The sequence below is a fragment of the Ovis canadensis genome, chromosome 5 (genome assembly GCF_042477335.2).
Source record: "Ovis canadensis isolate MfBH-ARS-UI-01 breed Bighorn chromosome 5, ARS-UI_OviCan_v2, whole genome shotgun sequence".
In the NCBI taxonomy this organism is placed as follows: Eukaryota; Metazoa; Chordata; class Mammalia; order Artiodactyla; family Bovidae; genus Ovis; species Ovis canadensis.
This window is the reverse complement of record NC_091249.1, coordinates 30022424-30094512: the sequence shown is the minus strand read 5'-3', so window position 1 is coordinate 30094512 and position 72089 is coordinate 30022424. Positions and strand designations below refer to the sequence as shown.

At 41.0% G+C, this 72089-nt stretch overlaps 1 protein-coding gene and 1 pseudogene across 6 annotated transcripts; one reads left to right on the top strand and one right to left on the bottom strand.

Moving 5' to 3' along the window:
• Positions 1 to 11472: 11472 nt before the first annotated feature.
• LOC138440987 (adhesion G protein-coupled receptor E3-like) lies at positions 11473 to 70785 on the top strand. Of its 6 annotated transcripts, XM_069591294.1 has the most exons (18): positions 11509 to 11550; positions 25215 to 25265; positions 28667 to 28714; positions 28847 to 28993; positions 31481 to 31627; positions 33793 to 33854; positions 39984 to 40082; positions 41623 to 41800; positions 44602 to 44721; positions 45991 to 46184; positions 52279 to 52437; positions 53934 to 54128; positions 57481 to 57716; positions 59443 to 59509; positions 63353 to 63444; positions 64840 to 65020; positions 66811 to 66906; positions 68126 to 68996. In XM_069591294.1, exons 1-18 carry the CDS (start codon positions 11520 to 11522, stop codon positions 68243 to 68245), a joined length of 2223 nt encoding a protein of 740 aa, XP_069447395.1. In that variant the 5' UTR covers positions 11509 to 11519; the 3' UTR covers positions 68246 to 68996. The 6 variants fall into 6 exon arrangements, 5 of the variants coding, with proteins under 5 accessions (XP_069447394.1, XP_069447396.1, XP_069447399.1 ...); XM_069591293.1 differs by lacking the exons at positions 28667 to 28714; positions 68126 to 68996 and adding an exon at positions 69400 to 70785 and having other exon boundaries at positions 11473 to 11550; XM_069591295.1 differs by lacking the exon at positions 28667 to 28714 and having other exon boundaries at positions 11473 to 11550.
• On the bottom strand, positions 54367 to 57438 carry LOC138440596 (elongin-B pseudogene; annotated as a pseudogene).
• Positions 70786 to 72089: the final 1304 nt, after the last annotated feature.

The following is a 72089-nucleotide window of genomic DNA, read 5'->3' as shown; positions in this document are numbered from 1 at the left end:
AAGGGAAATTTAAAATTTTCTAGAAAAAAATGACAATGAAAACACAACAACTCAAAACCTGTGGGATACTGCAAAAGCAGTCCTAACAGGGAAGTTTATAGCAATACAATCCTACCTCAAGAAACAAGAAAACCTTCGAATAGACAACCTAACTTCACACCTAAAACAACTGGAAAAAGAAGGAGAACAACAACAGAAGAAAACAAAACAAAACAAAATTAGTAGAAGGAAAGAAACCATAAAGATCCAAGCAGAAATAAATGAAAAAGAGATGAAAGAAACAATAGTAAAGATTAATAAAACTAAAAGCTGGTATTTGAGAAGATAAACAAAATGGACAGACCTTTAGCCAGACTCATCAAGAAAAAAAGAGAGAAAAATCAAGTCAACAAAATTAGAAATTAAAAAGGAGAGGTTACAACAGACAATGTAGATATACAAAGGATTATAAGAGACAATTATGAACAACTATATGGCAATAAAATAGATAACCTGGAAGAAATGGACAGACTCTTAGAAAAGTTCAATCTTCCAAGACTGAACCAGGAAGAAAGAGAAAATTATGAACAACCCAATTACAAGCACTGAAATTGAAGCTGTGATCAAAAATCTCCCCCAAAACAAAGACTGAGGACCAGATGGCTTCACAGGAGAATTCTATCAAACATTTAGAGAAGAGATACTTGCCCATCCTTCTAAAACTCTTTCAAAAATTGGAGAGGAAGGAACACTTCCCAACTCACTCCACAAGGCCACCATCACCCTGATACCAAAACCAGACAAAGACAACACAAAAAAAGAAAACTATAGGCCAATATCACTGATGAACATATATGCAAAAATCATCAGCAAAATTTTGGCAAACAGAATTCAGCAACACTTCAAAAAGCTCATACACCATGATCAAGTTGGGTTTATTCCAGGGATGCAAGGATTCTTCAATATACACAAATAAATCAATGTGATATGCCATATTAATAGATTGAAAAATAAAAACCATATGATAATCTCAGTAGAGGCCAGAAAAACCTTTGACATTTATGATTAAAACTCTTCAAAAAATGGGCATAGAAGGAACCTGCCTCAACATAGCAAAGGCCATATATGATAAACCTTCAGCAAACATTATTCTCAATGGTGAAAACTGAAAGCATTCCCCTAAGATCAGAAGGAAAACGAGGGTGTCCACTTTTACCACTGTTACTCAACATAGTTCTGGAAGTCCTAGCTACAATAATCAGAGAAGAAAAAGAAATAAAAGGAATCCACATCAGAAAAGACAAAGTAAAGCTCTCACTGTTTGCAGATGAGATGATACTATACATCGAAAACCCTAGATAGTATCAGAAAATTACTAGAGCTAATCAGTGAATTTAGTAAAGTTGCAAGAGAAAGAAATGGCAACCCATTGCAGTATTCTTGCCTAGAGAATCCTGTGGATGGAGGAGCCTGGTGGGCTGCTGTCCATACGGTCCCACAGAGTCAAACACAACTGAAGCAACTTAGCATGTATGTATGCATTGGAGAAGGAAATGGCAACCCACTCCAGTATTCTTGCCTGGAGAATCCCAGGGAAGGAGGAGCCTGGTGGGCTGCTGTCTATGGGGTCACACAGAATCAGACACGACTGAAGTGACTTAGTCGCAGCAGCAGCAGCAGGATACAAAGTCAATACACAGAAATCACATTTCTATATACTTGCATTTCTATATACTAACAATGAGTATATTGGAAAGAGAAATTAAGGAATCAATCCCATTCACCACTGAAACAAGAAGAATTAAATATCTAGGAATAAACTTACCTAAGGAAACAAAAGAACTGTACACAGAAAATTATAAGACACTAATGAAAAAAATCAAAGATGACATAAAGAGATAGATATTCCATGTTCCTGTGTAGGAAGAATCAATATTGTGAGAATGACTATGCTATCAAATGCAACCTACAGATTCAATGTGATTCCTTATCAAATTACCAATGGCATTTTTCATAAAACTAGAACAAAAAATTTTCACAATTCATATAGAAACAAGAAAGACCCCAAATAGCCAAAGCAGTCTTGAGAAAGAAGAATGGAGCTGGAGGAATCAACCTTCCTGACTTCAAATTATACTACAAAGCTACAGTCATAAAGACAGTATGGTACTGGCACAAAAATAGAAATATAGACCAATGGAACAAGATAGAAAGCCCAGAAATAAACCCATACACCTATGGATACCTGGTTTTTTACAAAGGAGGCAAGAATATACAGTGAGGCAAAGACAGCATCTTCAATAAATTGTGCTGGGAAAACTGGACAGTTACATGTAAAAGAATAAAGTTAGAGTACCTCCTAACACCATATGCAAAATGGATTAAAGACCTAAATGTAAGACCAGAAGCTATAGAACTCTTAGAGGAAAACATAGGCAGAACTTTCAATGACATAAATCAAAGCAAGATCCTCTATGACCCACCTCCTAGAGTAAAAGAAATAAAAACAAAAGTAAACAAGTGGGACCTGATTAAAAATAAAGTTTTTGCACAGCAGAGGAAACTATAAACAAGGTGAAAGGAAAACCCTCAGAATGGGAGAAAATAATAGCAAATGAAACAACTAACAAAGGATTAATTTCCAAAATATACAAGCAGCTCATACAACTCAATATCAGAAAAACAAACAACCCAATCAAAAAGTGAGAAAAAGACTTAAACAGACATTTCTCCAAAGAAGACATACAGATGGCTAACAACACATGAAAAGATGCTCAACATCACTCATTATTAGAGAAATGCAAATCAAAACTACAATGAGATATCACCTCACATCAGTCAGAATGGCCATCACCAAAAAGTCTACAAACAATAAATGCTGGAGTGGGTGTGGAGAAAGGGGAATGCTATTGCACTGTTGGTGGGAATATAGATTGATACAGACACTATGGAAGCCAGTATGGAGATTCCTGAAAAAACTAGGAATAAAACCACTATGATGCAGCAATCCCACTCCTAGGCATATACCCTGAGGAAACCAAAATTGAAAAAGACACATGTATCCCACTGTTCATTGCAGCACTGTTTACAATAGCTAGAACTGGAAGCAACCTAGATGCCCAGCAACAGATGAGTGGATAAAGAAGTTGTGGTACATATACACAGTGGAATATTATTCAGCCATAAAAAGGAACACATTTGAGTCAGTTCTAATGAGGTAGGTGAAGCTAGAACCTATTATACAGAGTGAGTCAGAAAGAGAAGTATTATATTCTAACACATATATATGTAATCTAGATGGAGAAACAGACATAGAGAATAGGCTTATGGACATGGGGAGAGGGGAGAAGAGAGTGAGATGTATGGAAAGAGTAACATGGAAACTTACATTACCATATGTAAAATAGATAGCCAAAGGGAATTTGCTCTATGTCTCAGGGAACTCACACAGGTGCTCCGTATCAACCTATAGGAGTGGGATGGGGAGGGAGATGGGAGGGAGGTTCAAAAGAGAAGGAATATATGTATACCTATGGCTGATTCATGCTGAGGTTTGACAGAAAACAGCAAAAATTCTGTAAAGCAATCATCCTTCAATAAAAGATAAATTAATTTTAAAAAATAACCAAACACACATTCATCCTTTGTTTGCACCCTGAGTTCTGCTAGTACCACAGGAAGAAAATGGGGGAAGTGAGTTTTTGCAGCAACATGCATCAGGGTGCCACTCTTACAGAACTAAACAACCTAGCCTGGGAAAAAATACTCATCAGTATCTAGGAAGCAAGTATAGCAACCAGAAACCTAATAATTAAAGCACCCCATTTCTCGGTGCAGGTCATTTAAGAAATGTGGGAGAAAAAATAAATGTTGGTGTAAAAACTTTGGAAAATTATTTGGCCACATCTACTGTATCTCTTTCAGGATTTGAAATAGCTCAACTGGAATTCCATCACCTTCACTAGCTTTGTTCATAGTGATGCTTTCTAAGGCCCACTTGACTTCACATTCCAGGATGTCTGGTTCTAGGTGAGTGACCACACCATCGTGATTATCTTGGTCATGAAGATCTTTTTTGTACAGCTCTTCTGTGTATTCCTGCCACCTCTTCTTAATATCTTTTGCTACTGTTAGGTCCATAACATTTCTGTCCTTTATCGAGCCCATCTTTGCATAAAATATTCCCTTGGTATCTCTAATTTTCTTGAAGCGATCTCTAGTCTTTCCCATTCTGCTGTTTCCCTCTATTTCTTTGCACTGATCTCTTAGGAAGGCTTTCTTATCTCTTCTTGCTATTCTTTGGAACTCTGCATTCAGATTGCAGATTGCACTCCTCTCACACGCTAGTAAAGTAATGCTTAAAATTCTCCAAGCCAGCCTTCAGCAATACATGAACCATGAACCTCCAGATGTTCACGCTGGTTTTAGAAAAGACAGAGGAACCAGAGATCAAATTGCCAACATCCTCTGGATCATTGAAAAAAGCAAGAGAGTTCCAGAAAAAAAACATCTATTTCTGCTTTACTGACTATGCCAAAGCCTTTGGCTGTGTGGATCACAATAAACTGTGGAAAATTCTGAACGAGATGGGAATACCAGACCACCTGACCTGCCTCTTGAGAAACCTATATGCAGGTCAGGAACCAACAGTTAGAACTGGGCATGGAACAACAGACTGGTTCCAAACAGGAAAAGGAGTACGTCAAAGCTGTATATTCTCATCCTGCTTATTTAACTTCTATGCAGAGTACATCATGAAAAGCTCTGGGCTGGAAGAAACACAAGCTGGAATCAAGATTGCCAGGAATAATATCAATAACCTCAGATATGTAGATGACACCACCCTTATGGCAGAAAGTGAAGGGGAACTAAAAAGCCTCTTGATGAAAGTGAAAGAGGAGAGTGGAAAAGTTGGCTTAAAGCTCAACATTCAGAAAAGGAAGATCATGGCATCTGGTCCCATCGTTTCATGGGAAATAGATGGGGAAACAGTGGAAACAGTGTCAGACTTTATTTTTGGGGGCTCCAGAATCACTGCAGATGGTGACTGCAGCCATGAAATTAAAAGACACTTACTCCTTTGAAGAAAAGTTCTGACCAACCTAGATATCATATTGAAAAGCAGAGACATTACTTTGCCGACTAAGGTCCATCTAGTCAAGGCTATGGTTTTTCCAGTGGTCGTGAATGGATGTGAGAGTTGGACTGTGAAGAAAGCTGAGCACTGAAGAATGGATGCTTTTGAACTGTGGTGTTGGAGAAGACTCTTGAGAGTCCCTTGGACTGCAAGGAGATCCAACCAGTCCATTCTGAAGGAGATCAGCCCTGGGATTTCTTTGGAAGGAATGATGCTAAAGCTGAAATTCCAGTACTTTGACCACTTCATGAGAAGAGTTGACTCAATGGAAAGACTCTGATGCTGGGAGGGATTGGGGGCAGGAAGAGAAGGGGACAACAGAGGATGAGATGGCTGGATGGCATCACTGACTCGATGGACGTGAGTCTGAGTGAACTCTGGGAGTTGGTGATGGACAGAGAGGCCTGGCGTGCTGTGATTCATGGGGTCGCTCACGACTGAGTGACTGAACTGAACTGAACTGTATCTCTGTAATCTTTATCCCTATCTATAGTTACCTATATATACTTTTTGCTGTATGTGTGTGTGATTTCACTCCTAGGCATATTCCCAAGAGAAATGAGTACCCATATACACCAATAGATTTGCATGGATAAATAGATTAGGGTATATTCATGGAATGGAATCCTATATACCAATGAAAAAGGACAAAACACAGCAACATGCCCCAACATGGATAAATCTAATAGACAAAAATTAACAAAAGAAGAGCAATTGAAGGGACAACAGATGGTTTGAGTCTATTTATAAAAAGTTCAAGAACAGGCAAAAATAATCTGGTTTTGGTGGAAATCAGGAGATGGGTTAATTCCAGGGTTGGGAAGATGGTAGTGACCAGAAGGGGCATTGGAGAATATTCTGAGGGGCTGAAAAGATTTCCATGTCTTGATTGGCCTCCCCCTGGAGAAGGGAGAACACTTCCTGAGACACTAGCTCACTATACTCCCTCTTTGCCAGACAAAGAATAAATCCACTCTTTCTTTCTCCTTCAAAACTCTGTCTCCATATCTTATTTCAGCATTGTGTACAGAGAAGCAATATTTTGGCATCAATGATGATCTTACGAGTGTGTACTAATCTACAAACTCATCGAGTTGTATATATTCATTATGCAAGGCATTTTTGTATGTAAAAAATTTAATTAAAAGAAAAGATAGAAATAGCCTTCTATGAATGAAAGGCATTGATCTGGTCTCTGATGGAAGGAAGTAAGATTCAGGTGGAGAATATAGCATGATCAAGTTGTTGTTGGGCATATGTTGGGGCTGAGAGGTGAACGCAGAGAGAAAGGCCATAGTGGGACATTCAGCATCTCACAAACTTGGGCCTCCATCTGGAAGAGATCAGCTCAGTGATTCGATAACTTCCTCTTTGTAGGGCTTGACTGAAAAGCAGCCTCTAAGTAAAAGCTAATGTGCAGACATCATATTTCTTAGAAAAGCAGAAGAAAAGAGACTTCCTTCTTCTGATTCCTCCCCACCCTTCCCCTCAAATTTGCAAGTTTATTTTGGTCAGAAATATCAGATCAGAATGGAAACTAACACCCTGATATTCCTGGCCCTGTTTGGACTTTGAACTTCCAACCTGGCAGGGTTGTTGGTCCATGAACTAAATTATGAATATTAGCCCTGATGCCCACTTACTCATCATGCTCCTTTATGTGTCAAGACTTAATTAATCTCTCCAGAATCATCTGAAATCACATATCCTTCAAGAAACCACTTATTGTGGATTATCAAAAACACTTAATTGAAAAGATATACCCTAAAGGTGCTATGTACCCTAAAGTTCATAGCATTATTGACTATTGCTAAGATATGGAAGTAACCTGAGTGTCCATCAACAGAGGAATGGAAAAAAGATGTAGTGTGTATGTGTGTGTGTGTATATATATATGTATATATACATGTGTACATATTTATACATATATATACATATATACATATATGTATATACATGTATACACACACACACACACACACACACACACACACATATATATATATTTGTTGTGGTTGTTCAGTTGCTCAGTCTTGTCTGATTCTTTGCAACCCCACGGACTGCAGCATACCAGGTTTCCTTGGCCATCACCATCTCCTGAAGCTTGCTCAAATTCATATCCATTGAGTCGGTGATGCCATCCAACCATCTCATCCTCTGTCGTCCCCTTCTCCTCCTGCCCCCAATCTTTCCCAGGATCAGGGTCTTTTCAAATGAGTCAGCTATCCACATCAGGTGGCCAAAGTATTGGAGTTTCAGCTTCAACATCACTCCTTCCAATGAACACTAAGGACTGATTTCCTTTAGGATGGACTGGTTGGATCTCCTTGCAGTCCAAGGGACTCTCAAGAGTCTTCTCCAATACCACAGTTCAAAAACTTCAATTCTTCAGCGTGCAGCTTTATTTATAGTCCAACTCTCACATCCATACATGACTACTGGAAAAAAAACATAGCTTCGACTATATGGACTTTGGTCAGCAAAGTAATGTCTCTGATTTTTGATATCCTATCTGGGTCTGTCATAGCTTTTCTTCCAAGGAGCGAACATCTTTTAATTTCACGGCTGTCATCACCATCTGTAGTAATTTTGGAGACCAAAAAAATAAAATCCATCATTGTTTCCCCATCTATGTGCCATGGAGTGATGGGACCAGATGCCATGATCTTTTTTTTAATTTAAATTTATTTATTTTAATTGGAGGCTAATTACTTTACAATATTGTATTGGTTCTGCCACACATCAACATGAATCCACCATGGGCGTACACTTGTTCGCCATCCTGAACCCGCCTCCCACCTCCCTCCCTGTACCATCCTTCTGGGTCATCCCAGTGCACCAGCCCTAAGCATCCTGTATTGAACCTGGACTGACGATTCATTTCTTATATGATATTATACATGTTTCCATGCCATTACCCCAAATCATCCCACCCTCTCCCTCTCCCACAGAGTCCAAAAGACTGTTCTATACATCTGTGTCTCTTTTGCTGTCTCACATACAGGGTTATCATTACCATCTTTCTAAATTCCATGATCTTCATTTTTTGAATGTTGAGTTTTAAACCAGCTTTTTCACTCTCCTGTTTCACTTTTATCAAGAGGTTCTTTAGTTCCTCTTCACTTTCTGCCATAAGGGTAGGGTCATCTGCATATCTGAGGTTATTGATATTTCTCCCAACAATCTTGATTCCAGCTTGAGCTTCATCCACCCCAGTGTTTCTCATGATGTATTCTGCTTTGAAGTTAAATAACCAGGGTAACAATATACAGCCTTGACATATTCCTTTCCCAATTTGGAACCAGTTCATTGTTCCATGTCTGGACCTAACTGTTGCTTCTTGACCTGCATACAGGTCTCTCAAGAGGCAGGTCAGGTGGTCTGGTATTCTCATCTCTTTCAGAATTTCCCACAGATTGTTCGATCCACACAGTTAAAGGATTTAGCCAAGTCAATAAAGCAGAAGTAGATGTTTTTCTGGAATTCTCTTGTTTTTTCTATGATCCAATGGATGCTGGCAATTTGATCTCTGGTTCCTCTGCCTTTTCTAAATCCAGTTTGATCATCTGGAAGTTCTCAGATCGTATACTGTTGAAGCCTAGCTTGGAGAATTTTGAGAACTACTTTGATGTGTGCAATTGTGCAGTAGTTTGAGCATTCTTTGACATTCCCAAAAGGAATGAAACTGACCTTTTCCAGTCCTGTGGCCACTGCTGAGTTTTCCAAATTTTCTGGCATATTGAGTGCAGGATTTTAGCAGCAGCATCTTTTAGGATTTGAAATAGCTCAGCTGGAATTCCATCACTTCCACTAGCTTTGTTCATAGTGATGCTTCCTAAGGCCCACTTGGCTTTGCTCCATGATGTCCGGCTCTAGGGGAGTCATTACACCATCATTGTTATCTGGGGCATGAAGATCTTTTTTGTATAATTCTTCTGTGTATTCTTGCCACATCTTCTTAATAGCTTCTGCTTCTCTTAGGTCTGTACCATTTCTGTCCTTTATTGTGCGCATCTTTGCATGAAATGTTCCCTTGTTGTCTCTAATTTTTTTGAAGAGATCTCTAGTCTTTCCCATTCTGTTGTTTTCCTCTATTTCTTTGTAATGGTCACTTAGGAAGGCTTTCTTATCTCCCCTGCTTGGATATCTTTCCTTTTCTTGTTTACCTTTCACTTCTCTTCTTTCTTCAGCTATTTGTAAGGCCTCTTCAGACAACCATTTTGTCTTTTGCATTTCTTTTTCTTGGGGAACGTTTAGATCACCACCTCCTGTACAATGTTACAAACCTCCATCTATAGTTCTTCAGGCACTCTATCAGATCTAATTTCTTGAATCTATTTATCACTTCCACTGTATAAGCATAAGGGATTTGATTTAGGTGACAGCTGAATGGCCTAGTGGTTTTCCCCTTTTTTCTTCAATTTGACAATAAGGAGTTCATGATCTGAGTCACAGTCAGCTCCCAGTCTCCACCCCCCCACAGCACCTCCCCTCACCGCCTCGCCCCCCCCCCCCCCCCCCGCCGCTGATTGTATAGAGCTTCTCCATCTTTGGCTGCAAAGAATATAATCAATCTGATTTCAGTATTGACCATCTGGTGATGTCCATATGTAGAGTTGTTCCTTGTGTTGTTGAAGGGTGTACATATACACACACACACAGTGGAATGCTACTGAACCATAGAAAAGAATGAAAATTTGCCATTTGCAGCAACATGGAGGTACGTGGAGGGCGTTAGGCTAAATGAAATAAGTCAGACAGAGAAAGACAAAAACTGAATGATATGACTTAGAGGTGGGATCTAAGAAATACAAGAAATGGGTGAATATATATAGCAAAAAAGAAACTGACTCACAGATGTAAAGTATAAACTACTGGTTACCAGGGGGGAGGAGGAGAAACGTTAGGATGGGGGAGTGGGAGGTGAGACAGTGTTTTGGCTATCACATTTGGGGAGGGGGGTGGTACTTCTAGCACCTAGTGGGTGGAGTTTACAGCTGACTCCTACAGCAAAGAATAACCCAACTCCAATGTCAATAATCCCAAGATACAGAAAAAATTATGCTGAGTTTAATTAAAATTTTCTAACATTAGTAGGAGCTCTGAGCATAGAGATTAGATGTAGCTTTTATTTTATTCTTTTTTAAATCCAGGTTTTCTAAGATTTCTATAAGAAATGTACTTTAAGATTTTTAAGCATCACTTTATTATGAAAACTTGCCAAACTGCAAGAATTTTACAATGAATGCCCATGTACCTGAGAAAGGCTGGGACCTGGGACCGTTTGTTGCAGTGGTTCCACCTAGACAAACATCTCCCTGAAAAACAAAATGCAAAGAAACTATAGGGGACTAAAAATAACTTCACACTTTCGCAGCTGGAGGCAAATTATAAACCAATTGCCATTTCTGGTGTGGGAGCAAACTGAGGGTCCTGCACATGGACCTGCAATCTTCAGCGAATGTTTTACTTGTGTTTACAGTGTGCCTCCATGTCTGCATTGCTCTCTCCTTTCATGGGCTTTGGTCCATGGGGTCACAAACAGTTAGACATGACTGAATCACTGCAGATGGTGATTGCAGCCATGAAATTAAAAGACACTTACTCCTTGGAAGAAAAGTTATGACCAACCTAGATAGCATATTTAAAAGCAGAGACATCACTTTGCCAACAAAGGTCTGTCTGGTCAAGGCTATGGTTTTTCCAGTGGTCATGTATGGATGTGAGAGTTGGACTGTGAAGAAAGCTGAGTGCCAAAGAATTGGTGCTTTTGAACTGTGGTGTTGGAGAAGACTCTTGAGAGTCCCTTAGACTGCAAGGAGATCCAACCAGTCCATTATAAGGGAGATCAGTCCTGGGTGTTCTTTGGAAGGAATGATGCTAAAGCTGAAACTCCAGTACTTTGGACACCTCATGCAAAGAGTTGACTCATTGGAAAAGACTCTGATGCTGGGAGGGATTGGGGGCAGGAGGAGAAGGGGGCGACAGAGGATGAGATGGCTGGATGGCATCACTGACTCGATGGACGTGAGTCTGAGTGAACTCTGGGAGTTGGTGATGGACATGGAGGCCTGGCATGCTGCAATTCATGGGGTCGCAAAGAGTCAGACACGACTGAGCGACTGAACTGAACTGAACCACTAATGCATTCACATTCACATTCATTAGTTCATCTTATTTTTTTAAATGCATCTCAGAGTAAGTTGAAGCCTTCAGTAAACTGTCTCTGTTTTCTGTATTTAAAAAGAAAAAAGAAAAAAATTGCTATTCCCTTCATTTGCACGTTACAGTACTAGAAGATCGTCCCACAGTAGCTGTTACAAAACCCCCAATTCTCCCCAAGAAACACCAGAGAAAGATAAAAGACGATGTAAGTTCCTATTTTTGCTTTCATTTTGTCGTGATGGCTCAAAGTCTCTTTTTGCCTTGGAGTGGTAAGTCTTTAAAATATTTTATTCTCTTTTAAGAAAAGCAAATATTGTGTATTAACACGTATATATGGAATCTAGAAAAAAAGAGGTACTGATGAACCTGTTTGCAGGGCAGGAATAGAGACACAGACGTAGATAATGCACTTGTGGATGCAGCACAGGGAGGTGGGGGCAAGAAGAAGGTGTGATGAATTGAGAGAGTAGCATTGAAACATACATTATCATGTGTAAAATAGATAGCTAGTGTGGACTTGTTATATAACACAGAGAGTGCAACTCAGTGCTCTGTGACAACTTTGAGGGGTAGACTGGGGTGGGGGGTAGTGGGGGTGAGGTTCAAGAGACAGGTGACATATGTATACTTATGGCTGACTCACCTTGTGGTATGGCCGAAACCAACCCAACATCATAAAGCAATTATCTTAAACAGACATAGAGAATAGACGTACAGACATGGGAAGAGGGGAGGAGAGGGTGAGATGTATGGAAAGAGAAACATGGAAACTTACATTACCATATGTAAAATAGGTAGCCAACAGGAATTTGCTGTATGGCTCAGGAAACTTGAACAGGGGCTCTGTATCAACCTAGAGAGGTAGGATTGGCAGGGAGTTTCAGAAGGGAGGGGATATATGTACACCTATTGATTCATGTTGAGGTTTGACAGAAAACAACAAAATTCTGTAAAGCAATTATCCTTCAAATAAAAAAAATGTATTTTATTTTTAAAAAGCAATTATCCTCAAGTTAAAAATAAATTTTAAAATAAATAATAAAAAATGTTTAATATTATTATCTTTAAGTAGAAATACCAAGGACACTTCAACTCTCATACTCTATCTTGTTTTCAAACTTGTGGCTTGGGCAGGGGGCATCCACATGGTTTGCTCTTTTATTAATTTTTTGTCTGATGGTTTGTTTTGGTTTTGGTTTTTTTTCCATTTTTTATGAATTACTTTTATTGGTTCAAATTCAGAACTTTGCTGTAGAATTCACATTGAAACATATATCCCTTAAGAGATACAAAATCTTTTTAAAATTTTAATTAATTTATTTATTTTACTTTACAATATTGCATTGGTTTTGCCATACGTTGACTTGAATCTGCCATGAGTGTTCCCCATCCTGAACTGGCCTCCCACCTCCCTCCCCATTCCATCCCTCTGGGTCATCCCAGTGCATCAGCCCCGAGCACCCTGTATCATGCATCGAACCTGGACTGGCGATTCGTTTCACATGATATTTTACATGTTTCAATGCCGTTCTCCCATATCATCCCGCCCTCGCCCTCTCCCACAGAGTCCAAAAGACTGTTCAATACATCTGTGTCTCTTTTGCTGTCTCGCATACAGGGTTATCGTTACCTTCTTTCTAAATTCCATACATATGCATTAGTATACTCTATTGGTGTTTTTCTTTCTGGCTTACTTCACTCTGTATAATTGGCTCCAGTTTCATCCACCTCATTAGCACTGATTCAAATGTATTCTTTTTAATGGCTGAGTAATACTCCATTGTGTATATGTACCACAGCTTTCTTATCCACTCATCTGCTGATGGACATCTAGGTTGCTTCCATGTCCTGGCTATTATAAACAGTGCTGCAGTGAACGTTGAGGTACACGTGTCTCTTTTGATTCTGGTTTCCTCAGTGTGTATGCCCAGCAGTGGGATTGCTGGGTCATAAGGCAGTTCTATTTCCAGTTTTTAAAGGAATCTTCACCCTGTTCTCCATAGTGGCTGTACTAGTTTGCATTCCCACCAACAGTGTAAGAGGGTTCCCTTTTCTCCACAGCCTCTCCAGCATTTATTGCTTGTAGACTTTTGGATAGCAGCCATTCTGATTGGTGTGAAATGGTACCTCATTGTGGTTTTGATTTGCATTCCTCTGTTAATGAGTGATGTTGAGCATCTTTTCATGTGTATGTTAGCCATCTGTATGTCTTCTTTGGAGAAATGTCTATTTAGTTCTTTGGCCCATTTTTTGATTGGGTCGTTTATTTTTCTGGAATTGAGCTGCAGGAGTTGCTTGTATATTTTTGAGATTAGCTGTTTGTCAGTTGCTTCATTTGCTATTATTTTCTCCCATTCTGAAGGCTGTCTTTTCACCTTGCTTATATTTTCCTTTGTTGTGCAGAAGCTTTTAATTTTAATTAGATCCCATTTGTTATTTTTGCTTTTATTTCCAATATTCTGGGAGGTGGATCATAGAGGATCCTGCTGTGATTTATGTCTGAGAGTGTTTTGCCTATGTTCTCCTCTAGGAGTTTCATAGTTTCTGGTCTTACATTTAGACCTTTAATCCATTTTGAGTTTATTTTTGTGTATGATGTTAGAAAACGTTCTAGTTTCATTCTTTTACAAGTGGTTGGCCAGTTTTCCCAGCATCACTTGTTAAAGAGATTGTCTTTTCCCCATTGTATATTTTTGCCTCCTTTGTCAAAGATAAGCTGTCCATAGGTGCGTGGATTTATCTCTGGGCTTTCTATTTTGTTCCATTGATCTATATTTCTGTCTTTGTGCCAGTACCATACTGTCTTGATGACTGTGGGTTTGTAGTAGAGCCTGAAGTCAGGCAGGTTGATTCCTCCAGTTCCATTCTTCTTTCTCAAGATTGCTTTGGCTATTCGAGGTGTTTTGTATTTCCATACAAATTGTGAAATTATTTGTTCTAGTTCTCTGAAAACTATCGTTGGTAGCTTTATAGGGATTGCATTGAATCTATAGATTGCTTTGGGTAGTATACTCATTTTCACTATATTGATTCTTCCGATCCATAAACACGGTATATTTCTCCATCTATTTGTGTCCTCTTTGATTTCTTTCATCAGTGTTTTATAGTTTTCTATATATAGGTTTTTTGTTTCTTTTGGCAGATATATTGCTAAGTATTTTATTCTTTTCGTTGCAATGGTGAATGGAATTGTTTCCTCAATTTCTCTTTCTGTTTTCTCATTGTTAGTGAATAGGAATGCAAGGGATTTCTGTGTGTTGATTTTATATCCTGCAAATTTACTATATTCATTGATTAGCTCTAGTAATTTTCTGGTGGAGTCTTTAGGGTTTTCTATGTAGAGGCTCATGTCATCTGCAAACAGTGAGAGTTTTATTTCTTCTTTTCCAATCTGGATTCCTTTTATTTCTTTTTCTGCTCTGATTGCTGTGGCCAAAACTTCCAAAACTATGTTGAATAGTAGTGGTGAGAGTGGGCGCCCTTGTCTTGTTCCTGACTTTAGGGGAAATGCTTTCAATTTTTCACCATTGAGGATAATGTTTGCTGTGGGTTTGTCATATATAGCTTTTATTATGTTGAGGTGTGATCCTTTTATTCCTGCTTTCTGGAGAGTTTTTATCATAAATGGATGTTGAATTTTGTCAAAGACTTTCTCTGCATCTATTGAGATAATGATATGGCTTTTATTTTTCAATTTGTTAATGTGGTGTATTATATTGATTGATTTGCGGATATTGAAGAATTTTGTTAAGGATTTTTGCATCTATGTTCATCGGTGATATTGGCCTGTAGTTTTCTTTTTTGTGGCATCTTTGTCAGGTTTTGGTATTAGGGTGATGGTGGCCTCATAGAATGAGTTTGGAAGTTTACCTTCCTCTGCAATTTTCTGGAAGAGTTTGAATAGGATAGGTGTTAGCTCTTCTCGAAAGTTTTGGTAGAATTCAACTGTGAAGCCGTGTGGACCTGGGCTTTTGTTTGTTGGAAGATTTCTGATTACAGTTTCAATTTCTGTGCTTGTGATGGGTCTGTTAAGATTTTCTATTTCTTCCTGGTTCAGTTTTGGAAAGTTGTACTTTTCTATGAATTGTCCATTTCTTCCAAGTTCTTCATTTTATTTTCATAGAGTTGCTAATAATAGTCTCTTATGATCCTTTGTATTTCTGTGTTGTCTGTTGTGATCTCTCCATTTTCATTTCTGATTTTGTTGATTTGATTTTTCTCCCTTTGTTTCTTTTGAGTCTGGCTAATAGTTTGTCAATTTTATTTATCTTCTCAAAGAACCAGCTTTTGGATTTGTTGATTTTTTGCTATGGTCTCTTTTTTTTTTTTCTGCCCTAATTTTTAAGATTTATTTCCTTCTGCTAACCCTGGGGTTCTTCATGTCTTCCTTCTCAAGTTGCTTTAGGTGTTCGGTTCAGTTCAGTTCAGCCGCTCAGTCGTGTCCGACTCTTTGCAACCCCATGAATCACAGCGCGCCAGGCCTCCCTGTCCATCACCATCTCCAGGATTTCACTCAGACTCACATCCATTGAGTCCATGATGCCATCCAGCCATCTCATCCTGGGTCGTTCCCTTCTCCTCCTGCCCCCAATATCTCCCAGCATCAGAGTCCCAATGAGTCAACTCTTCGCATGAGGTGTCCAAAGTACTGGAGCTTCAGCTTTAGCATCATTCCTTCCAAAGAAATCCCAGGGTTGATCTCCTTCAGAATGGACTAGTTGGATCTCCTTGCAGTCCAAGGGACTCGCAAGAGTCTTCTCCAACACCACAGTTCAAATGCATCAATTCTTCAGTGCTCAGCCTTCTTCACAGTCCAACTCTCACATCCATACATGACCACTGGAAAAACCATAGCCTTGACTAGACTGACCTTAGTCAGCAAAGTAATGTTTCTGCTAGAGTTAGGTTATTTTATTTTTTTCTTGTTTCTTGAGGTAAGCCTGTATTGCTATGAACCTTCCCCTTAGTACTGCTTTTACAGTGTCCCACAGGTTTTGGGTTGTTGTGTTTTCATTTTCATTCGTTTCTATGCATATTTTTATTTCTTTTTTTATTTCTTCTGTGATTTGTTGGTTTTTCAGCAGAGTGTTGTTCAGCCTCTATATGTTGGGATTTTCAGTAGTTTTTCTCCTGTAATTGACATCTAATCTTACAGCATTGTGGTCAGAAAAGATGCTTGGAATGATTTCAATTTTTTTGAATTTACCAAGGCTAGATTTATGGCCCAGGATGTGATATATCCTGGAGAAGGTTCCGTGTGCACTTGAGAAAAAGGTGAAATTCATTGTTTTGGGGCGAAACGTCCTATAGATATCAATTAGGTCTAACTGGTCTATTGTAGCATTTAAAGTTTGTGTTTCCTTGTTAATTTTCTGTTTAGTTGATTTATCCATAGGTGTGAGTGGGGTATTAAAGTCTCTCACTATTATTGTGTTATTGTTAATTTCCCCTTTCATACTTGTTAGCATTTGTCTTACATATTGTGGTGCTCCTATATTGGGTGCATATATATTTATGATTGTTATATCTTCTTGGATTGATCCTTTGATCATTATGTAGTGTACATCTTTGTCTCTTTTCACAGCCTTTGTTTTAAAGTCTATTTTTTCTGATATGAGTATTGCTACTCCTGCTTTCTTTTGGTCTCTATTTGCATGGAATATCTTTTTCCAGCCCTTCACTTTCAGTCTGTATGTGTCCTTTGTTTCAAGGTGGATCTCTTGTAGACAACATGTATAGGGGTTTTGTTTTTTTATCCATTCAGCCAGTCTTTGTCTTTTGGTAACCCATTTACATTTAAGGTAATTATTGATAAGTATGATCCTGTTGCCACTTACTTTATTGTTTTGGGTTCCAGTTTATACACCCTTTCTGTGTATCCTGTCTAGAGAAGATCCTTTAGCATTTGTTGGAGAGCTCATTTGGTGGTGCTGAGTTCTCTCAGCTTTTGCTTGTCTGTAAAGCTTTTGACTTCTCCTTCATATTTGAATGAGATCCTTGCTGGGTACAGTAATCTGGGCTGTAGGTTATTTTCTTTCATCACTTTAAGTATGTCCTGCCATTCCCTTCTGACCTGAAGAATTTCTGTTGAAAGATCAGCTGTTATCCTTATGGGAATCCCCTTGTGTGTTATTTGTTGTTTTCCCCTTGCTGCTTTTAATATTTGTTCTTTGTGTTTGACCTTTGTTAATTTGATTAATATGTGTCTTGGGGTGTTTCATCTTGGGTTTACCCTGTTTGGGACTCTCTGGGTTCTTGGACTTGGGTGATTATTTCCTTCCCCATTTTAGGGAAGTTTTCAACTATTATCTCCTCAAGTATTTTCTCATGGTCTTTCTTTATGTCTTCTTCTGGGACTCCTATGATTCGAATATTGGGGCATTTAACATTGTCCCAGAGGTCTCTGAGGTTGTCCTCATTTCTTTTAATTTGTTTTTCTTTTTTCCTCTCTGTTTCCTTTATTTCTACCATTCTATCTTCTACCTCACCTATCCTATCTTCTGCCTCCCTTATTCTACTCTTGGTTCCCTCCAGAGTGTTTTTATCTTATTTATTGAATTATTCATTATATATTGACTCTTTTTTATTTTTTCTAGGTCCTTGTTAAACCTTTCTTGCATCTTCTCAATTCTTATCTCCAGGCTATTTATCTGTAACTCCAATTTGTTTTCAAGATTTTGGATCATTTTCACTATCATTACTCGGAATTCTGTATCAGGTAGATTCCCTATCTTTTCCTTTTTTGTTTGGTTTGATGGGCATTTATCCTGTTCCTTTACCTGCTGGGTATTTCTCTGCCTTTTCATCTTGTTTATATTGCTGTGTTTGGGGTGGCCTTTCCGTATTCTGGCAGTTGGTGGTTCCTCTTTATTGTGGAGGTTTCTTGCAATGTGTGGGGTTGGATGGGTGGCTTGTCAAGGTTTTCTGGTTAGGGAAGCTTGCGTCGGTGTTCTGGTGGGTGGAGATGGATTTCTTCTTTCTGGAGTGCAATGAATTGTCCAGTAAGAAGATTTGAGGTATCAGTGGGTTTGGTGTGACTTTGGTCAGCCTGTGTATTGAGGCTCAGGGTTATATTCCTGTGTTGCTGGAGAATTTGCATGGTATGTCTTGCTCTGGAACTTGTTGGCCCTTGGGTGGTGCTTGGTTTCAGTGTAGGTATGGAGGTGTTTGATGAGCTCCTATCGATTAATGTTCCCTGGAGTCAGGAGTTCTCTGGTGTTCTCAGGATTTGGACTTAAGCCTCCTGCCTCTGGTTTTCAGTCTTATTCTTACAGTAGCCTCAAGACTTCTCCATCTATACAGCACCAATGATAAAACATCTAGATTAATGATGAAAAGTTTCTCCACAGTGAGGGACACCCGGAGGGGTACACAGAGATACATGGAGAAGAGAAGAGGGAGGAGGGAGATAGAGGTGACCAGGAGAAGAGGGGGAATCAAAAGGGGAGAGAGCAAGCTAGCCAGTAATCACTTCCCTATGTGCTCTCCACAGTCTGGATCCCTTAGAGATGTTCAAGGAGTTACACAGAAAAGAGAAGAAGGAGGAAGGAGACAGAGGTGGCCAGGAGGATAAAAGGGGGAATCAAAAGGAGAGAGACAGATCCAGCCAGTAATCAGTTCCCTAAGTGTTCTCCACAGCCCAGAACACACAAAGAGGTTCATCGAGTTGGGTAGAGAAGAAAAGGGGGAGGGGGGAGATAGAGGCGACCTGGTGGAGAAAAAGGAGAGTCAAAAGCAGAAAAGAGCAATCAGGCCAGTGATCTCACTCCCAAGTAAAAATGGGTACTGAAGATTGGGTTCTTAAAGGTACAAAGCTGATAACAAATACCAAAAAGCAAAGATTAAAAATCTTGAGTAGAGGTTCAGTTCAGTTCAGTTCAGTTCAGTCGCTCAGTCGTGTCCAACTCTTTGCGACCCCATGAATCGCAGCATCTCAAAAATACAATATTAAAACAAACAAACAACAACAACAAAAAGTCACAGAAATTATAAAATATATATATATATGTGAAGTTTGCTTTAAAATAGGGAGTTTCTTTCCTTTTTTTGCAAGGTAATTATAGGTGATAAAGATGAAAATTAAAGGAGTAATGGGGACTTAAAAATAACAAAAAATAAAATTTTTTTTCCATTTTAAAGTATACACTTTATTGATACTTAGTGCTACAATTTTTGTGTTACATTAGCTCATTCGTTAAAATATTTTTTCATCACTTTGCAGAAATATACCATATTCATTATATCATCACTGTCCATTTCCTCCACCCCATCATGTTTCAACCAGTAGTCTATGTTTTGAGCCTATGAATTTTCTTGTTATGGATATAGTGTATAACAGAACTCATAGTATTGCCACGTTTGTTTCTAACTTCTTTCACCTAGTATGTTTTGGAGGTTTATCTAAGTTATAGTATGTATCAGTACTTTGTTTTTCTCTTTTATGGCTGCATAATTTTTTATTTTATGTACATATGATAATTTTTTATTCATTCATGTATTGTTAGACATCTGTGTTGTTTACCTTTGGGTCTTACGAATGATGTTTCTTCAAGGACATGTTTTCATTTTCATTGAATATATTCCTAAGGGTGGAATTGATGAAATGTGGTAATTTTATGTCTAACATTTTGTGGGGTTTTGTTGTTTGTTTTGTTGTTGTGTTGTTTTTTTTTTTACTTTATTTTACTTTACAATACTGTATTGGTTTTGCCATACATCAACATGAATCCACCACGGGTGTACATGAGTTTCCCCCTCCTACCTCCCTCCCCATACCATCTCTCTGGGTCATCCCAGTGCACCAGCCCCAAGCATCCTGTATCCTGCATCAAACCTAGACTGGCGATTCGTTTCTTACATGATATTATACATGTTTCAATGCCATTTTCCCAAATCATCCCACCCTCTCTCTCTCCCACAGAGTCTAAAAGTCTTTTCTATACATCTATGTCTCTTTTGCTGTCTCACATACAGGGTTATCATTACCATCTTTCTAAATTCCATATATATGTGTTAGTATGCTGTACTGGTGTTTTTCTTTCAGGCTTACTTCACTCTGTATAATCGGCTCCAGTTTCATCCACCTCATTAGAACTGAATCAAACGTATTCTTTTTAATGGCTGAGTAATACTCCATTGTGTATATGTACCACGTATCATTTAAAAATTATAATAGTAAAAATATATCTAAGACTTTCTCTGGAGCTGTTGTGGACAGTGTGAGGTCAGTTCATTTTCAGATAGTTTCTTGGTCCGGCCTGTACTTCTCACGGTCTATAGGCCCCTTCCTATGTAGTTGGTGCTAACTACAGGGTTTTAATCTATTGCACCTGTCACTTCCCAAGCGGTTCCCTCTGCTTATTTTAGCTTCTTCTGTTTGCTGGTCTCTTCAGTGTCTAATTTTCGCCCTGACACAAGGGGCACAGTGGTGGTCACTTTTTTTTTTTTAGACTCGCTTGTTCAGTCGTGCTTTGGGGAGGGAGGAACACTGCAAACAAATATCACTGGCATGTGTTCACAGTGATTCAGCCACACTGGGTTTGCCCCTGCTCATGGCGTGTGTGCTTTCCCAGTCTACACTGCTCAGACTCTACGTTGCTCTGCCGGGAACTGTCTGCTATGGGACCTGGTTTGCATGCACTTCCCAGGTCTAAGACACTCCGGTTCAGGTTCTCGGGTACCCCACAAAGGCACAGACTTGATTGGGCCTGCGTTTTGCTCCCGTCCCAGGTCCGAGCAGCCCATCCCCGTGACCAGCTCCTTGGTGTGCGCAGTCACCCCCAGTTGAAGGCTGAGACTTATCCCCTCCCCCGTCCCAGCCGCTAGGTTTTCTGGGTGTACAATGGGCGCGCCTTGTGTCTCTTCTGGGAAGCTGATCTCTGGCTGCGACCCTCCTGGCTGATGTCGACCGTCCAGAATCCCAAGAAGTCTTGCTTGCAGGTTGGTATAGGATGCCTCTCTGGGGCCGCGATTGCCCCCTTCCGGCCCTGGCTGCCCTCGCCTGCCTGTCTCCGGTGGGGGATGGGCCGGTCCGCAGCCAGCTAGCTCTGCTCAATCCTTTGTTCTTTGAGAGTGCCTGGCGGTGGTTAGGGCTTTTTGCTGGGATCCAGGATTGCAGGATAGCTATCCCACAGTCTGGGTTGCTATCTCAAGCTAGTTCCCTCAGATTGCCCTCAGGGCAGTCAGGCCCGGTCCATATCCTAAACAATGCCGCCCACTCGTCCGTGTCCCTCCCCTGCTTGCTAGTGGGGGATGCCAGCATCTGGGCTGTTGCACCACAGGGAGTTGCTGTTAGACGCGTCATCTGTGGGGTTTAATTATTTATTTTCCCTCACAGTTAGTTTGCCCTCTGAGATTCCAAGGCTCACCACAGACCCACCGCAGAGAGTGTTTTGGAAACTTCTGGTATTTGGAAACTTCTCTCCTTTTTAAGACTCCCTTCCAGGAATGGATGTCCATCCCTACCTCTTTTGTCTCTCTTTTTATCTTTTATATTTTGTCCTACCTCCTTTAGAAGACAAGGGGCTGCTTTTCTGGGTGCCTGATGTCCTCTGCCAGCATCCAGAAGTTGTTCTGAGGAATTTGCTCGGCTCTCAAATGTTCTTTCGATGTATTTGTGGGGGAGAAAGTGGTCTCCCCATCCTATTCCTCCACCATCTTAGTGGTTTGCTCTTTTAAACCATGGCTGAGGTATGTCTCCTATGGAAATACCTGGAGGAATTAAGATGGGGGCAATTTCAACATGATTTCATCAGGCAATGGGTCTCTTCAAACCTTGCAATCTCTTATATTCCGTCATACAAGGATAGGATCAAAGTGAACTTCTGGGGTGGTTTTTGCACTGTACTGTCATGTCCTACTCTTTGCGACTCCATGGAGATGAGAACCTGACGAGCTACAGTCCACCGGATTTTTCAGTCACGAATACTGGAGCAGGTTGCCGTTTCCTTCTCTAGGAGATCTTTGCCACCTCGTCTCCTGCAGCTCCTGCATTAGCAGGCGGATTCTTTACCACTGAGCCAACTGGGAAACCCTTGCAAAACACGAATCTCTTGTAAGAATGGATTTTTTCGTGTCAGGGCCAGACTTTTGACATGGAAAGCTGTCCCTTGCTCATTTTTCTTCCTGAAACTGAGATGAATTCTTCCGGATCCATTTGCTTAGCGAGTCAAAATTCCGCCTGGGTCTCACCTTATTGGTGTTTCTTGGCTCATATCAGACAGCTGAGCTGCGTGTGGACGGCGCCCCCTGGTGCTCACATATGGATGGGGCAAAGCATGCAAAGGCCTCATAACACTGAAACGTTTCTCTTTCAATCTGAATGTCCCATGACAGGAACTGAAAACTGATAAGGACTCTTAGTCTGTTCCAGAAAGATCATATTTGCTTCCTACTCCTAATTTTGGAAGCCCCAACCTGTATTATATAAAACATTAAAATTGTTCCTCATTCCATGCTATGTGGGTTTTGTTTTGTTTTATGGGGGGTTTTTTTGCTAAAATTACCAAGAGGATTTTTAGAATTATTGCCCAGAATAAACTCATTTAATTATCCAAGCCTTATGATTTTTTTGTTTTTTTGGAGCACTGGGAAGCTTGCAGGATCTTAGTTTCTGGGTTAGGGTTCAAACTGAGCCCCTCAGCAGTGAAAGCGTGGACTCCTAACCACTGTTCAGTTCAGTCGCTCAGTAGTGTCCTACTCTTTGCAACCCCATGAACAGCAGCACACTAGGCTTCCCTGTCCATCACCAGCTCCCGGAGTCCACCCAAACCCATGTCCATTGAGTCGGTGATGCCATCCAGCCATCTCATCCTCTGTCGTCCCCTTCTCCTGCCCTCAATCTTTCCCAGCATCAGGGTCTTTTCAAATGAGTCAGTTCTCCACATCAGGTGGCCAAAATATCGGAGTTTCAGCTTCAACATCACTCCTTCCAATGAACACCCAGGACTGATCTCCTTTAGGATGGACTGGTTGGATCTCCTTGCAATCCAAGGGACTCTCAAGAGTCTTCTCCAACACCCCAGTTTAAAAGCATCAATTCTTCAGTGCTCAGCTTTCTTCACAATCCAACTCTAACATCCATACATGACCACTGGAAAAACCATAGCCTTGACTAGATGGACCTTTGTTGACAAAGTAATGTCTATGCTTTTGAATATGCTATCTAGGTTGGTCATAACTTTCCTTCCAAGGGGTAAGCATCTTTTAATTTCTTGGCTGCAATCACCATCTGCAGTGATTTTGTAGCCCAGAAAAATAAAGTCAGCCACTGTTTCCACTGTTTCCCCATCTATTTGCCATGAAATGATGGGACCAGATGCCATGATAGTTTTCTCAATGTTGAGCTTTAAGACAACTTTTTCACTCTCTTCTTTCACTTTCATCAAGAGGCTCTTTAGTTCTTCTTCACTTTCTGCCATAAGGGTAGTGTCATCTGCATATCTGAGTTTATTGATATTTCTCCCAGCAATCTTGATTCCATTTTGTGCTTCATCCAGCCCAACGTTTCTCATGATGTACTCTACATATAAGTTAAATAAACAGGATGACAGTATACAGCCTTGACATACTCCTTTTCCTATTTGGAACCAGCCTGTTGTTCCACGCCCAGTTCTAACTGTTGGTTCCTGACCTGCATAAAGGTTTCTCAAAAGGGAGGTTAGGTGGTCTGGTATTCCCATCTCTTGAAGAATTTTCCACAGTTTGTTGTGATCCACACAGTCAAAGCCTTTGGCACAGTCAATAAAGCAGAAGTAGATGTTTTTCTGGAACTCTCTTACTTTTTCAATGATCCAGCAGATGTTGGCAATTTGATCTCTGGTTCCTCTGCCCTTTCTAAAACCAGCTTGAACATCTGGAATTTCATGGTTCACGTATTGCTGAAGCCTGGCTTGGAGAATTTTAAGCATCACTTTACTAGCATATGAGATGAGTGCAATTATGCAGTAGTTTGAGCATTCTTTGGCATTACCTTTCTTTGGGATTGGAATGAAAACTGACTTTTTCCAGTCCTGTGCCCAAGGCTGAATTTTCCAAATTTTCCAAACTTGCTGGCATATTGAGTGCAGCACTTTCACAGCATCATCTTTCAGGATTTGAAATCGCTCAACTAGAATTCCATCACCTCCACTAGCTTTGTTCATAATGATGCTTCCTAAGCCCCACTTGACTTCACATTCCAGGATGTCTGGCTCTAGGTGAGTGATCACATCATCATAATTTTCTGGGTTGTAAAGATCTTTTTTGTACAGTTCTTCTGCATATTCTTTCCACCTCTTCTTAATATCTTCTACTTCTGTTAGGTCCCTACCATTTCTGTCCTTTATTGAGCCCATCTTTGCATGAAATGTTCCCTTGGTATCTCTAATGTTCTGTGAAGAGATCTCTAGTCTTTTCCCATTCTGTTGTTTTCCTCTATTTCTTTGCATTGATCACTGAGGAAGTCTTTCGTATCTCTCCTTGCTATTCTTAACCACTGTACTGCCAGAGAATTCCCCAACTCCTATGACTTTTATGAAACACTTGTCGAGCGAGAAAACCTAACTTACATATTATTTTCAAATAGACTAGACCGCTAATGAATGTCAAATTCAAGAAGTGATGAAGTTGTATAATTCTGCCTATATACCTGCAAAAGGCATTAAAGTGAACATTTATTCATCTTTCTAAGCTTTCCCCTAAAACAGGGGATAAAACCTCCATTTTTTCCTTGAAGTCTCAAAAATATTTTCATGGATCTATGAACATTTGTTTACCCTGATCAGCATACTTTTAACTCTCAGTGATCACTAGTGAGCCAAAATTACGTTGGGTGTGTCCAATGTGTTTGGGGAAACAAGAACTATTTGGGGAAAAAAAAGCAAAGTCAGCCTCAATAGATTCAGGTCACTGGAGTATTTAAAAAATTAAACTCCCCTTCTGTTTTCTCTCCCAGGACTTTCCTGCTTGATTTTCTTCCTGAATATTCCTAACTCATCATTCCAAGGTATGTGGGTGATGGGCAGAATGAATCTGGAATAGTCTGTGTAGTTTGTGTTTCGGTAGATGCTTCCAGTTTGTTGGATTTTTTTTTTATTTTACTGCACCCCAAGGCATGTGGGACCCTAGTTCCCTGACCAGGGATCAAACCCACAGCCCCTGCACTGGAAGGCGGAATCTTAACCACTGGACCACCAGGAAAGTCCCTATAGATGTTTCTTTACAGAGCAGTTTGGGGATAAGCAGAACAAGTTTTGCTCTCCCCAAATTCAGACTTAAAAAGAGAAATATGGAAATGGTAAGCATTTCCTCAAATTCATGTAACTCTCCAAGTAATTCTAGCCCTCACAGTTTTTCCCACCACACTAAAGTTATGACACTTAAAAAGAAATAGCTTGGGGCTTCCATGGTGGCTCAGATGGTAAAAAGAAATCGTTTTATTGTCTTATTCTTACTGTGTAACTGAGGCTGTTTACACAAAGAATCCACAAAAATCAGGAGAACAATTATATAGAAACAATAAAGAGAAAACCATTCTTTTTACTATGGTACTTGTATATATACTCTTTTACCTACATATGTACGTATATATATATTCACATACCTAGGTCTCCTACATGGCCGGCAGATTCTTTATCACTGAGCCACCATGGAAACTCACAAGACGTAAGAGCCACAGTAAAAAGAGTCATCATCTTTTATTATTTCCATATAACTTGTGTGGGTTCTTTGTGTGGATAGCCTGTGTATGTTAAATAGTATGTACATAAATATTAATATGTATTTACACACATAAAGAGATACAGATATAGACAGATTTGATAAATACAGATGTGACTTTGTATGTATTATTTTACCAAATATGCTCACAGTTTATAGTGTTTTACAACATGCATTTATTTCCCCTAGTATATCCTGAATGTCTCTTCTTGTCAATCAGACGTAGCATTTTGTTTTGTTAATATACCACAGTTTATTGGTCCATTATCCTGTTGGTGGACACCTGACTCTTCGATGGTTGACAACGATGAATAGGGCTGCTGTGAACATTCTTGTACAAGTCTTTCTGTGGATGTATGTTTTCATCTGGGAGGGGATTTTCTTGGGGAAATTTCTCTAAGAGTAATCACTGGGTCATAGGATGACCAAATATGTAGAATTATTTTCTTCATCTTGCAAATGATAAAAATGAAAGCAAAAAAAGCAATCCAGCCTGGGGAACTGCAAGTTAAAAATCACAATGAGATTTGCCTCTTGGTCCAATGGTTAAAACTCTATGCTTCCACTGAAGGGGTTACAGATTTGATCCCTGGTTGGGAAACTAAGATCCCATATACCTCAAGGTGTGGCAAAAAAAATAAATGTAATAAATCACAATGAGATCATTGTTATTAGCCTGCCAGGATGGCTAAAATTAAGAAGCAGACAGTACCAAATGTTTGCAGGGATGTGTAGCAACCAGAATTCTCATAGATTGTTGTTGGTATTTAGTTGCTGAGTCATGTCTGACTCTTTGTGACCCCACAGACTGCAACACATCAGGCTTCCTGTCCTTCACTGTCTCCCAGAGTTTGCTCAAACTCATGTCCACTGAGTCAGTGGTGCCATCCAACCATCTCATCATCTGTTGCCCCCCTTCTCCTCCTGCCTTCAATCTTTCCTAACATCAGGGTCTTTCCAGTGAATCAGCTCTTGGCATCAGGTGGCCAAAGGACTGGAGCTTCAGCTTCAGCATCAGTCCTTCCAATGAATATTCTTTCTTTAAGATTAACTGGTTTGATCTCCTTGCTGTCCAAGGGACCCTCAGAGGTCTTCTCCAGCACATAGATTGTTACTGGAGGATAAAATAGTACAACACCTCTATGGATAAAGTGGTTAAGATTCCCCGCTTCCTCCACACGGAGCACAGGTTCAATCCCTGTTCTTGGAACTAAGATCCCATACACTGTGCCTTGTGGCCATTATAAAGAGTAGTAAGGAGTTCTTATTTAGTAGGAGATTGTCCTGAGACATTCCTATTTATTTATATTCATATTTAGTAGGAGATTGCCCTGAGATGTTAACCACTTAAGATTACATTTTTTATTATTTATTTATGTTATTTTTGGATGTCCTGGGTCTTCTTTGCTGTGCAGGCTTTTCTCTAGTTGTGGCGAGTGGGGGCTACCCTCTAGCTGCAGTGTTCGGGCTTCTCACTGCTGTGCCTTCTCTTGTTGTGGAGTGCAGGCTTCTAGGGCACTCAGGCTTTAGTAGTTGCAGCACATGTGGCAAACGGGCTCAGTTGCTCCGAGGCATGTGCAATCTTCCTGGACCAGGGATCAAACCTACATCTCCTGCACAGGCAGGTGGTGGATTCTTTACCACTGAGTCAACAGGAGAGCCCTTGAAATTACATTTTGAACTCAGGGATGATCATTCTATCTCCCTGTTCACTCCTGTCTAGCCTTCCACACCAAGATGGTCTCCATCTCATGACTTGTCCCACTGCTCAAGAAAATCTTCTGCTAGAGACTTCCCTGGCTGTCCAGTGGTTTAGACTCCATGTCTCCAACCCAAAGGACCCAGATTCATTCTCTGGTTGGGGAACTAAGATCCCACATGCCATGTAGCAGGGCCAGAAAAGAAAAAAAAGCCCACCTTCTGCTAGATTTTCTCATACTTGCCCCCACACTCTGCACTAAGTCATCTCAGCCACACTTGCCCTGGTCATCCAACAGAATTTCTCTTCCTGACTGCCTCTTAGCCTCTGGCTTCTTTTTTTATTTATATATTTTTAATTGAAGGATATTTGCTTTATGGTATGGTGTTTCTTTCTGCCGTACATCAATATGAATCAGCTATCAGTTCAGTTCAGTCGCTCAGTGTCCAAGTGTTTGCTGCCCCATGGACTGTAACACACCAGGTTTCCCTGTCCATCACCAACTCCCAGAGCTTGCTCACACTCATGGGTATACATACGTGCCCTCCTTCTTGAACCTCCCTCCCACCTCCCATCCCATCCCACCCCTCTAGGTTGTCACAGAGCACCAGATTTGAGCTCCCTGCATCATACAGTAACATTTTCACTGGCATTCTAATTTTACATATGGTAACGTATATGTTTCAGTGCTACTTTCTCAGTTCATCCCGCCTCTGGCTTCTTGTCGTGGTTGTTCAGTCGCTCAGTCGTGTCCAACTCTTTGAGACCCCATGGACTGCAGCACGCTAGGCTTCCCTTCCCTGTCCTTCACTAACTCCCTGAGTTTGCTTAAACTCATGCCCTTTGAGTTGGTGATGCCATCCAACCATTTCATCCTGTCACCCCCTTCTCTGTCACCTCCTTCTCCTCTTGCCCTCAATCTGGCTTCTTATATTACATCTATTTTCAATCCTTTCCATATGGGATAATTTGTTCCCTTGTCTCCCCAGAAAAATATAATTCTGTGGAACCAGGATCTGGAGTGCTCTCATTAACTGGTGGGTAAGAGAATGATAAACCAAGTGCCAGGAACCTAGGAAGTACTCCATGGCAGACCAAATGTCTGCCCGACAGGATGGCAACATGGATTGAACTCACTCATTTGGCCTTTGATGGATCCTTAATCACAGGTGTGAATGAATGCCTGGATACCCAGGCCTGCGCTTCGAAAGCCACCTGCACTGATACTGTGGGAAGCTACTTCTGCACCTGTAAATCCGGATTTGAATCAAGCAATGGGAAGACATATTTTAATGGTCCCGGAGTAAAGTGCGTAGGTGAGTGTTATTTAGGTAAGAACATTCTAGAAAAAAGTAGGTCTGCTTATCCCTCATACTGATATATTGGACCTAAATCTGGAGAATAACTGATCAAGTCAATGGCTTTGATAGTAGAGACCTACGTGTTAGGCATGGAAAGCATTTTTTGTTGAATATCATAAACAGCCATTAAATTCTTTAGCTCAAGGGTCTTTTTGTTTAGATTGCATAGTTTTTGGATCTAAATACTAAATAAAAGGGGCTTTCCTGGTAGCTCAGTAGGTAAAGAATCTGCCTGCAATGCAGGAGACCCCGGTTTGATTCCTGGGTCAGGAAGTTCCTTTGGAGAAGGGATAGGCTACCCACTCCAGTATTTTGGGGCTTCCCTGGTGGCACAGACAGTAAAGAATCTGCCTGCAGTGAAGGAGACCTGGGTTCGATCCTTGGGTAGGGAAGATCCCCTGGAGGGGGGCATGACAACTCACTCCAGTATTCTTGTCTAGAGAATCCCCATGGATGGAGGAGCCTGGCGGGCTACAGTCCATGAGGTCAAAAAGAGTCAGACATGACTGAGCAACTAAGCACAGCACAGCACTAAGTAAGAAGGAATGTTAGCCAGGGATGTATAAAAGGGGTTTGTCCTCAACCTATTTTCAAGTCCATATTAATAAAGGGTTGGCAGGCAAGTATAGCATACTAATTTCTCATTTGGAAATGTTGTTTTTCAGTCACTAAGTGGTGTCTGACCCTTTGTGACCCCATGGACTGAAACACACCAGGCTCCACTGTCCATCACTATCTCCTAGAGTTTGTGAAAACTCATGTCCATTGAGTTGGTGGTGCTATCTAACCATCTCATCCTCTGCTCCCCTCTTCTCCTTTTGCCTTCAATCTTTCCCAGCATCAGGGTCTTTTCCAGTGAGTCAGCCCTGCCCAAAGGATTGGAGTTTCAGCTTCAGCATCAGTCCTTTCAATGAATAGTCAGGGTTGATTTCCTTTAGGATTGACTGGTTTGATCTCCTTGTCCATGGGACTCTCAAGAGTCTTCACCAACACCACAATATGAAGGCATCAATTCTTCAGCACTCAGCCTTTTTGTGGTCCAACTCTACATCTGTACTTGACTACTGGAAAAACCATAGATTTTACCTTTCTCAGCAAAGTGGTGTTTCTGTTTTTTAATACACTGTCTAGGTTTGTCATAGACTTCCTTCTAAGGAGACTGTTTCCTAGTACATTAAAAATATATAGTTCATATAAAATTCTATTCCTACCATTTTGCATTTGGGGATTTCAAAAAACTCTTTTATCACTCACGTTTATTAAAAAAAAAACTTTAAGATTTGTGCATGGGAATTTGTTTTCATTGTATATTCTAACATGTTATTTCAGAGGTTTACAATGTAGTTGTTAGAAAGTGTTTTAAAAAGAACTCAACTCCTGAAACACACTAGTGAGTTTCCAGATGTTGCTTCAGAGTTTTTCACTTGGAGAAATCAACTCATATAAAAAGAATTATTGATGTATCTATTTTTTAGGTAGAAATTTTCTCAGGAATGGGACTGCTGGATCATATGGCAATTCTATTGTTAATTTTTTGAGGAATTTCCATACTATTCTCCATAATGGCTATATGAATTTATATTCCCACCAACACTGTAGGAGGGTTCCCTTCTCTCCACACCCTGTCCAGCATATATTATTTGTAGACTCTGAATATAAGAATCCCACCTGTGATCAAGACACAGAAAATGTGGACTCATCATAAAGTCGTCTTTGTCCTTCCATTGTTTTCTACACAGATGAGTTCTAGTGTGCTCAGTCACTCAATCATACCCTGACCCCTTGGACTATAGCCCAGCAGGCTCCTCTTGTCCATGAAACTTTCCAGGCAAGAATATTGTAGTGGGTTGCCATTTTCCTCCTCCAGGGGATCTTCCTGACCCAGGGATTGAACCCACATCTCTTGTGTCTTCTGCATTGGCAGGACTTTAAAATATATATATATATATATATATATATATATATATATATATATATATATATACACACACATATATGTTAGTTAATGTTAGTCGCTCATTCATGTCTGACTCTGCACCCCCATGGACTGTAGGAGGTTGTAGCCCACCAGTCTCCTCTGACCATGGGGTTTCCCAAAAATACTGTAATTTCCTTCTCCCAGGGATCTTCCTGATCTTTAAACCGAGGTCTCCTACATCTGAGCCACTAGGGAAGCCCAAGTATGTATTAAGTCCCTTTTTTAATTTTTTGGTTTAAAAGTGTTTTATTGAAGTGTGTATTGCTGTTGTTCAGTTCACTCAAGGTGAGTGCCCTGAAATACACAGACTGTTCACTGCTCTGATGCTGGCTGATACTGCGACTTGTGTGTGGTGGACATGCACAAGCATAGGATGAAGAAGTGAACTCATGGAACCCTGAGTGACCCCATGGAGCTGTGTCACTGAATCATTCATTTTTCATCCCTTTCCTTTTCTGCCACAGATAAGAATGAATGCCTGAACACCACACTGTGCCCACTGACAGCCACGTGTAAGAACACTTGGGGAAGCTACTTTTGTGTCTGCAACCCTGGGTTTGAGACGCCTGAGGAGAGAACTCAATTTACTGGCTCCAGAGGAACTTGTGTAGGTAAGCAGATTCTCTGACACCTTCAGGTGAAAACTTTCTAAAAGAAAGATTTGACCAAAACAAGTGAAGAAAAACAAACGAATAATCAGTATGGATCTGACTTCAATATGTTAATAACCTTTAAATTCCTCAGTATCTAAACACTGTCATTTGATATAGCTGTTTATGTGTGTTTATGTGGGCTTAACATGTCTGTGTGTGTGCCCAATCACTCAGTCATGTTAGACTCTTTGTGACCCCATGGACTGTAGCCCGCCAGGCTCCATGGGCTTCTGCAGGCAAGAATACTGGAGGCAGTTGTCATGGCTGCTTCCTCCAGGAGATCTTCCAGACCCAGGGATAGAACCTGTGTCTCCTGTATCTCCTGAATTGGCAGACGGGTTCTTTACCACTGAGCAGAGATGCCTTCCAAATGCACAGCGTCTGTTAAAGTAACCACAAAGGTTCTCATCCTTACATCTATTGAAAAAAATCCAAAGATAATGCAATTCAATTGAAAAACAGAAAGACAAATTCTTTTTCAAAAGAATAGGTGCATATACATGTATAACTTGGAGAAGGAAATGGCAACCCACTCCAGTATTTTTGCCTGGAAAACTCTACGGACAGAGGAGCCTGGGAGGCTACAGTCCATGGAGTTGTAAAAGAGTCGGACAAGATTGAGCACACATGCACTGAACCAATTTGCTGTATGCCTGAAACTAACACAATATTGTAAATCAACTATGCTCCAATACAAAATTAATTTTTTTAAAAAAAAGGACAACCTGCTGAATTGGAGAAAATATTTACAAATTATATGATGGATAAGGGGTTAATTTCCAAAATATACTAACAGCACATACAACATCAAAAAATTTTTTAATTGATTAAAAATGGACAGAAGATCTGTATAGACATGTTTTCAAAGACATACAGCTGGCCAACAGGCACATGAAAAGATACTCAACACTGCTGATCATCAGAGAAGTGCAAATCAGAAGCACAGTGAAATATCACCTCACACATATCAGAATGGCTATCATGGAAAAGTCTGCAAACAACAAATGTTGGAGAGAATGTGGGAATGTAAATTGGTGCAGCCGCGATGGAAAACAGTATGGAGGTTCCTCAAAAAACTAAAACTAGAGCTACCATATGATCCAGCAATTCCATTCCTGGATACATATCTGAAGAAAGCAAAGACATTAATTTGAAAATATACATTCACCCAAATGTTCATAGCGATAGTGTTTACAATAGCCAAGATACAGAAGCAACCTAAGTGTCCATTGACAGGTGAATGGATAAAGAAGATGTGAGATATATAAAAAGACAGACAGATAGATATAGATATATACATGCGATGAAATACTACTCAGCAACAAAAAGAATAAAATTCTGACATTTGCAACAATACGGACTAGGGAGTATTATACTTAGTGAAATAAATACAGACAAATGCTGTATGGTATTACTTACATGTGGACCCTAAGAAATAAAACAAACAGGTGTATATAACAAAACAGAAACAGATTCACAGATATAGAGAACAAGCTAGTGGCTACCAGTGGGGAGAAGAAGGGGGAGGGGAAAGACAGGGGTATAGAATTAAGAGGCATAAACAGGTATGTATAAAATAAATAAGCAACAAGGATACATTGCCCAGCACAGGGAAATATACCCATTACTTTGTGATAAGTTTAAATTAGGTATAATCTATAAAAATATAGACTCACTATATTATATACATGAAATTAACACAATATTACGTTAAAAAAAAAAAACCTATTATTCAATTTTGGGCTTCCCTGGCGACTCAGATGGTAAAGAATCTGTCTGCAGTGCCAGAGACCCAGGTTCAAACCCTGGGTTGGGAAGATGCCCTGGAGAAGGGAATGGCAACCCACACCACTATTCTTGCCTGGAGGATTCTATGGACAGAGGAGCCTGGTGGGCTACAATCCATGGGGTCACAAAGACTTGGACACTAATGAGCAACTAACACACACACTCACATACTTCAATCGGCCAGCAGGCATGACAACCAGCAGGCATGACTGAGAAGCAGAAATCCATTTGAAAAGAAAGCTGCAAGAAAAGTTGGGAGGGAAATTTCTCCAAATTCAGACTGTGAACAAACACTTCATTTCTTTTTTATTTTTGAACTCTCATTCTATTTCTAGGAATCAACCCTAGTTCCCCTACCCCAACACAAGTTACATTTTCAGAAGACCATAAACAACAGGTATGTTCCCATCTTTGTAAATCTGTTTCGTGCCCACCACCAGTATGTGGAAATAAACAATAATTACAAACAAAATACTCTCTAGGGGGAATATGCTAAAATATGAAACAAGGGTTCAAATCAACCCCCCCCAACCCCACCAGCGCATATACACATAATGGTCTCTGGGGATAAAAAGGTGTTTCTTGATATTAATATTTTTAGATCCTCTCCTATTTCTTCCATATTTTATGCTTTATCTATTGCTTTCATTTTGAGCAACAAAGTATTGTTTGGGGAAAATATGGCAGCCATGAAGTGTTCTCAGTCAACACTAACTTTGTACAGAATTAATTATAAAAAAAAAAAGTGGCCTTCTTTGTCTCTTTTCACCGCTTTTGTTTTAAAGTCTATTTTATCGGATATGAGTATTGCCACTCCTGCTTTCTTTTGGTCTCTATTTGCGTGATATATCTTTTTCCAGCCCTTCACTTTCAGTCTGTATGTGTCCCTTGTTTTGAGGTGGGTTTCTTGTAGGCAGCATATATAGGGGTCTTGTTTTTATATCCATTCAGCCAGTCTTTGCCTTTTGGTTGGGGCATTCAACCCATTTAAGTTTAAAGTAATTATTGATAAGTATGATCCCGTTGCCATTTACTTTATTGTTTTGGGTTCGGGTTTATACACCCTTTTTGTGTTTCCTGTCTAGAGAAGATCCTTTAGCATTTGTTGGAGAGCTGGTTTGGTGGTGCTGAATTCTCTCAGCTTTTGCTTGTCTGTAAAGCTTTTGATTTCTCCTTCGTATCTGCACAACAAAGGAAAATATAAGCAAAGTGAAAAGACAGCCTTCTGAATGGGAGAAAATAATAGCAAATGAAGCAACTGACAAACAACTAATCTCAAAAATATACAAGCAACTTATGCAGCTCAATTCCAGAAAAATAAACGACCCAATCAAAAAATGGGCCAAAGAACTAAACAGACATTTCTCCAAAGAAGACATGCGGATGGCTAACAAACACATGAAAAGATGCTCAACGTCACTCATTAACAGAGAAATGCAAATCAAGACCGCAATGAGGTACCACTTCACACCAGTCAGAATGGCTGCGATCCAAAAGTCTGCAAGCAATAAATGCTGGAGAGGGTGTGGAGAAAAGGGAACCCTCTTACACTGTTGGTGCGAATACAAACTAGTACAGCCACTATGGAGAACAGTGTGGAGATTCCTTAAAAAATTGCAAATAGAACTACCTTATGACCCAGCAATCCCACTTCTGGGCATATACACCAAGGAAACCAGAATAGAAAGAGACATATGTACCCCAATGTTCATTGCAGCAGTGTATATAATAGCCAGGACATGGAAACAACCTAGATGTCCATCAGCAGATGAATGGATAAGAAAGCTGTGGTACATATACACAATGGAGTATTACTCAGCTATTAAAAAGAATACATTTGAATCAGTTCTAATGAGATGGATGAAACTAGAGCCGATTATACACAGTGAAGTAAGCCAGAAAGAAAACACCAATACAGTATACTAACACATATATATGGAATTTAGGAAGATGGTAATGATGACCCTGTATGCAAGACAGCAAAAGACACAGATGTGTAGACTGGACTTTTGGACTCTGAGGGAGAGGGAGGGGGTGGGATGATTTGGGAGAATGGCATTGAAACATGTATACTATCATGTAAGAAACGAATCCCCAGTCTTTGTTCGATGCAGGATGCAGGATGCTTGGGGCAGGTGCACGGGGATGATCCGGAAGGATGATGTGGGGTGGGAGGTGGGAGGGGGGTTCATTTTTAGGAGCTCATGTACACCCATGGCGGATTCATGTCAATGTATGCCAAAACCAATAGAGTGATGTAAAGTAAAATGAAGTAAAAATAAAAATTATAAATTTTAAAAAAAAATTTAAAAAAAAAAAAGAAGCGCCCTGGGACTTCCCTGGTGGTCCAGTGGTTAAGACTTCATGCTTCCAATGTAGGAGACATGGGGTCCATCGCTGGTCAGGGAATTAAGATCCCTGGCCAAATGGCATGATCAAATTATTTTTTAAAAAAGAAGCACCCCTACCCCCTCTATTTAATCATTATTACGATTGATATAATTTCATTGCTGTAAGTACTGTGTGTTATTGTAAATAAATCTTTTAAAGATGACCTACAAAACAAATATATGTTACATTAAGACAATAAGGAAACCAGTATGTACACCCATAAGATGAACTTTCAAAATCCATAACTTTAAAAGTTATTTGTAGTTTGGTCTAAGTTGTCCAATGTCATATAGACCTTATAGGAATTAAAAATCCTGACTTCTAGATCATTTAGGTCAAAGTTCACTTTTGGAAAATAGACTGTCTCTAATCACAGTCAAGAAGAAAAGCAGAGTGAGCGGAGCAGAGGGGAGCAGAGCGGAGGGGTGCGGACCACAGAGTCTGCCTGCAGTGCGGGAGACCCGGGTTGAATCCCTGGGTAGAGAAGATCTCCTGGAGAAGGAAATGACAGCCCACTCCAATATTCTTGCCTGAAGAATTCAATGAACTGAGGAGCCTGTCATTCTGAATTGGGATCCTTCCTGGGGGCATACGCATCACTCAGCCAAGATGGATTCCAGCGAGGAGGAACCTGGGAAGTTGGTCATCCAGGGGACCCAAGGCATGGTGGTTACTAATAGACTTCCCACAGTACTTCTTCATTCCATGAGGACTCCTTCAAGGGCAGTGGGCATCACAGCTTCCCTTGAACTTCGTCTGGAATATATAGGTGGACTATAAAGAAAGCTGAGCAGAGAAGAATGGATGCTTTTGAACTGTGGTGTTGGAGAAGACTCTTGAGAGTCCATTGAACTGCAAGGAAATCCAACCAGTCCATCCTAAAGGAAATCAGTTCTGGGTGGATGTTCACAGAAGGACTGATGTTGAAGCTGAAACTCCAATATTTTGGCCACCTGATGTGAAGAGCTGACTCGTTTGAAAAGACCCTATGTTGGGAAAGATTGAAGGCTGGAGGAGGAGGAGACAACAGAGGATAAGATGGTTAGATGGCATCACTGACTCAATGGACACGAGTATGGATAAATTCTGGGAGTTGGTGATGGACAGGGAGGCCTGGCCTGCTGCAGTTCAATGGGGTCACAAAGAGTCGGACATACGGACGGAGCGACTGAACTGAACTGAACTGAAGAGAAAAACAAATGCTGTTCAAGGACACTGAAAGAACCCTAATGTTGACAATCAGATCTGTATTGTGAGCAATGCCTAGAAATCCATGAGTTGAAGCAAAGTATTATGCCTATCATCCTTGTCATTCCCTCAGTGAAATATGTTGAGAAAAGCTCTTCATTCATGGTATAGATTCATGAAGACGCTAAATAGCATTAATCCTTTACACTGACAACTGTGAATTTAAATCTCCTATGAATCCTATGTGACAACCACACATACCGACGATTTATTAGTATTATATAAATATTTTTAGTCCTACTGTATTGCAACTAAAAATATCAATATACAATTGTACATGAAGTCAAGACATAAAATCAGGGCAAATACAAAATATTCCATCCTTTGAGAAAGGGGACAAAAAAAATCTATGTGCTTTGCCTATTGCATTTTTAAGTATTAGATCCTTAAGTATTTTATTCACCACACCCAACTGAATGGTTCACAAGTGTTTGAGAGAGGAAAGAATCATTTCTCTTTAACAATGAGTAGTTCAACTCCTCTCAAAGCAAATACCGGACAGTAATAACTGTGAAGGACGAAGTTGATTATTCATATTTACATTACTCATTCGTTAGCCTGACAAAGGTACTAGATATGTTACATTTTTTTTTAAATATCCGCACGTGAAAGTGAAAGTGGCTCAGTCATGCCTGACTCTTTGTGACCCCATGGACTATACAGTCCATGGCATTCTCTGGGCCACAGTACTGGAGCGGGCAGCCTATCCCTTCTCCAGGGGATCTTCCCGACCCAGGAATCAAACCGGGGTCTCCTGCATTGCAGGCGGATTCTTTACCAACTGAGCTCTCAGGGCTTCCCTGGTGGCTCAGTTGGTAAAGAATCTCTGAATAAGTGTTTATAAACTTGGAATCAGCAATCTGTCTGTGAGCAGGACCGGTCCTAAGCAGCTTCTGTGATAAAACAGAAGCATGCCTGTCTGACTTTCTTCTACAAGGATCTTTCACTGTTCTTGTGCTAGTAAACATAGAAAGTATTAGATTCAGTTTCTAAGTGAGAATTACAGTGAGAAACTAATGGCTAATATCACAGCTGGCCGTTGAAGTACTTCATGGGAGAGGCAATCCTAGCTCTACCAAGTAGGAGCCCTCATGAAGTTAGCTCTTGTCATTGTAGCCATGTTCCCTGAATTTGTAGTGCTATTTGCTGTGTTATTCAAGAGTATCAACGACACATATTTCCATAACACATAGCAATGCACTAAACCAATGTGCATCCTACAATAAATCCCAGCCCCAATGTCTTATAGGAGCCTCTCCAGCCATTGTCACAAGTGAGTCTGATTTTGTGTGAGACCGTGAAAACTCAGTGTTTTTATTATGCTTGTGCTTATGACGGGAGGTCTGAGAAGGCACTTCTGAAGGTTTATTCCTACCAGTCGTTGTCATTTGTATAGAGTCTTTAAAGGTTGAATCACGGAGGTGTTGCTTCTACTTGCGCTAGGCTGAGTAGCAACATGCCCTTTCTCCCGAGGTGCAGTAGAAATCATTCCCACTTCCCAACACGTCTGTCTTCTGTCCTCTGGAGTATGTATGGCTTGAGCTCACCACAGCCTGGCAGATGGAAATCGTCAGGATATTCTAGAAACCCTGATTGCAGTCTCTTCAGGAGATTCAGGAGGTTATTATTGCAGTCAGTTCAGGAGGTTATTATTTACTGAAGTCTCTTCGGGAGGTTCGGGAGGTTTATTGCAGTCTCTTCAGAAGGAAATGGCAATCGGCTCCAGTGTGCTTGCCTTGAGAATCCCAGGGATGGCGGAGCCTGGTGGGCTGCCGTCTATGGGGTCGCGCAGGGTCGGACATGAATGAAGCGACTTAGCAGCTTAACAGCAGGAGATTAAACTGCTGCAAACCTCAGGATTTTACAAAGCACTTTTTAGAACCTCAGATGAAGGAGAAGTCAACACTCGTGGCAATCACAGGCTTCCATGGCCTGTACGGGATTGTGGGCTTTGCTTTCTTAATCATCCTGTTTCTTATAGCAACTAAAATGTCACTGTAATTTTTTTTAATCATCGTTCTATCTTTGATGCTTTTTAGATATATTATGGATTTTCCTATATATCTTCACTTATTGATGAGGGTCTTATGTTAGTAGTAGTTACTAAAACTGACTTCCTATTCTTTCTGTGGTAGAATAGGAAAAAGAATGACCAAGTGTATATTATTAACATTATGTATTAATATATTACTAGTTTTATCATTTGTAGGCATCCAATTCTAACTTTCTGAAATAAACATTCAGAAAATTAAAAAAAAGAATAAAGGTAAATATGCTATGCAGATTGTTTCTATTAAAAGAGAGAGTGGAAGAACCTGTCTACTTTATTATATATTATATACAAAGGTTATGTATAAACAATACGTTATATAGGAACACAAATATTTTATATAAAATATATAAAAACAGAAATAAATTTTAATATTTTAACTATTATGAATGGTTCTTGGTTATTATTATGTCTCCATCCCCTAAAGTTAATATATTTGAATTGCCTCTCTTCCAATTTTAATTTATTTTGATTTTGTCAGTGGGGGAAAAAAAGGGATTAGCTAGAGAGTTTAGATTTTATTATATTTAGGCACTTTTAACACTTCGGTTCTCTAGAAATTATTTTTGAGGATAATGAGGTGGGTGTTGAACTGATTCACTCTTTTCAAATGGATACCCACTAGTCCCAAAACAATGTATTGAACTTTATTTACATTGTGTGTGTGTTAAACTCCAATAAGTGTGTTTAATTTTGGCATCTTGCATTCAAAGATATGTCAAAGTATTTCTCTGCCAAGATCAATTGTTTTAATAAAGATTCTGAGAACTTAATAACAACCTTTGGATGCTTTTAACTGGAAGAAAGCTAATTATATGTTTCTATTCTTACCTTTAGGACACCACCAAGGACCCAAATAACAACAAGAGGATTAACTCTGTTTCCATGGTGACAAAAGGAGTACCAGAAGATAACAATGTCACACTTGTGTTACAGGTCTGAAATCATTCCCAGTTTCTGTGAATGTTTTCTCACAGTAGGTAATTCTCCATCTTTTTCTTCCTCCAATATGCCTGAAGGAATTAATTATAAATTAGGAAGGACAAGATTTTTTTTCCTTTCTATCTCCACGTCACAGGAGGAATGCAAACCCCACAATAGATTTTTACCTTAATTCTACTGGCTACAGAGGTCTCTCCCTTCCTAATTTTCTGAAAATAAGCATTTTCCCATATTAGATGACAATTGATCATTTCTGTAGGGGTATACTAAAAAGCTATAAGAGAAAGCACAAATGCAGGGGAATTAAGAAGAAAAGCAAGGGTGAGACCAGGTAGCATGGGCACGTTCTCAGTCACTCAGTTGTGTCCGACTCTTGGCAACCACATGGACTATAGCCCACCAGGCTCCTCTGTCCATGGGATTTTCCAGGCAGGAATACTGGAGTGGGTTGCCATTTCCTCCTCCAGGGGATTGTCTCCACTCAGGAAACCAGATAGAAGGTGATGCAAAATCTAGGACCAGTGAATTAAAAACATTCAATTACTTCACAATGGAATGAAGTGACAGTGTAAGGTCTGCGTTTCTTCCAGCTTTGTTTAAACATTTGCGTCTTTTCCCTACAAAGTGTTCCCTTCTTCTGCTATTGAGCAATGGGAATAATCCCAGAGAAAGCTCATAGTTGTGGAAGCTTTGAGAAAGGTCTGGAAAATAAAATCTGTAGTCTTAGTTTCCTTTTATAATTTCCTATAGACAATAGTCATTTTCACATCCATTATTTTTTGTTTATTCCTCAATATTTCATTCTTTTTTAAAAACTTTTAGTGGCATATCACACTATTTTGTTTATTCCTAGGTGTTTTATTTTCTTTAAATTTTATTGACGTATAGTTGATTGACAGTGTTGTGTTAGTTTCAGATGTATGGCAAGTTCAGTTCAGTTCAGTCACTCAGTCGTGTCCAACTCTTTGCAACCCCATGAATTGCAGCACGCCAGGCCTCCCTGTCCATCACCAACTCCTGGAGTTCACTCAAACTCACGTGTATAGCAAAGAGATTCATGTGTGTGTGTGTGTGTGTGTGTATTCATTCTTTTTCAAATTCTTTTCCCATATAGATTATTACAGAATATTGAGTATAGTTCCCTGTGCTATACAGTAGGCCCCTGTTGCTTACCTGTTTGGGTAAACAACAGGTGTGTATATATTAATCCCAAATTCCTAAATTGTCCCTCCCCAGATCCCACATTTCCCTTTTGGTAACCATTAGTTTGTTTCAGAAATCTGTGAGTCTGTTTCTATTTTGTAAGCACACTCACAATTTTTAAGTTAATTTTTTTTCCGTTTTGGTTTATCACAGGATAGCGAATATAGTTCCCTGTGCTCTACAGTAGGACCTTGGTTTTTTTTTCCATCCTATGTTTAATAGTTTGCATCTGCTAATCCCAAACTCCCAGTCCATCTCTCTCCTACCCCTCTCCCCCTTGGCAACCACAAGTCTTCTCTCTACGTCTGCACATTCACTATTTGTATGGCAGGAAATAGCCGATTCTTTTGGCAACTTCAACAACATCAGCAGCCGGTCATCTCAGAGACGCAAGGAAGAAATTGCCTGTTTAGCAACACGGTATCTTCACAGAGTGCAGTCGGCAGCCTATGAAGCTGCCCTCAATCGACCCACAGGAGGAACACTGAGGAGAGAGTCACAATTTATGCGTAAGCTGTAGTTATAGATACTCAGGACCATGAGAAAGACTTTTGAACTTGAATTGGGTTCAGGAAATGTTGGTTGAGCTACAATTTCATTGGCAGAAAATAGCCTTCTCTTTCCTTACACTGGCAAAATCTGTGTATGTACTTGACATACACTTGACATACACACATCTTTATTTCTCTTCAGAACACTAAGTTTACATTGGATGAGGCTTGAAAGTTCATTTGACTGGACCATCCATTCATCATTCAGGTCTAACCTATTTTCAAAGTGAATCTTTCGTGGCTGTGTGTACTGTCACTTTTAATCCAAGAGTCACCCTAGAGTTATGTACAAATCTTTATCAAGGATACACTGAAGGATGAAGCAGCCTTTAGTCTTAGAATCAATAAAAGTTGGGGGCATAAGCAGCACCTAGTAAAGTGTCTGGTACTTCAAACCATTTACTAATCATTAAACGAATGACTGAATATAGGAACAGAAAAAAAATGTGGTGCTATCATCAATTAGAGGATAAGATTCCACTTTTTTGGAAAAAAATTATTTTATTGAAATATAGTTTCCCCCTCCATATCCTTAAGTTTTCAGACATTTTTCCCGTGACGACATTATGAGTAAGCAATGGTTTCTTGCTATAGTTTTATGTGCATTTCACTGATTACTAATGGACTAGAAATTGGATTTCATTTCTGTAATTATTCTGATCTATATTCTTTGTTCATTTTCCCTTATCCAGTTGTTCTTCGTCCATTATATTTTGGTTTTCATCTTATTGAATTTTAGGACCTCTTTACATATGATGGACTTCATTTATGTTTCTAAATATCTTCTGCCAACCTGCGATTTCTTGAAAGGACTTTTGGGTGAAGGTGTTTCCACTTTTGATGTAATCATACTTTCTGTCTTAGAGATGTGGGGAGGGAGATAGCAAATGCCAGGGAAGCAGTTTGCGATGCTAATTAGACTGATTAGAGTAGGCTTGGAGAGGAGGTGAGATTTGTAAGAAGACTTGAAGGAAGAGAAGGAGTGAGCTACGTGCATATCTCATGGAGAATGATCTGGGCAGAGGGGTTGGGGGGAGCATTCCTGGTGTGCTGGAGGTACTTGCAGAGTGTCTGGAAGTGACTGGTCAAGGAACTGATGTAAGGCAAGATCAGACAGGGTCTTCCTGGGAACGGTAACAACACTGGCATTTATTCAGGGAGACATTATCTGATTCACATTTTGAAAGGATCCGACTGGCTGCTCTGGAGGAACAGTGAATGCAGTTATGTGATTGGGATCAGCCAGGAGAGATCTACTGGGGGTCTAGATGAAGTCAGTGTCCCCAGTCAGATTCGCACCAACACTGGTGTCTTTTCAGCAAAAAGTGTGAATTTGCTGCCAGGTTTGAGAGAAAGAGAAGGGTTGGTGCTAAAGCTGATTAATGTGTAGGTGATTAAAATATTTGGCTTGTTCAAAACAAAAGAGACAGAAGAGTGAGGATGGAGAGATGGGGGGAAGGAGTAAGATGCCTTGTGATTCTTTTTTTAATTAATTTTTATTGGAATATAGTACTTTACAGTGTTGTGTTAGTTTCTGCCGTACAGCAAGATGAATCGCCACATATCCTCTTTTTCTGGATTTCCTTCCCATTTAGGTCACCACAGAGCACTGAGTAGAGTTCCCTGTGCTATACAGTAGATTCTCATCAGTTATCTATTTTATTCATTGTTATTGTTCAGTCACTAAGTCGTGTCCAACTCTTTTGAGATCCCATGGACAGTAGCCTGCTAGGCTCCTCTATCCATGGGATTTCCCAGGCAAGAATACTAGATGGGTTGCCATTTCCTCACCAAGGGATCTTCCTGACCCAGAGATTGAACTCACATCTCTGGCATCTCCTGCACTGGCAGGCGGATTCTTTACCGCTGAGCCACCTGGGAAGCCCATAGTATCAATAGTAACTGACTTATATGCCTTGTGATTCTTCAGCATGTATCAAACTAAGTGAAAAAGTGTATGGTCAGTAAATAATAGACTCTTAAACTCTTTAATTAACACCTCCTCTTGAATGGTAGTGTGGTCAAAAGAAATCAGTCTCATGATTAGAAGAGATGAGATGATCTCGTGCCAGCCTCACTCAACTCTACCATTGAATCTGTTCCCTCCAATAAGAGACTGGGTGCCCAAATAAACCCAACAGCTTCTATGTGCCCACTCCAACTCCATCACCCAAACTCCAGTTTTCATTTGAAGCTCCTGCAGTTGTCAAAGTCTTCCCTGATAGCTCAGCTGGTAAAGAATCCACCTGCAATGCAGGAGACCCTGGCTCAATTCCTGGGTCGGGAATATCCTCTAGAGAAGGGATAAGCTTCCCACTTCAGTATTCTTGGGCTTCCCTTGTGGCCCAGCTGGTAAAGAATCCACCTGTAATGTGGGAGACCTAGGTTCAATCCCTGGGTTGGGAAGATCCCATGAGGAAATTCCTATGGGAATTTCTACCCACTCCAATATTCTTACTTGAAGAATTCCATAGACTGCATAGTCTATGGGGTCACAAAATGTCAGACACTCCTACAGTCGTTTTGTTTGTTTGTTTGTTTTTTGTTTTTTTTTTGCCACACCACACTGCATGTGGAATCTTAGTTCCCTGACCAGGGATCAAACCCGTGCACCTTGCATTGGGAGCATGAAGTCTTAGATAGAGGGCCGCCAGGGAAGTCCTTGTCATTTTTTTAAATGAGATGGACAAGGAAATTATATTTTAAAACAAGTGTTTATAAAGATTTCCAATATTCACACAGATGTTTTTGCGTTTTAGTTATTGAAGTGCTGACTATCAAGAACAGCTGTGAAACAGAAAATGAGATAGTTAAATTACAGACTGAAAAGGAGGCAATGGACATTGATTGCAGTGTTGTCACTGGAGGAGGAACTGGAGGTAACAGAAATTACCTAGATTATCTCAACATCTCTAGAATTGTGGGGAGGGGAAATTTACTTTTATTTTTTATTGAATTATATTAATAATTAATATACAATACTATACTAATTTCAGCTGTACAACAGGCTGATTTGATACTTTTATACATTATGAATGATCAAATCACTGTGCAAAATTGTTATAATATTACTGACTATATTCTCTGTCTATAATTATATCTTTGTGACATATATAACTCCAATCACCCATCTTCTCCCCCATGCCCCCTTCATATTCTTTCCTCTGGAAAACACCACTTTGTTCTCTGTGTCTATGAGTCTGTTTCTCTTTTGTCTTGTGTTTTAGATTCCACATAGATGTGAAATCATGTGGGATTTGTCTTTCTCTGTCTGACTCATTTCACTCAACATAACATCATACCCTCCAGGTTCATCCATGTTGCTGCAAATGGCAAGACTTCTTTCTTTTTTGTGGGTCCATCTAGACAAGGCTATGGTTTTTCCAATAGTCATGTATGGATGTGAGGGCTGGACTATAAAGAAAGCTGAGTGCCGAAGAACTGATGCTTTTGAACTGTGGTGTTGGAGAAGACTCTTGAGAGTCCCTTGGACTGCAAGGAGATCCAACCAGTCCATCCTAAAGGAAATTAGTCCTGATATTCATTGGAAGGACTGATGCTGAAGCTGAAACTCCAATATTTTGGCCCCCTGATATGAAGAGTTGACTCATTGGCAAGACCCTGATGCTGGGAAAGATTGAGGGCAAGAGGAGAAGGGGATGACAGATGATGAGATGGCTGGATGGCATCACTGACTCAATGGACATGAGTCTGAGTAAACTCCGGGAGTTGGTGATGGACAGGGAGGCCTGGCGAGCTGCAGTCCATGGGGTCGCAAAAAGTCAGACATGACTGAGCAACTGAACTGAACTGAACTAAATATTCCATTGTATATATATACCACATCTTTATCCATTCATCTATGGAGGACACTTAGGTTGCTTCCATATCTTGACTATTGTAAACTGCTGCAAGAGACACAGAGGGTATCTTTTCTAGAATCCAGACATAGCCTTATCATCCTGCAAGTGGAAAGGCTTTGAAATCTCCCCCATCTCTTTTTCATGGATGTATGATCTAACAAAGTAGGGTTTAGGACTCTACATTCTGTATTTGACTTCTTAGAGACTTGCCAGATAAATTCTTAACTTTGGCTACACATTCCCCAGTCTCCTCCACAGGTTGATTGTATCCTTGCTTCCTTTCAGGTGCTGTGGTCTTTATTTCTTACAAGTCTTTCGGGTCCATCTTAGATGGCTCCTTTGTGTCTAAGGAAAACCTAACTCTTGATGAAAAGCTGGATCACTTTCAACTGAATTCCAAGGTGATAAGTGGTACCACAGGATGCAAGAAGAATTGTTCCCTGGCCAAACCCGTGAACTTCACATTTCACCATATACAGGTGGGCAAATTATCAACTTGTTTGAGCACCTAGAGATTTCTACCAATCACACTTGTAAACCCAGTAGTGAAAAAGTGTGTTTTTTGTAGTCAACTCTTTCTCCCCAAGCTGGTTTATCAGGAATTGCCGATGGAGATTGGAAATTCAGCCCAGTACTTGGTTACTAGCTACTCCAAAAATTACGTGATGGGAATTATTCCCTCAACAGACTAAGAAATGATAAAAAATGTAGCCTTATTTACTGTTGGGAAATGAACAGATAAAGACAACTCTTTGCAATCCCGTGGACTATAGCTTGCCAGGCTCCTCTGTCCATGGGATTTTCCAGGCAAGAATACTGGAGTGGGTTGGCATTTTCTCCTCCAGGGGATCCTCCCGACCCAGGGATCGAACCCGTGTCTCCTGCACTGGCAGGCAGATTCTTTAGCACTGAGCCATCTGGGAAGCCCAAGATGTTCACAGCAAGGTCTCTTAAAGTGAAATCATCAAGTCACATACTTTAAGTATGTACAGTTATATTTGTCAAGTATTCATCAATAAAGCTGGAAAAAATAAGACTCAACTTAAAAAACTAAAAGTCAGATGAGAGCTTCCCTGGTAGCTCAATGGTAAAGAATCCACCTGCCAATGCAGGACACACGGATTCGATCCCTGGTCCAAGAAGATCCCAAATGCCTCAGGGCAACAAAGCCCCTGTGTCACAACTACTAAGCCTGAGCTCTAGAGTCCTTGGGCTGCAACTACTGAGCCCACGTGTCACAACTACTGAAGCCCACGTGCCCTAGAGCCCATGCTCAGCAACAAGAGAACCCAGCCATCACAGTGAGAAGCTCTTGAGAGTAGGCCCTGCTCTCTGAAACTAGAGAAAACCCTGCACAAAACGAAGACCCAACACAGCGAAAAATAAATAAATAAACAAATTTTGAAATCAGATGAAAGGGTTTTTTTTTTTAACATTTGGAAGGATTTCATTTCTGACCCAAGAATTGAAACTTGAGCTTCTAATTAATTGAAGAAGAATTTGAAAAAACATTATCTGGTCTTCCAGTTCTAAGATACTTTATATAACAAAGTCTATATTGAATATGGTATTTTGCATTTCAAAATTTGCTGAGTGTAGATCTTATAGTGTTCTTACCACAAAAACAAACAAAAAGCTGAAACAAAGGGACACAGGAAACTTTAGGAGGTGTTGGGTATGTTTTGTTACGTTGGTGGTGGTGCTGGCATCACAGGTGTTTGCACATGTCCAAATTCATCATGTTTTATGTAGTGTGTGCTGTGTGCTCGGTCGTGTCTGACTCATGACTGCAACCCACTGGGCTCCTCTGTCCATGGGATTCTCCAGGCAAGAATACTGCAGTGGGTTGCCATTTTCTACCCCAGGGGATCTTCCCAACCTAAGGAGTGAATTCACATTTCTTGTGTCTCCTGCATTGGCAGGCAGATTCTTTACCTTTGTATAATAATTATACCTCAGTATAGCCATAAAAAAAAAAAAAACTGAATCCCATTACTTTTAAAACACATTAAAAATTGTCCTCACAAGATATTTAATGTAGGCCCCTGTGCTATATATTAGGACCTTGCTGTCTATCCATTCTTTTTTTTTTTTGTCTATCCATTCTAAACGTATAGTTTGCATCTACGAATGCCAAACTCCCAGTCCATCCCTCCCCCTTCCCCCTCCCCCCAGCAACCACAAGTCTGTTCTCTACGTCTGTGAGTCTGTTTCTATGTAAACACAATTTTGCAATAATTATAAATGGAAAGTAACCTTTAAATTGCATAAAAAATTAAAAAACAAAAACTTTAGTATAAAAAATTTTATTGGAGTATAGTTGATTTGGAATCAGTGAATTTAACTCAGATGCCCATTACATCTACTACTGTGGGCAAGAATATCTTAGAAGAAATGGAGTAGCCATCAGAGTCAATAAGAGTCCCAAATGCAATCTCATAAACGACAGAATGATCTCTGTTCGTTTCCAAGGCAAACCAGTCAATATCACAGTAATCCAAGTCTATGCCCTGACCAGTAATGCTGAAGAAGCTGAACAGTTCTATGAAGACCTATAAGACTTCTAGAACTAACACGCAAAAAAGATGTCCTTTTCATGATAGGGAACTGGAATGCAAAAGTAGGAAGTCAAGAAATACCTGATAAGTGCGCTAAGCAGCCCCACTAATCTGTCTCGTGCTTCAGCAGTGCTTGGACAGAACAGACCCAGGGACACCCCTTGCTCCAGCCTCCGACCACCCTCCAACCTTTTTACCAGTCACAACCTCAGGAGTCAGCCACTCAGCTGTCCGTGATCACCAGGACCAGTCACCATTTTTTAACTCTTTATTACCAACCAATCACGAGCTCCCCTATTTGTCAGAATTATTCTACCGAAGTGGAGGCCGCCGTCAACTGCCTGGTTAACATGCAACTGCGGGCCTCCTACACCTACCTCTCTCTGGGCTTCTGTTTCAACCGCGACGATGTGGCCCTGGAGGGTGTGGGTCACTTTTTTCGCGAATTGGCCAAGGAGAAGCACGAGGGCGCAGAGCATCTCTTGAAACTGCAAAACCAGCGTGGCAGCCACGCCCTCTTCCTGGACGTGCAGAAGCCATCTCAAGATGAGTAGGGTAAACCCAGGACGCTATGGAAGCCGCCCTTCTCCTAGAAAAGAACCTGAATCAAGCCCTGTTGGATCTGCATGGCCTGGCTTCTGCCCGCAGAGACCCCCACATCTGTGACTTCCTGGAGAACCACTTCCTAAATGAGGAAGTGAAACTCATCAAGAAGATGGGTGACCACCTGACCAACCTCTGCAGGCTGGCTGGTCCCAAGGCTGAGGTCAGCGAGTATCTCTTCGAAAGACTCACCCTCAAGCTCGACTAGGAGCTTCCATATACCAGTGGCCTTTGAAGAATCCGCCTAACATCAGGGCTGCCTGAAGCCCCTCTCTCCAGCTACTAGGCAGCTTTTTAACACCCTGGAGTCCTCTCTCAAGCCTTGGACCAAATGGAAACAATAAAGCTTTTTGCAGCATAAAAAAAAAAAGAAGTACATGGAGTAACAGGTAAATTTGGCCTTGGAGTACAGAATGAAGCAGGGAAAAGGCTAATAGAGTTTTGCCTAGAGAACACACTGGTCATAGCAAACATCCTCTTCCAACAACACAAGAGAAGGCTCTACACATGGACATCACCAGATGGTCAGTACCAAAATCAGATTGATTATATTCTTTACAGCCAAAGAAGGAGAAGCTCTATAAGTTCAGCAAAAACAAACTGGGAGCTGACTGTGGCTCAGATCATGAACTCCTTATTGCCAAATTCAGACATTAATTGATAAAAGTAGGTAAAACCAGTAGACCATTCACGTGTGACCTAAATCAAATCCCTTATCATTGTACAGTGGAAGTGACAAATAGATTCAAGGGTTCAGATCTGATAGGGTGCCTGAAGAAGTATGGACAGAGGTTCATGACATTGTACAGGAGGCAGTGATCAAGACCATCCCCAAGGAAAAAAAATTGCATTAAGGCAAAATGGTTGTCTGAGGAGTCCTTACAAATAACTGTGAAAAGAAGAGAAGTGAAAGGCAAAGGAGAAAAGGAAAAATATATCCATTTGAATGCAGAATTCCAAAGAGTAGCAAGGAGAGATAAGAAAATCTTCCTCAGCAATCAATGAAAAGAAATAGAGGAAAACAATAGAATGGGAAAGTCTAGAGATCTCTTCAAGAAAATTAGAGATACCAAGGGAACATGGAACATTTCATGCAAAGATGGGCTCGATAAAGGACAGAAATGGTATGGACCTAACAAAAACAGAAGATATTAAGAAGAGGTGACAAGAATACACAGAGGAACTATACAAAAAAGATCCTCACGATCCAGATAATCAACATGCTGTGATCACTCACTTTGAGCCAGATATCCTGGAACGTGAAGTCAAGTGGGCCTTAGGAAGCATCACTACGAACAAAGCTACTGGAGGTGATGGAATTCCAGCTGAGCGATTTCAAATCCTAAAGATGATGCTGTAAAAGTGCTGCACTCAATATGCCAGCAAATGTGGAAAACTCAGCAGTGGCCACAGGACCGGAAAAGAGTTTTCATTCCAATCCCAAAGAAAGGCAATGCCAAAGAATGCTCAAACTACCACACAATTGCACTCATCTCACACACTACTAAAGTAATGCTCAAAATTCTCCAAGCCAGGCTTCAGCAATACATGAACTGTGAAATTCCATATGCTCAAGCTGGATTTAGAAAAGACAGAGGAAACAGAGATCAAATTGCCAACATCTGTTGGATCATCGAAAAAGCAGAGTTCCAGAAAAGCATCTCCTTTAGCTTTATTGACTATGCCAAAGCCTTTGACTGTGTGGATTACAATCAACTGTGGAAAATTCTGAAAGAGATGGGAATACCAGACCACCTGACCTGCCTCCTGAGAAATCTGTATGCAGGTGAAGAAGCAACAGTTAGAACCGGACATGGAACAACGGACTGGTTCCAAATATGGAAAGGAGTACATCAAGGCTGTATATTGTCACCCTGCTTATTTAACTTCTATGCAGAGTACATCCTGAGAAACACTGGGCTGGATGAAGCACAAACTGAAATCAAGATTGCCAGGAGAAATATCAATAACCTCAGATATGCAGATGACACCACCCTTATGGCAGAAAGTGAAGAAGAACTAGAGAGCCTCTTGATGAAAGTGAAAGAGGATAGTGAAAAAGTTGGCTTAAAGCTCAACATTCAGAAAACGAAGATCATGGCATCTGGTCCCATCACTTCATGGCAAATAGATGGGGAAACAATGGAAACAGTGACAGACTTTATTTTTCTGGGCTCCAGAATCACTGCAGATGGTGACTGTAGCCATGAAATGAAAAGACGCTTGCTCCTTGGAAGAAAAGTTATGACCAACCTAGACAGCATATTAAAAAGCTGAGACATTACTTTGCCAACAAAAGTCCATCTAGTCAAAGCTATAGTTTTTCCAGTAGTCATGTATGGATGTGAGGGCTGGACTATAAAGAAAGCTGAGCACTGCAGAATTGATGCTTTTGAACTGTGGTGTTGGAGAAGACTCTTGGACAGCAAAGAGATCAAACCAGTCCATCCTAAAGGAAATCAGTCTGAATAGTCATCAGAAGGACATGCTGAAGCTGAAACTCCAATACTTTGGCCACCTGACTCATTTGAAAAGACCCTGATCCTGGGAAAGATTGAAGGCAGGAGGAGAAGGGGAGGACAGCTGGATGGCATCACTAACTCAATGGACATGAGTTTGAGTAAACTCTGGGAGTTGGTGATGGATAGGGAGGCCTGGCGTGCTGCAGTCCGTGGGGTCCCAAAGAGTCGGACATGACTGAGTGACTGAACTGAACTGATTTAAAATGTCATATTGGTTTCAAGTATACAATATAGTGGGCTTCCCAGGTGGCTCAGTGGTAAGAATCTGCCTGCAACTGCAGGAGAAGAAGGAGATATGGGTTTGATCCCTGGGTTGGAAAGATGCCCAGGAGGAGGAAATGGTAATTTACTCCAATATTCTTGCCTGGAAAATTCCATGGACAAAGGACTCTGGTCGGACACAACTAAGCATGCATGCATGCATACAATATGTAATCCAGTATTTTTGCAGATTATATTCCATTAAATGTTACTACAAAATAATGGTTAGAGTTTCCTGTGCTATATAGTAAATCATTGTTGCTTATCTATTTAATAGATAGCAGTTTGTATCTGTTAATCCCATAGTCCTAATTTGTCTCTCCCACCCTTAATAAGCACAAGTTTGTTTCCTATTCTGTGAGTTTGTTTCTGTTTTTTATGTTCCATTCGTTTTATTTTTTAGCTTCCACGTATAGGAGACAATGTAGAGTACTTATCTGCCTGACATTTTACTAAGCATAATATCCTTTAGGTCTATCTGTGTTGTTGCAAATGGCATTCTTTCTTTCTTTCTTATGGTTGAATAGTATTTCATTGCATGTGTGCATGTGTGCATATGTGTGCATGTATATGTGGGAAGCTTCAGATTTTAAATGATAGTGTCTCATGAAGAGCAATTTTCTTTCCAGATGATAGAGGAAAGCAAAAAGTCTCTTTGTGTCTACTGGGATGAGTTGGCCTGGTCTAATGAAGGGTGCCACGTGACCTTTTCTGACGGAGCTCGAACTGTATGCAGCTGCAGCCATCTGTCCACCTTTGCCGTCCTCATGGCCTCGGTCAAGCTGAAGGTACGTGTGTAAACACGCATGACGCTGAAAGCCAGCTCTGCTGCAGGGTGGTGCTGGGGTGGAAGACAGGGATCTTCAAAAAGAAGATGAAAAAATATGAGCAGAGGAACAGCTATGTATCTTCCTCTCTTCTTCCTTTTTTCTTTTCATTTTTTTAAATTCAAGGATAATGCTTTACAACGCTGCGTTAGTTTCTGCCGTACAGCAACATGAATATGTACACATTCCCTTCCCTTTTGAGTCTCCCTCTTACCGAACCCCCATCCCACCCTGTTAGGTCATCACAGAATACCAAGCTGAACTCCCTATGTTATTGAGCATCTTCCAGTTAGCTTTTCTTTCACACATGGTAGTGTGCTTGTTTCAGTGCTACCTGAGAAGCCACAGTGTATATGCTCCAATGCAACTCTCTCAACTGGTCCCACTCTCTCCTTCCCCTGCTGTGAACACAAGTCCATTCTCTATGTCTGAGTCTCTATTCCTCCTCTGCAAGTACATTTATTCATCAACACATTTTTTCTAGATTCCATATGTATGCATTAATATAAATTTCTCTTTTATCTTGTTAAAAAAAATACTACCCTTTTAGGAGGTATGTAGTGGCATCTCATTGTGGTTTTAATTTATATGACCCTGCTGACTAATGGTGTGGAGCCTCTTTTCATATGTTCTCATGGGATAGAACTTGTGAGTGAAACATCCCTTCTATCTGGGAAACCTAGTCATCCAAACCCACTGCTTTCAGCCTTTAGGAATTTGGTGAACTTCTGGTGGATTTCTTCACACCCACTCCTGTAACAACTACCTGTTCCTTCTGTGCTCTGTTAAAATGGAAATAGTTCCCATGTCTCATCTCTCTTGGAAAGAATTTGAGTGAATGTCTCCTCTTTGCTGTGCAAACTCATCTTTCCAATGAGATCGAGAAAAAATACAATTTTATTGGCTGTCATTTTTTTATTGTGTGGATGAGTGTCATGTTTCACTGCAATATTCTACATCGTTTTGAAAAATTATTTACTTTCGGCTGCCTGGGTCTTCACTGCTGCACATGGGCTTTCTCTATCTGTGGCAATCAGGGCTACTCTTCAGTTGTGGTGCCGAGGCTTCTCATTGTGATGGCTTCTCTTGTTGCAGAGGAGCCCAGCAATGGGCTCTAGGGCACGTGGGCTTTGCTAGTTGCAGCACACAGGCTCAGTAGTTGCAGCAGGTGGGCTCAGTAGTTGTGGCACACGGGCTTAGTTGCCCCACAGCATGTGGGACCTTCCCAGACCAGGGGTGGAACCCATGTCCCCTGCAATGACAGGTCGATTCTTCACCAGTGGACTACGAGGGAAGTCCAGTCTGGCCACTATTGATCTGCTCAGTTTCTCACGAGGAAATTAACACCATGCATTGAGCGTTCTTATTGGGAACCACAATTGGCTTATTGGCCTATTGGGAACCACAGCCTCCAAAACAAAAACCAGTTGGAGTCTCTTTTCTCCTGCTGCATCTAGGAGGATCCCGTGCTGACCATGATCACCTATGTGGGGCTGAGCCTCTCTCTGCTCTGCCTCTTCCTGGCGGCCCTCACCTTCCTCCTGTGTCGATCCATCCAGAACACCAGCACCTCCCTCCACCTGCAGCTCTCCATCTGCCTCTTCCTGGCCTACCTCCTCTTCCTCACAGGCATCAAACGGACAGAGCCCAAGGTAGGAGAATTAACCAAAACCCTTTCTTACTTATATTTTATTTTGGCTGTGTTACATGACTTGTAGGATATTAGTTCCCTCACAAAAGATTGAACCTAAGCCCACAACAGTGAAAGTGCCAATTCCTAAACTGGACTACCAGGGAATTCCCTTCTTCTTTTTTTATTTTTATTTTTAATTTTTATTTTTTTTGAACACCCAGATCTTTTATAGAGGGGGGACAGTTTGGGGAGGCTTCTCACTGCACAGCCTGTTCGTTGGCACTGCTTCGAGTCCTGTGGCTTCACCAGGTCTGGCAGCTCAGGCGGGCTGGGCCTCAAATGCCTCATCTGCCCTGAGGGCTAGCCCACAGTGGCTGGGGCCTGAGGCCGTGCCGTCTGGCTGGTGAAGCCACACTCTCCCAACGTCTTGCCGTCTTCGTCCGTCCAAAAGCTGTTTGTCCTTGTACAGCCGCTGCTCATCCGGTGGCAGCTTGAGGATACCCTAGATGATGCGCTTCAGCTCGAACACGGTGCTCGACTCCTTGGCGTCCGTGAAGATGGCGGTCTTGTGGCGCCGGCTCATAAGGAACACGACCTGGGGGCTGCGGGCCGGCGTGAGTGCGGAGCCCCCGCCGCCCCCAGCTCCAGCCCGGCCCGGCGCCCCTCCCCCCACGCTCCTCTTCTTTTTAAAAAACAGTGTTCTTTACTTTTTTTTTTTTTTAAAGGACATGTTCTTTACTTTTTATTGGTGTATGGTTTCTTTACAAGGTAGTGCTAGTTCCTGCTGTGCAGCAAAATGAGTCAGTGAGAACAGTGCGTTGAGGAGAGTTCCCTGTGCTTACAGCAGGCTCTCATTAGTTATCTGTTTTACACATATAGTATCAACAGGATAATTCATCCATCTGTAATTTGCCCTTTTTAAATGTACACCTCAGTGGCTTTCAGTATATTCGTGGAACTGTGTATTCCCATGGGTTACTTAGTACTCATTACATGTTCATACCCTCAAATTCCATCCACCTTATCCTTACCCATTTTTATTTTTAGATAAGAGATTATACAGTATTTGTCTTTGTCTGACAATCTCCTGAGCATAAAGCTCTCAAGGTTCATCTATGTTGTTGCAGAAGGCAGGAATCCTCCTTTCTCGTGGTTAAATAGTATATTAGATATGTTGCTGGAAAATTCCACAGACAGAGGAACTTGGCATTATCTATGTCTATAATAGACATAGATACGTTGTTGTTTAGTCTCCAAGTTGTGTCCGACTCTTGCAACCCCATGGACCACAGCCTGCCAGGCTCCTCTGTCCTTGGGATTTCCCAGGCAAGAATACGGAAGTGGATTGCTATTTCCTGCTCCAGGGGATCTTCCTGACCCAGGGATCAAGCCCACATCTCCTGCACTGGCAGTCGGGTTATTTACCCACCTGAGCCACCAAGGAAGCCCAGGTATAGAGACAGAGATATAAAACCATCACCCTGATCAAGATAGAAAACATGCCCAGAACTCACAGAGTTTTCTTCATGTCCTTTCACCAGTTAACTGTCAATTTAAAAACTTGTACATTACTTTACAATAATTAGTCTCCAACTAAAATAAATAAATTTTTTTAAAAAAAGAATAAAACTGAAGGGGCTTAGATGCTTTAGGTATCTTCATAATATATTGAAAGGGAAATTATGGGATAAAATATGTCCATAATTGTTAAAACTTATAGAGGGATCATGAAAAATTGTAAATATATAGGAAATAAATGTCTGAGGTGGTTCTTATGTAAAAAAAATAATAACTTGTATAGACTGAATGAACGACCACAGTGGAGGGGGGCCTGAGGGTCACTGATGTATGGTTCCCAGCTAGCAGGTTTGATATCAAGCATTGTTTCATGCAACAGCATCTCCGAGGAGTGAGGGGGAGAAACCAGGAAGCAAATCGGGTTTTACAAGGAATGAGAGGTTGCTGGAAAGACTCAGGACATGATTCCAAAGAGAGGAGGGTTTTATTCATCGTGAAAAGAGAGTCAGTGGTCCAGAAGAGATCATGAGAGGTGTAGAGGAAACCCAGTTCCCCTCAGACAATGGACAGTGACCACTGTTCTCTTGAAATGTGTGGAAAGCAGTGTCCTCAAACAAAAGTCAGGTTCTACTTTTATCAAAGACACGGAGTGGCGGTGGGGGGGTGGGGGGGTGGGGGGCGTCATTTCCCTGGTGGTCCAGTGGTTAAACTCCACAGTTCCAGCGCAGGGAGCATGGGTTCAATCCCTAGTCAAGTAGACCACAATCCGTAGTCCACATGCTACGTTGTGCAACCTAAAGAGAGGGGAAAATATGATTTTTTCAAGTTCCAGTGGTCCTAAAGACATGGAGGGAACAGTCAGTGAATATGAAGAAGGGTGGGGGAGGGTTTGCTTACTATGGAAAATGTCATTCAGGGCAGATGCTTTCATAGTGGAGGAAACCATGAGCTGTTGGCTCAAAAGAGAAAACTATGGGGCTTTATGGGGATAAGAATATTGGAGGAGTCACTCATTCACTCACTCATCCAGGTACCCAACATATATGCCACACAGACCAGAGTGACTTCAGTCCTGGGCAGTGACCAAGATAGAAGAGACAGTGATCACGGCAGGACAAGCAGGCTATAAGCTTTCTAGGAGGATTAATTTTATCCTCAGAAGGGGAAAGGGGGCAGGGAAGTGGTTAAGGGTTCTTGGGATGCAGACAGCCCTGGCCAGCACCAGCTTCATCTGACTCAGAGAAGTCTAGTATCCATTAGCCAACAGACAAAGGGCTATCTGATTTCTGCAGTCCTTAACACACTTTGAATATTGTCTTCTTCCATTTTAAGATGGACAAAGATCTCTTTGAACTTTAGTTAGCTAGTTAGCTATTTTTGGCTGCGTTGGGTCTTTGTAGCTATGAGCTTTCTCTAGTTACAGCAAGTGGGGCTCCTCTTCCTTGCAGTACATGGATTTCTCATTGCAATGGCTTCTCTTGTTTCAGAGCATGATGTTTGGGCTTAGTTGCCCCATGGCATGTGGAATCTTGCCAGACAAGAGATCAAACCTGTGTCCCCTGCATTGGCAGATGGATTTTAAGCCCTGGACCACCAGGGAAGTCCCCCATTGAACTTTAAACATGATACATTTCAGTTTTTCTTGGGTGGCCCAAGTGACACCCTGCCAAGGCATGGGAATAGACAAGGGGGACCATCCATCTGTTTGGAGACATGACTCTAAAAAGAAGGACATGTGAAGAAGGCTAAGGAGCATCTCTCGCCAAAGTTACCCAGAGACAACCCTGGTGAAGAGCAGACGGTGAGGTCATTGCACCCAGGAAACACTCCAGGGGCCCCCCTCTCCCCTCCAGGTGCTGTGCAAGGTCGTCGCCGGTGTACTGCATTACCTCTACTTGGCCGCCTTCACCTGGATGTTCCTCGAAGGGCTGCACCTCTTCCTCACTGTCAGGAACCTCAGGGTGGCCAACTACACCAGCGCAGGCAGATTCAAGAAGAGGTTCATGTACCCTGTAGGCTACGGGGTCCCAGCAGTGATTGTGGCTGTGTCTGCAGCGATCAACCCCCAAGGATATGGCACCACTAAGCAGTGAGTCCGGTGCTGAAAATGTGCTGTTGGGGACGTGGGTACACACCTGTCTCCGTGGGAAACAGAGGGTGGAAGGAAGGGTTGAGTAGGTCATGACTCAGGTTGAAAACAAAGATGCTGAACATTTATTTCTCCAGCCCCTGGGGCGAAGTGTTTCATATACCATTTCTCATGTCTATCAAAACATCCCGAGAGGAAAGTGCTCCAATTGTTCCCATTTTGTATACTACGCAAACTGAGGCTTAGAGAAAAAAGGTGAACGACTAGGGTAAAGTAACACAGACAGTAAACTGGAAGGAGCATGAATTTTTATTTTTATATAAATGTCTATATTTATAAATGTCACATATTTATAGATCTTTACTACTTCTATTCCCGAAAGTAATAACTGGTTTTATAAAAAATAATATTCTAATAAAGAACCTCTGCAATACCACTAAGCCCAGTATATTAGTCAGTCATGTGCAACTATGCACCCCCATGGACTGTGGCCCACTAGGCTACTCTGTCCATGGAATTTTCCAGGCAAGAATACTGGAGGGGATTCCCATTTGCTACTCCGAAGTATCTTCCCAACCTAGAGTTTGAACCCGTGTCTCCTGCTTTGGCAGGTGGATTCTTTACCAACTGCACCACTTGAGAAGCCTTTATATATGTATAAATATACATATAAATATATATTTTATAAAAATGGGATCATGATAAAGATACTGCATGTAATTTGTTTATTCCCTTAATACTCTCCAGGCCAGAATACTGGAGTGGGTAGCCTTTCCCTTCTCCAGGAGATCTTCCCAACCCAGGGATCAAACCCAGGCCTCCCACATTGCAGGCAGATTCTTTACCAGCTGAACCACAAGGGAAACCCAAGAACACTTGAGTGGGTTGCCTAACCTTTCTCCAGTGGATCTTCCTGACTTAGGAATTGAACCAGGGTCTCCTGCATTGCAGGTGGATTCTTTACCAATTGAGCTATCAGGGAAACCCAATATACATTTTATACATATAAATATACATTTTTTTATAAAAATGGGATCATGATAAAGGTTCTGCATGTAATTTGTTTATTCCCTTAATAATATGTAGTGGACTTTTTCTACATCAATAATACAGATATACATCATCATTTAATGTGGTACATTGTATATTCTTACCAACTTTTTAAAATTAACCTCTAAGTGATAGACATTTGAAATTCTTTACAAATCTTTGCTGTCATAACCAAATGCTTCCATAAACTTCAAGGATCATGAATTCTAGACTTGATTACCTGGTTCCAAATTCAAGGTTCCTCACTTACTAGCCTGGTGACTCTGAGGACAGTTAAATTCGTTCCTAGGTTTTCTCACCTGTGAAAGAAAGACAGTAATACTCTCTACTTCCAAGTATTAGGATGGTGCCTGGCACAAGTAAATGCTATATGCATGCTCAGCCGCTTCAGTTGTATCCAGCTCTTTGTGACCCTATAGACTGTAGCCCACCAGGCTCCTCTGTCCATGGGTTTCTCTAGAATACTGGAGTGGGCTGCCATACCCTTCTCCAGGGGCTCTTCCCCACCCAGGGATTGGACCCACATTTCCTGCATCTCCTTGCATAGAAGATGGATTCTTTACCAGTGAGCCACTGGGAAACCCAAAAAGTCCTATATGAATATTATCTGTTGCAGGTCACTTATTGTATTCCATTACCTTTTTAAATGCTGCCACTGTTGCTTTCTGTTTTTCAGTTGCTGGATCAACCTAGAGAACGGATTTATCTTCAGTTTCTTAGGACCCATATCAGCAGTCATCTTGGTAGGTTTATAGTGTATGTGTGTATCTGTCTCTGGTGCCATGTGTGTATAGAGTATGTGTGTGTGGTATGTAGTATTCAACTTAATTTGAAGATCAAAAGAGGTACTATTTTTTATTTTTCATTGCAGTATAGCTGATTTACAATGTTGTGTTAGTTTCGGGTGTACAGTAAAAAGATTCAGCCACATATATATATATATATATATATATATATATATATATATATGTGTGTGTGTGTGTGTGTGAAAAGAATCTGGAAAAGTATATATATATGGATACTTTTATATATATAAAAGAATATATATATTTCTGATTCTTTTTCATTATAGGTTATATAAAAGAATTGAATATAGTTCCCTATGCTATACAGTAGGTCATTATTGTTTACCTGTTCATATATAGTCATGTGTATATGTTAATTCCAACCTCCTAATTCATCCTTCTCCCCACTTTCCCTTTGGTAACCATAGTTTGTTTTCTGTTTGTCGGTCTATTTCTCTTTTGTATTTGAATTCATTTGTGTATTGTTTTCAGATCTCACATATGAGCAGGAGCATATGATATTTGTCTTTCTCTGACTTAACTTCACTTAGTATGATAATCTCTGGTTGTAACCATGTTGCTGCAAATGGCATCTTTCACTCTTTTCATGACTGATTAAGATCCCATTGTGTATATGTACCACATCTTTACCCATTCCTCTGCTGATGGACATTTAGGTTGCTTCCATGTCTTGGATCCTATAAACAGAGCTGCAGTGAACATTGGGGAGCATGTATCTTTTCAAAGTATGGCTTTCTCTGGATACATGCTCAGGAGTGGGACTGCTGAATCATATAGTAGTTCTAGTTTTACTCTTTTAAAGAATCTCTGTACTGATCTCCATCCCGGTTTTACAAATTTACATTCCTACCAATAATGTAGGAGGGCAAACTAGGTACTATTTTAACATTCATTTGTTTCCCTTTGATAGCAGATGTTTGAGCATATTTATTTATTTAAAATTTTTTGAGCATATTTTTGCCACCAAAAAGTCTACAAACAATAAATGCTGCAGAGGGTGTGGAGAAAAGGGAACACTTTTACACTGTTGGTAGGAATGCAAACTAGCACAGCCACTGTGGAGAACAGTGTGAAGACTCCTCAAAAAACTGGAGATAGAACTGCCATACAACCCAGCAATCCCACTGCTGGGCATACACACCGAGGAAACCAGAGTCCAAAGAGACACATGTACCCCAATGTTCATTGCAGCGCTGTTTACAATTGCTCGGACATGGAAGCAACCTAGATGTCCGTCAGCAGACAAATGGATAAGGACGTTGTGATACATATACACAATGGAATATTACTCAGCTATAAAAAAGAATGCATTTGAGTCAGTTGTAATAAGTGGATGAAACTGGAGCCTATTATGCAGAGTGAAGTAAGTCAGAAAGAAAAGCACCAATACAGTATATTAACACATATATATGGAATTTAGAAAGACAGTAATGACAACCCTACAAGACAACAAAAGAGACACAGATGTAAAGAACAGACGTTTTGGGCTATGTGGGAGAAGGCAAGGGTGGGATCATTTGAGAGAACAGCATTGAAACATGTATATTACCACATGTAGAACAGATGACCAGTGCAGGCGTGATGCATGAAGCAGGGCACTCAAAGCCAGTGCTCTGGGACAACTCAGAGGGATGGTGTGGGGAGGGAGCTGGGAGGGGGCTTCAGGATGGGGGGACACATGTGCACCCATGGCTGATTCATGTTGATGTATGGCAAAAACCACCACAATATTGTAAAGTAATTAGCCTCCAATTAAAATAAATAAAATGTTTAATGATAAAAATAAAAATCAAAAGAAGGAAAAAAAAACCTTGAGCATATTTAAATGCTGATGAATAGAGACGAAATCATCCTTGTATCACTAATATCTAGCATGCCATATATACTTAATCTATATTTGTTGAATAAACAAATGAGTGGATGTGTAAAAATATAATTGTGACTATGATAAAATTCTGTGATTTGGAAGTTATTTCACCAAGTGTTCTTAAATCTTCTTCAGTTTGTTCAACTCTTAGTATATAGTCTGATGATTAGTCAGTTTAGGCTAAAGTGTGTTACAGTGACAAAGAATTCCCAACGTCTCAATGGCTCGACAGAGCAAATATGTTTTTGTGTGCTATTTTTGCAAAGTCCAGTGTGGATCAAGAGGCTCTTCCCCATGTGAGATTCAGCTTTACTTTTTTTATGACTGTGCTGGGTCTTCGTTGCTTTGTGCAGGCTTTCACTAGTTGTGGTGAGTGGGGGCTACTCTTTCTTCGGTGCTCACGTTTCTCACTGAGGTGGCTTCTCTTGTTGTGGAGCACAGGCTCTAGGCATGAGGGCTTCAGAAGTTGCAGCACATGGACTCAATAGTTCTCGCACATGAACTTAGTTGCTCCAAGGCATGTGGGATCTTCCCAGACCAGGGATTGAACTCGTATCTCCTGCATTGGTAGGCAGATTGTTAGCCCCTGTGGCACCAGGGGAGTCCTCAGCTTTTTTTTTAATGATTCTATTATTTTGACACATGACCTCACTGGTTGTTGCTGGAGGGGAAGACAGTTGAAGACTGTGTAGGATTCAGGCATATGTCACTGCAACCAACATCTCATCCACTAGAATTCAGCCACATGCCCCAGACTATCTGAAATGAGCCTGGAAAATATCTGCCCATGGCCCATGTGTGCAAGGAAAGGCATTGGTGGAGATACCACACTGCATTGTGTTTGTGCCACCTGACCACCCATGCATGTTCTTTTGTGGGCTTTCAGGAGCTCCTTGGTGATATTGTTCAAGTATCCCCAGTCTACTCCAAAGGAATTTCAATATATTCTCTTTTCTAACTATTTGGCTGTGCTATGAGGCATGTGGGATCCTAGTTTCTGATGAGGGATGGAACCTGCATTCCCGCATTGGAAGCATGGAGTCTTAACCACTGGACCACCAGGGAAGTCCCCAAGTTTCAACATATTCTAACTATAAAATCTCATACTTTTTCCCATGATCTTCAGTGCTTTCTAGTTTGACTCTCTATTTTTTCCCTTAGGGGATACTTGCCTTGCGATGTTGCACAGCAAAGTGCATCAGCTACAGCCTGTACCATGTTAGTCACTCAGTCATGTCCAACTCTTTGCGACTCCATGGGCCATGGCCCACTAGGCTCTTCTGTCCATGGAATTCTCCAGGCAAGATCACTAGAGTGGGTTAGCATTCCTTTCTCCAAGGAATCTTCCTGACCCAGGGAGCAAACCCTGGTTTCCCGCACTGCAGGCAGATTCTTTACTTTCTGAGCCATCACATATATCCCCTCTCTCATGGCCCTCCTTCCCACTGACCCCCATCTCACCCCTCTAGGTCATCATAGAACACCCAGCGAGGTCCCACTAGCTATCTGTAGCTATCTACACATGGCCTCTTTACACATGGCAGTACACATACGTCAGAGAAAACCATTAAAAAATTGAAATGATAATTCTCAGAATGGGAGAAAATAATGGCAAACAAAGCAACTTACAAGGAATGAATCTCCAAAATATACAAACCTCTCATAAAACTCAGTATGAGAAGAAACACACCCAATCAAAAAATGGGCAGAAGACCTACGCAGACATTTCTCCAAAGAAGACACACAGATGGCCAAGAGACACATGAAAAGGTGCTGAACATCATGAACTATCAGAGAAATGCAGATCAAAACTACAGTGAGTAGTTCACCTCACACGGGTCAGAATGGCCATCATTAAAAGAAAATTTGACTTTGTATGTTGGTCCACAGTTAGTATCTTTTTTTTCTTTCAGATAAACTTAATCTTTTATTCAATAACCCTGTGGATTTTGAGGGACCGACTCTCTTCCCTCAATAAAGATGTGTCCAAGATACAAAACACAAGGTAAAATGGGTTTAGACAGTTTAATGGGCTTAGCGTAGGTTGTAGTTCTAAAGGATTGCTTTTTCAAGCATGCATGCATGCTCAGTTACTAAATGGTGCCCACCGCTTTGTGACCTCATGGACAGTAGCCCACCAGGCTCCTCTATCCATGGGATTTCCCAGACAAGAATACTGGAGTGGGTTGCTATTTCCTCCTCCAGGGAATCTTTCTGACACAACAATCAAACCCATGTCGCCTGCATTGGCAGGCAGATTGTTTACCTACTGAGGCATCTGGGAAGCCCCTAAACAGTCATCTGTAAAGAGTTGCCTACCATGTTAGCCTGCTGCTGCTGCTGCTAAGTCGCTTCAGTCGTGTCCGACTCTGTGTGACCCCATAGATGGCAGCCCACCAGGCTCCCCCATCCCTGGGATTCTCCAGGCAAGAACACTGGAGTGGGTTGCCATGTTAGGAACTACTGTCAAATGAGAATCACCCGTAAAATCATATATATGTGAAACTTTGAAATTAATGAGAAGATTCAGAGAACCAGAAAGTAGAATTGATGTTGCCAAGGGCTAAGGGTAGGAAGGAATGGGTATTTATTGTTTTTTGGATACAGAGGTTCAGTTCTTCAGGGTGAAAAAAAGCTCAGTAGAAAGATAGTATTGATGGTAGTACAACAATGTGAATGTATTTAATGCTTCTGAACTGCGTGCTCAAATATAGTTGTAGTAAATTTTGTGTTATGTGTTTTTGCCACATTAAAAAAATATAATGGTAAAATACCTTTCCTTGAGGAGGAAATGGCAACCCACTTCAGTATTCTTGCCTGGGAAATCCCATGGACACAGGAGCCTGGCGAACTACAGTCCACTGGGTCACAAGAGTCGGACACGACTTAGCGACTAACAATCACCACCACAAAATATCATTCCAATTATAAATATTCATATTAGAGGAAAACACCATGGAATGAACTCATGTTCATCTATTACAGTTTTTACAGTGGAAATGATAGCCATTACTTCCAAATATTGAGCTCACAACCACAGTTTCTCCAAGTCCATCCTGGCTGGAGAAAAGTTCACAAGTAATTAGAACAGTGTCCCAGGTGGCTCAGTGGTAAAGAATCTGCCTGCCAATGCAGGAGACATAGGCTTGATCCCTGGGTTGGGAAGATCCCCTGGAGAAGGAAATGGCAACCTATGGAAACCTACAGTATTCTTGCCTGAATGATTCTATGGACAGAGAGGCCTGGCAGGATACAGTTCATGGGGTCGCAGAGTCAGACACAACTTAGGGACTAAACTACTACAGTTGGAGAGGAAGGCAGATGGGGCCTGAAGACAGGACAACATACTACTCAAGAGAGAAGGTGGTGGGTTGGTGACTGTCCTTCTTGGTGTTAACAGGATGCTGACGTTTAAAGCCATTGCTCAGCTCTTCCTCTTGGGCTGTTCCTGGTGCCTTGGCTTCTTTCTCGCTGAACTGATAAAGGAACCCCTCAGATCCATCCTCGCCTATGCTTTCACCATCACCAATGTCCTGCAGGGAGTCTACATCTTCCTGGTCCACTGCCTCCTCAACCAGCAGGTAATAGAACCCATCCTGTCTTCTTCCCAGCTGCCAACTGGGGTCCTCTCATGCATTTACCTAGCTAGCCCTTCTCTCCCACGTGATGCCCTCCTGCCTGATGGTGTGTTCTCATTTTCCCCAAGCCTACCATTCTCCACTGAGTCCGAGAGTTCAAGCCCCTGTTTGTAGAAGCATTTTTTATGTATCTGTAGGATGAGGTGAGTTCCGCATCCTACCACTCCACCATCTTGATTCCCCTTTGGGAGTTCAAGTCTCCGTTTTCCAATTTTCCAGTTTCCCAACTCATGAATCTGTAATGAGTATTGGATGGTAGCATCCCCGTTCTTCTCAGATCACGAATATGGGGTCTGACAGCAGCAAAACTAAAGTTTGGGGGACAGTGGTTTCCATTTTTTAATATTCAAATTGGATTTTAACGATTATTACTTGCTTGGCTCTGGGGAATCCAGGGGCTGCTTTCTGAACAGTGAAGAAATCAGAAATGGGAAACAGCATAATTAGACATTGAATAATCAACTGTGATTTGCACCGTGGGGAAAATTGTTAGGGGGACATTAAACTACCACATAGGGCTTCCTTAGGCTTGACAGTGAGGGGCTTAATGTGGGTGGGAGACAACCAGCCAAAGAAAGGAAGTAAGGCTGATGTGGAAACCCTGCCAGTCCCAGAACCCAAACAAAGACATGTAGCGAGGGCAGTGCTCTGAGTATAGGAGACTGCGGTGGTAGTGAAGATCCAAGTGCCAGCATTGACTGGACCATATAAGCTTTATAAGTAGTGATTTTACATTGCATTCTGACTCAATAAATAGGCAGATATCTCTAGGTTTCACTCCAATGGAGTTGTATGGATTTCAGAGAGACATGTAGTCAGGTATGAATGTGAAAGTGGTACCATAGAGAAGGCTGATGCTGAAGAATCGATGCTTTCAAACTGTGGTGCAGGAAAAGACTCTTAAGAGTCCTAAGGACAGCAAGGAAATAAAAAACAGTCAATCCTAAAGGAAATCAGCCCTGAATAGTCATTGGAAGGACTTATGCTGGAGCTGAAGCTCCAATCCTTTGGCCACCTGATGGGAAGAGCTGAATCTTTGGAAAAGACCCTGATACTGGGAAAGATTGAAGGAGGGCAGGAGGAGAATGGGGAACAGAGGATGAGATGGTTGGATGGCATCATCGACTCAATGGACATGAGTTTGAGCAAATTCAAGCAGATACTGAATGACAGGGAAGCCTGCTGTGCTGCAGTCCATGGGGTTGCCAAGTGTAGGACAAGACTTAGCAACTGAACAACAACAACATTGAGAGGAGGAAGCAATTCTCAGTAGTTATAGAAAATGCTCATGTTCTTATGGATAATATAAATGCTATGTTATCATTAACATGAATATGAACGGGCTGATCCACAAATAATATCTCTGTAATCACTCATAGGGGTCTCTCTGGTGGCTCAGACACTAAAGAATCTGCCTGCAGTGCAGGAGACCTGGGTATGATCTCTGGGCCGGGAATACCCACTGGAGAAGGGAATGGCTACCCACTCCAGTATTCTGGCCTGGAGAATCCCATAGACAGAGGAGCCTGGCAGTCTACAGTCCATGGGGGTCTCAAACAGTCAGACATGATTGAGCCACTAACACACAATCACTCATAGTTCAGTCTGTTTGATATAGCCTCTATGGGTTATCTGCAAATATAATTGGAAAAATAAATACTATTTCTGGTAGCATTCGTGCATATATCTAGAATGTATTTAAATGCAAGATTTTCATTTACCATCTTTTCCAGGTGAGAGAGGACTATGTAAAGTGGCTTAGAAGTATGAGTAAAAAGACAGAGTCTGACAGCTACATCCTTTCCAGCTCTACCATCCAAACCCATGTGGTAAGATGATTTCCTGTCCCCGTCCATGCTGTTGCCTAATTTGAAATATTCTCTTCTGCTGGCAGTTGGGTCTGCCCCTCACCCAATAGTGTGATGAGACCACACGTTGACTCTTGGTACAGGAACCTGTTCGCATCTCTGTCTCAGCTTACTGTGCAATATCTGACTCAGCATCTCTAGGGTGGGGCAATAGCATACTTACCACATATGATCTGCACAGTGAATGATTTTACTTTTCTGGAATTATTGGTTTCTGAGTCCAAGAGCTTCCCCGGTGGCTCAGTGGTAAAGAACCTATCAAACAATGTAAGAGACACAGGTTTGATCCAGGGTCAGGAAGATCCCCTAGAGAAGGAAATGGCAACCCACTCCAGTATTCTTGCCTGGAAAATCCCATGGACAGAGGAGCCTGGCAGGCTATAGTCCATGGGGTCGCAAAAGAGTAGGACAGGACTTAGCAACTAAATAACAGCAGCAGCAAGCTGAGTCCAAACCTTGGAGTTACAGAAACATCAATGAAACTTTTTCTTGATACGTTATATCATAACTAAGTTATACTAGTTCATGAATTCCACAAAGTTGCCAAACAGATGTTTCACTGCTGGTATGCTCTGAGCCTTAACCATGCCTATGCTTTGTAATCTTTCAAAGAAGCCACAGAACTTGGGACTTGCCAAACATCTTTGGCCAGGATTATTTTTTTCCTGTAGAAAATATCTTTACATTTTGTAGAACATTGGTGTTTTTTATAAAAGACGTAATTTAAGGACTGTTGGCACAGGCAAATAGTACTTGAAGAAACTGATAGACATTACAAAATACTATTCTTCCTTTACTTGATAATGATGAAGGAAAATGAATGAAGGGATAAATAGGATGGATTTAGGTGAGATGTAGGAGTATGACCTTGGTTTCAGTCCTAATTTTGAAATTAACTTTGGTGTGATATTGACATCAGTCTCCTCATGGCTGAGGTAAGTGGGCCAAACTTCATCATCTTATGATTACTTTCATATCTTCAATTTTCTGAGATGCAAAAAACAAAGGTAAGTACATTAAGCCTGGAAGAAAAACACTCAGACTTTCCCTGGGATCCATGCTTCAATATGAACCTCATCTTTTTGTCAAGAAATTCCCAACAAATGATGTTAATAATTACTTCCAGGAATATTTCAGCATTATTTCTCTTTCTGTTTCTCCCATAAATTTGCACATGGAGATGGAAAAATCATCCAATTTAGGGGGGGGGGGGGAAGAAGAAGCAATACTTCAGTCTGAAAATGACAAACAGTTCCATGTCATCCTCCCAACCACCCTGGAGAAAGAATCAGCCGTGTGACTCAAGCACCCAGGAGAACTGCTTCATCCTACAGTAGAATCGCTCACAGAATGTATGCTTTGGTTGAATATTTTGTGTAGTGTTACAGGGCTCTATGCTTTCAATTAAGATATTTTACACAGAGACATGTAGATCTTACACTTGGTAAGTTTGCAAATATATATACATGTATATGCTGATTTTATTTAGTCAGTCTGTTGTCTGTAACTCATTTGTGACCACATGGACTTAGTCCAGCAGGATCCTCTGTCCATGGGATTTCCCAGTCAAGAATACTGGAGTCGGTTGCTATTTTCTTCCCCAGGAATCTTCCCAACCCAGAAATTGAACCCTCTTCCTCCTGCATGTATATCTATTAATTACATCAGCCAAGTCAAGATATGGAGTATTTGCATTACTCCTGAAAGCTCCCACATAAATCCTTTCGATCATTTGTCCCCAGTCTTCCACCCCAGAAACAATTATTCTGACTTCTATAGCAACAGATTAATTCTGTCAATTCTTTAAGTCCATATACATGGAATCATACAGTATGACCTCTTGGTGTCTGCCATGTTTCACTCATCTTGATGATGACTTTGGAATTCATCCATTTCATGCGTATGTTGTCAGTCTCTTCCTTTTGTTGCTGAGTAGCATTTCACACTATTGTATATCACAGTGTGTTTATCCATGCCGCTTTCGATGTATATTTGAGTTATTTCCATTTTTCCACTATAAATAAAGATGGTATGATCGTTTTCATATAATATTTGCGTGTGTGTATATGTGGCCATGTGTTCTCACTTCTGTCAGGTAAATACCTGGAGCTTTCTGTCTCTGAGTCCTATCTGATTGATGTGCCAGGATTCAGATCTTGGTATGTGGTACCTATACTGGTGGCACTGGCATCAGTTGGGAAGCCAGAAATCACACTGTGGGTCTCTCCCTGGATTCACTTGGGTTTAGATCCAGAAATCAGAGTTGTAACAACCCTCTGAATGTCTGTGAGGCACAATGTAATTTGAGACTCATTTCTGCAGGGAGAGAGGAGGGTGGCTATCCAAATGCTATGAGAACATTCTCCATGACTGGCAGTCATTTCATTCCCCCCCTCCCCTTATTTAATCATCTTCTCTTTTTATTCAAAGTAAAATTTCATTTTGCTTTCAAAGGACAAGCTCAAAAGTAATATGATGCCTCAGACATTGGAGAAGAAAAGACAATACTATTTAGACAAGTCAGAGCAGAGCCACTGTGATGAAACTCCACTTCCTATAAGGCTGGCCAGCTGCATTTTCCAGAGACCAGTCACAAGGATAACCTCACATCCTGGCAATGTGGTCAGACACCATCTATGCAAGGGGACCTTGGAAAAGCCCCCAGCAAGTCTGTGCATTCAGGAGACTTCAGGGTCTTCAGGCCTACAGCCCAGTAGGAGAACCTTTCAGGACCATGGACAGCGCAAATGTTTCCAGGATCTTTGCCCAGCTTAGTGTGGGTAAATCCCTGGGCCGTGTTGGTGCCTGATCTCTGCACACCAGCCCTGAGCCCATCCTTGCCCAGTCTTCGGATGGGGCAGAGCTGGAGCCAGGATTGGGTCCTGGAGTATTGCAGTCCATGGGGTCACAGAAAGTCATACCCAACTGAGTGACTGAACAACAACAATGAACAAACAGTTTCTGAATCAGGGCACCCAAGGGCTGGAACAGGAAACCTAAGGAGGTTGGGCTCCTCCCAGGTGTAATGGCCATCCTTGCTTTGTTTGGGGGCATGGCTGGAACTCAAGAGCTTGGGGCTGCAAATCTAAGTTGATACCACTCTTCCCCTAGGGGGCATTTGGGTCAGGGCCATAGGGGTTGGACCAACACCACATACGCTGGTTGTTCTCCTTTCCAAGCACATGAACTCACACACATGCCCATAATGGCAGTTTCTGCCCTGGCCAGAGGCAGAACTGGTGCCTAAGGTAGCTTCATCCCCTCCAAGTGTCCATATGATTGCTGTAAAGGCAGCTGCTGCATTAGCAGGAAGCATCACCAGAGCAGGAGGTCTTGATGTGGGAGCCCAGAGGAGGATGGAAGGTGCACTGGGGCCACCCAGGCCAGCTTTCCAGAGCACCAGGTTGTTTTCAGCTTGCTGCCTCTGTGCTGGATGAGAGAGCAAGAAAGTCTGTGCATCTGCTCTTCAAGAATGGAGTCTAGGGCTTCCCTGGTGGTGCAGTGGTTAAGAATCTGCCTTGCAATGCATGGGACACCAGTTCAATCCCTGGTCTGGAAAGATCCCACAATGCTGTGGGGCATCTGAACTCATGTACCACAACTGAGCCAGCACTCGAGAGCCCAAACCCACAACCCATATCTCCTAAGACCAAGTGAAACCTGAAACCTGCACACCCTCAAGCTTGTTCTCCCCAACAAGAGAAGGCACTGCAATGAGAAGCCATTGAGCCACAATTAGAAAGTAGCTCCTGCTCACCACAACTAGAGGAAGCCCACACCCAGTAATGAAGACCCAGCACAGGCAAAAATAAAAAATAAAATAAAAAAGAATGGAGTCTCAATTTCTTTTAGTGCTTGTTTTATTGAATAAGTTGTTTCTAAGTAAAATGAATTGTTTATTGAATAATTGTTTGTTAAATAATTACAAAATTATAAAGTGTCCCACGCTGTGAGGTGGAAAAATTGCAATGACTCCAGACCTATTTCAGGGCAAAACAATGTTTGCTGGCAAGTCATTTTCCACATCAAATGTTTTTAGAGAATATGTTCCTTCTTAATAATCTAACGTTAAATCTAATTTTTTTAAAATAGCCACAAATTTTTAGGCAACAGATAAGGATGTAACAGGATGCATAAGTGCTAATTAAATTTACATTAAAATGTCTTACATTTGATCTAGCGTTTAGCACAAAATGAAAAAAGGATGTAGCTTACATTAGAATGAGATGTAAAAGCAAGCTGAATAAAATAAGATTTCTACAGAGCTAATTAACGTTAAAAATATAATCTCTTTAAAAACACAAATACCACATGATATCACTTATATGTGAAAGTGTAAAAATTACACAGATGAACTTATTTGGGGAACAGAAACACAGCCACAAACTTAGAGAAGAGATCTGTGATCTCCAAGGGGGACAGAGAAGGGGAGGGATGGATTGGGAGCTTTGGCATCCCTGGTGGCTCACACGGTAAAGAATCTGCCTGCAATGTGGGAGACCTAGGTTAGATCCCCGGTTTGGGAAGATCCCCTGGAGGAGGGCATGGCAACCCACTCCAGTATTCTTGCCTGGGGAATCCCCATAGACAGAAGGTCTGGCAGGCTACAGTGCATGGGGTCACAAAGAGTCAAGCAGGACTGAGTGACTAAGCACAGCACAGCACAGATGCAAACTAGTACATATAGGATGGATAAACAAGGTCTTACTGTATAGCACAGGGAAGTATATGATAGACTATAATAAACCGTAATGAAAAAGAATGTTAATATATATGTGTAAGTGAATCACTTTGTCATACATCTGAAATCAGCACAACATTGTGGATCAACTATACTTCAATGAAATTTATGTATATATATAAAATCTCTTTAGGCATTTCTTCCTTGAGTGTAAACAATGTAAGGAAACATATAAAACACTAAATAATCCTTCAGGCTAGATAATCTCTGTAGAATTTAATATAAAATTCAATTTTTAACATCACAATAAATAGAAGTTGAGGTGCACAAGGACAAGCAAAAATTTTTCTTCCTGTCACATGAAGCCCAACCTCTTACCCACAGAAACATTTCCTCCTCCCACATTTGCCAAACAAAAGGGTTTAACAGAGTACAGTGTTAATATAACAAAGCATCTCAATCC

Excerpts from the sequence above, each read along its gene's own strand:
- LOC138440987 (XM_069591293.1), top strand. The coding sequence starts at position 11,520 with ATGGCTCAAAGTCTCTTTTTGCCTTGGAGTG. Across the intron at positions 25,266-28,846 it reads TCCTAACTCATCATTCCAAG|GTGTGAATGAATGCCTGGAT; the intron begins GTATGTGGGTGA and ends CCTTAATCACAG. Across the intron at positions 66,907-69,399 it reads CTACCATCCAAACCCATGTG|GACAAGCTCAAAAGTAATAT; the intron begins GTAAGATGATTT and ends TTGCTTTCAAAG.